The sequence below is a fragment of the Pseudorca crassidens genome, chromosome 1, assembly GCF_039906515.1.
Source record: "Pseudorca crassidens isolate mPseCra1 chromosome 1, mPseCra1.hap1, whole genome shotgun sequence".
Taxonomy (NCBI): domain Eukaryota; kingdom Metazoa; phylum Chordata; class Mammalia; order Artiodactyla; family Delphinidae; genus Pseudorca; species Pseudorca crassidens.
In genome coordinates, this window is record NC_090296.1 from 121,629,893 (window position 1) to 121,699,174 (window position 69,282).

Genomic DNA, 69,282 nt, shown 5'->3' on the forward strand with positions numbered 1-69,282 from the left:
TTGTGGCCTGTCTGGCTGAGATGTGCGATGTTGGCTTCAACCCACCCTCCCTTCATCCCTCAGACAGCCCTGCCTGCCCCACCATCAGCTGGCTCAGGCCTCCTCACCGCGGTGAAGAAGGGGCCGGTCAGAAGTGGCGGTGGCTGCTGACAGGTTGGGGTCCAAGGAGGATCAAGAGCACGTTGCTGGGGGTCCTGTCTGGGACCACCTGGAGAGGAGTTTCAGCCCAGAGTCCAATCCTTTCTTGGGTTTCTTCCCAATTTAACAACAATTCATTGAGTTGCTGCTGTGTGCAGGTACTGTGCTGACTGCACAGGTTACCAGGAGAACTTGCTGGGTGAAAGCTGTTTACCATCCCCCCTGCCCTCGGTTAGTTCCTCTCTCATAAATTAAGAGGTTGGAGACCAGGGGTTCCTAACTCGGGACTGAAGTGTCCTCTGACATTTTATGTGTGTGTGTCCGAGTACATCTTTCTAGGTCAGGGTTTCTCAACCTCAGCGCTATTGATGTTTTGGCCTGGATCATTCTTCCTTGTGAGGGCCTGTCCTGTGCACTGTGAGATATTTAATAACATCCATGGCCTTTACCAACTAGATGTCAGTGGCACCCCTTTCCCAGTTGTGCTGATTAAAAAATGTCTCCAGATATTGCCAAATGTGCCCTGGGTGCCAGGGGTGGGGGGCACAAAATTGCCCCTGGTTGAGAACCACTATAAAAAGCTGCAGGAAAGCCCTGGGCTAAGTGAACTGCAAGTTCATCAGTATCGCCCTCTGTAGAATGAGGGGTAGAGCTGGGTTGCCTTGTGTGTGGCAATGGGTAGAAAGTGTTCAGCCTCCCCTTCTTTCCTCATTCCTGACCTGGGATTCTCAAGGGTCTGCTCCCCAAAGAGAGGAGTGCCACTTTTAAGAAAGAACCTGAAAGGACCAACTCTTACCCAAAGTTCTGCGGGAGGGGGGACTTCTGACACCCTCTCTGAAACCAGCCCAGCCTTTCTGCCCACACCCGTTGCCGTGGCCAGGCTGGAAGGGGTGCGGGAAGGTGGCATGCTGCCATGGACCATTTGGGAAAGGAAGTGGCAGGACCTCCTCCGGGCCCAGTTCTCCGTGAGCCCTGCCAAGGCCGCCCACACCTGCCGACTCTCTGGGGTCCCTCAGCCCTGTCTTGGGAAATATGTCTCCCCTCCACCCCAGTGCCCACAGATGCAGGCCCCAGCCGTAGGCCTTGCCTGTGCCTCCACAAGAGCCCGAGAGGGAAATGGGGCAACGGCCAGAGTCAGCAATGGTGGTAGATGTTGGAAGCAGACAACCCTGCATCTTGAGGTAAAGCCCACATTCTTTCTCTCCTCTTGTTGGACAACACCTCACTGAGCACTGCTGTGTGTCAAGGCAGAACGTCAGAGACGAATTCAGTGGTGAGCTGAGAAATGTTTCACAACCAGCTCTCTGCGATGCGGCGAGGGGCCCCGATGTGCAGCATTTCCCCATTTCTTTCTCTATTTTTTTATAAATTTATTTATTTATTTATATTTTTTATTTTTGGCTGCGTTGGGTCTTCGTTTCTGCGAACGAGCTTTCTCTAGTTGCGGCGAGCGGGGGCTATTCTTTGTTGCGGTGCGCGGGCTTCTCATTGCAGTGGCTTCTCTTGTAGAGGAGCACAGGCTCTAGGTGCACGGGCTTCAGTAGTTGTGGCTCGCGGGCTCTAGAGCGCAGGCTCAGTAGTTGTGGCGCACAGGCTTAGTTGCTCCGCGCCATGTGGGATCTTCCCAGACCAGGGCTCCAACCCATGTCCCCTACATTGGCAGGTGGATTTTTAACCACTGTGCCACCAGGAAAGTCTGCATTTGTCCATTTCTGTGGTGTTAACATTTCTACTGCAGCAGGTATCAGCCACCAAATGTGATGTCGTTGAATGCTGGGCTGGTTCACACCATTGTATACTGTGTCTCCACCACCAGGTACGATGGACATGAATAACCTTATGAGCATGGGTAACAGTAAAATCATTAGGAAGTGATGAGGTTTTAGTGTGTATTTCCCTTTTTAACGAAATGTATTTAATTGTAAATTTATGTAATTTAATTACTAACAATGGCTGCATTTAACAACCAGTTCACAAAATTCCTCAAAATGTAACCACCAGTTCTAAAAGCCAGTACAAGCCAGCTCCAGTTCCTTACTGAGAATTGAATGGGGTCCATGACCTCAAGACCATAATCTCTAAGGAAGACAGGTCCACCCAGGGTAGGATCATTGTTGGCGGATAGAGGGACACACTGCAGCCATGGAGAACCCGAGGAGGCACTGACCCTACCCAGAAGTTCAGGGAAGGCTTCCTGGAGGAGGTGCTGTCACACATCAACCAGAGGGAAGAATAAGGTATCCCAGAGATGGGGGAGGGGAGTGTGCCAGGCTGAAGGGAGTAGCGAGGAAACACCAAGAGAGGAGAAAGCGCTCGGCATGGACCAAGACCCCAGATGAGAGGATCAGTCTGGCTGAGGGAAAGGCTGGGTTCCAGCGCCGTTCTGCCGTTGATGCCTCTGTCAGTCCAGGCAAGTTCCCTCCTTCTCCAGGCTTCTCCCTTCTGTCACACTGGGGCCTTGAACCACGTCGTCTCCAGGCCCCAGGGGTCTGTGGAGCGGCCTTGTGAGTACAGTAAACTCGTGGTGAGGCTCTGGCCCACGGCAGGCCTTCCACTACCAAGTCTTCACCTCTCTTCCCCTCCCCCCTTCACCCGGTTTCCCCAGGTGATCCTCGAAACTCCAGGTTTGGCTGCAGAAAGGAACTATAATTACAGTCATTTATAGAACAGTGTGCTGCTTCTCCTAATTACCAAGCAGTGCAATTTCAATTAAACGTCTAAGGAAACTTCTCGGGAGCCCCCTCCCCAGGGTCAGCCTGTCAACGGGAATGGAATGGGGGGCTGGCAGCTACCGCTGGATCTCCTTGCTAGCTTTCCTCCTGTGACGCCAGGCAGGAAACCCTGGCTCAGAGGCCTGCTCTGAAGTGGGCGTGGGGTGAAAGGAGGCAGGGGAAGCGCCCCAAGAAGAGGGGCTTGAGACGTGGGCAGGGCCAGGAGCTCCTTGTGGTGATGCAGGAGGCCTGGGGTCCATCACACACACGTCAGAGCTTGCAGCCAAGGAAGGGGTCTGTTTAATGTTTAGGAAGCAATGCCCCCCAACTAGCTGCAGATTCTCTGGCCTCGTATCTCTCATCACCTCTGGGAAAAATCCCCTCAGAAACAGCCCACACCCTGCAGAGAGGCCATCCAGCCCTGCCTCACACACCTCCTGTGACAGGGAGCTCAGGACCCCAAGAAGAAGCCTCTGTGATCTTTGGGTGTTCCACTGATGAGAAAGCTCTTCCTCAAATCAAGAGAAACCTCTGTCTGGGCTTCCCTGGTGGCGCAGTGGTTAAGAATCCGCCTGCCAATGCAGGGGACACAGGTTTGAGCCCTGGTCCGGGAAGATCCCACATGCCGTGGAGCAACTAAGCCCGTGCGCCACAACTACTGAGCCTGCGCGCCTAGAGCCCGTGTTCCGCAACAAGAGAAGCCACCGCAATGAGAAGCCTATGCACTACAATGAAGAATAGCTCCCACTCGCCGCAACTAGAGAAAGCCCGCGCCCAGCAATGAAGACCAAATGCAGCCAAAAATAAATTAATTAATTAAAATAAAAAGGAGAGAAACCTCCGTCTGTGCAATTCCTGCCCACAAGTCCTCTCTCTCTCTCTCTCTCTCTCTCTCTCTCACACACACACAAACACACACACACACACACACACACACCCCTGCCCCCGCCGCCCCAGGGCTACTGTTCCCTCTGTCCTGGGGGCACCGATGGACGCTGCTGCCCACTGGTCCTCTCCCGGGCACGTGTCTCGACCCCAAACCTTGTCTGGGCCCTCAGCACCCCCAGTTTCTGGGAGGACCCTGATTTGCGGCTCCTGGGGCTTCTCCCTGTACACACACTCCTAGGTGCCAATGTCCAGTCCCACAGCTCTGGGCAAATAGCTCCCAAGTGGCTCTGCTCCTGAGCCCCAGACCCTGGCCCCTCCCATGACCCATACCCACACCACCCCAAACCGAACGCCGCCAGCTCTCTTAGGGCCCTACCCCCTTTGCCCAGTCTTCAAAGCCTCAAACTCCAGCACCTCCTCCTTCTCCCAAGTGTATCCAAACCCCTGACCCTGCCCCACTCAGGCCTCCATCCTCTGTCACCTAGAACACTGCAAAGCCCCCTAGCTGGTCTCCCCACCTCAGAGGCAGCAGAGCTAGCAGGTGCACGTCTCCAGGTGGAATCCATTCCCATCTCCTCCACTGCTAGCTGGGCTCACAGGCCTCGAGCAAGCCACTTAATGTCTCCGCATCCTTCACTTACTATTAGCACCCCTCTCCTAGTGTCGCCTGTGAGCAGTATGGTTCCCAAGGAATTCAGAGTGGCCAGTAGGGGATGGGAGGAAGAGGGATGAGATGAGGCAGAAAGGGCACAAAGGCCCGGTCCCTGAGACCTTCCATGTTCAACTAAGGCCTGTGGACTTGCTCCTGAGATGAGAGGGGAGCTTTCAGGATAAAGTCTCCGATCAGTTTGGTATCTTAGATGGTGCCAGGGGATGTCCTGCCTTCTCTCCTGCAGAAGCTGAGATCTGCCCTTCCCAGGGGGTGCTGGGCGGGGTTGGGGGGGAAGAGTGGGGGCTTTGACTCCAGACCCCACCAGCCCCCTGGACTACTCTAGTACTGGTAAGTAGTGGAGCTATACCTGGCTCAGCCCTCCCTCTCACCAGACTTCAGGCCTCTCTCACCTCGAGGAACCAGGACTGGACAACCCTGCAGAGGTCCGACCTGAATTCCAACCCTCAGAAGGTGAGCTTGTGGCTAGCAAATGCCACTAGTGCTGGCGTGGCCCCGCAGACAGGGGTGTGAGGAAGCGTGGCCTCTGACACACCACCTACAAAGCTCTTTTGCAAACATGTCATTAGCTTGTTTAATCCTTATAACAGCTCTGGGAGTTGGGTGTTATCCCATTTTACCGCGGGCAAGCTGAATAATGTTATGGTCCTATTACGTACCCATCAGGAACCTGCTCAGAATGCACAGTATCTGGGTGAGGGAGGAAATACGTAAGCCAGCAGGGCCAGCCAGGCCCAAGGCAGATCAAGGGCCAAGCAGGGAGGGGCTGCGGTGGGGAGGTGCGGGTGTGCCCCTAGGGAGGGCACCCTGAGCTAGGGCCTGCCAGACACCAAGGAGAGAGGCATGGAGGGGCCAGGAAAACAGGAATGGGGGCAAGAGGTAGGCTGAGAGAGAGCCCTAAAGCTGAGGTCTGGGGGAAACCTCCTTATGTCAACCTACTCATTGAACAGATGGGGAAATTGAGGCCAAGGTAAGAACAGAAACTTGCCTCAGGCCACTCAGCCTGCCAGAGGCCAGGCTGGGACCTGTCCCTAGGCTGGGGCTCAACCTCCACTCTCAGTGTCCTGAACCCGCCTGGGGCCTGGTGGGGAGGCAGGCCAGGCTGAGGGTGGTCCCAGGGACCATGTAGCCTGGCCTTAGGGAGAAATAAAGATCAGCCCCTCTGGGGCCCCAGCAGCTCACTGGGCTTACTGGGTTTACCAGCAGGGACCAGATGAAACTTCCATCCCCTCGAGCCTCTCTGAGTGGCCAGCAGAGAGAGGTGCTGCCCCAGAACAGAAAGCTTCCAGGCTCCCAGCCACCTCCCCAAGGGTCCATCCCGAGGTCCAAGGGCAGTTGGGGTGGGGGACATGGAATGGGGGGGAGGGGCAGAACAGGGTTTCCAGGGGTGGGAAGAGTGCACAGGGCTGAACTTCAGGACTCCTGGGTGCTGTCCTCATGCCAGTCCCCTCTTCCTTCTGTGTCCAGTTTCCCCACCTGAGCACTGGAGAAAAGAAGCCCTTTCACCCTCCTTACATGCCCACCAGCGTAGAGAACATTTTGGAATGTGCACCCGGCTCCATCCAACCTCTGCTCTCTAGAAAAGAGAATGCATCCTGGGCTGCAGCCCCGCACAGAAAGTTGTCTTGCAATGAGGCTAGACCTAAGAAGGAACTAACTTTCCAAGGTCTCCACACTGAGGGTCCCTGATGGACCCTGGGACTGTCCCTTTACCAAAATCCTACTCTGGGGGGCAAGGAGGATGACCAGACTGCTGTGGGGAGAGAGGAGCTGGAATTCTCTGCTGCCATCTCAGGCCTCCCTTAGGCGAAGGGAGAGAATTTTCCCCAGGAAGCCAAGGGAGGGGAGTCTGAAGCATGATCCCTTCAAGCCCTAGAAGAGATCTCAGTATAGGGCAATGGCCTCCCTGGGGTAGAGGGCTCTATGTCACCCCTCAGTAGCCCTAAGACTACTCGCTGGAGAGGTTACCTATAACCCGTCTCCTAGAATCTGGTGGCAGCTGGAATCCGTGCTCTGACTGAAATCTCACTATCTCCAGAGGCCTCCCTTCAAAGTCCCAGAGGTCCACCTTCTAGGGGCAAAAGTCCCGGGGCAGGAGGCAGTGCAAGGTCCGGGACATTGAGGATATCGGGGGTCCCCAGGCCAGAAAGACCCCACAACCCTGCCTCTCCCGAGTTTTAAAATGCCCAGGAGGCTGGAGTGTCCCATCCAGGTGGCTGTAGTTTGCTGGGGTAAGTCATACCCTCCCGGGTCCTCAGCACCCAGCCTGGCTATGCCGTGTAGGGGATGGTCTCCCAGGAGCCCCTTTCAGGATCACCCTCCTCGGGAGCCCATCAGTGTCCCCATACACCCCAGTCTGGGCACTGTCTTCAGGAAAGCCCCCTGTAAGGGCCAGTTGTCCCAGTTCCCCATTTATTCTCACAAGCTGACTGGTCCCTCTGCCCAGAGAGCAGACAGGGGGGGCAGGGGGCTGAGGAGTCACAGCAGCAGTGCCCTGGGGACAGAGGGGCAAGGAAAATCGAGATGGGGACGCGTGGGGGACAGCGTCCTGGCAGGTCCTAGGCTTGCACTCCCTGGAGGGGCCAGTGACTCACAGGGACAGACAGGAGGTGTTTCCTCCCAGAGCCGAAACCAGACAGGGCCGTGCTGGAGGGAGAAACACCCCATCCTGTAGGCTTTATCCTGTAGGTGTATGTCCGGGTCTGCATTCTGAGTCACCATGAGCCCTCCCACTGCTTCCCGCTGATGTCTGAGTCTGGCTATGCAGTTTACCGTTTGAATACCCTGCCCTGCCTCACTGTCACCATCACCCTGGTTCAACTGCCATTACCTTTGGCTTGGACCACAATAAGAGCTTCAAATCGAAAATCTCCTCCCACTTCTGGGCCTTTCATCACATTGACATTGTGGGTCAAGGCAGGTGTCCTGGGGCCCCACTCTCCTCTCCACTCCAGCCACCCCAGCTCTTCCTTCGCCTCTTCTACTCTTCTGCTCACCGGTCTTTGCTCCTCTATTCCCTCTGCCTGGAATTCCCCTCTCACCCCGTGCTTTGCCCAGTTATTACCAATTATTAATAATGACGGGGCTTCCCTGGTGGCGCAGTGGTTGAGAGTCCGCCTGCCGATGCAGGGGACACGGGTTCGTGCCCCGGTCTGGGAGGATCCCACATGCCGCGGAGCGTCTGGGCCCGTGAGCCATGGCCGCTGAGCCTGCACGTCCAGAGCCTGTGCTCCGCAACGGGAGAGGCCACAACAGTGAGAGGCCCGCGTACCGCAAAAAAAAAAAATAAATAAAACAACGGCTTTGCCCAGTTATTATTATCTTCCAGTTTCAACCCATGTCACTTCCTCCAAGAAGCCTTCCCTGACCTCCCAACTAAGTCAACTTCTCCATTACATGTGCCCCTGGCACCATGCATCCCTCTCCCTAGCTCTTGTCAGAGCAGCATGTATTTTGTGAGGTTTAGTTGTGTGGTTAGTGGTGAGTGCCTGCCTCCTCCACTAGATCGGAACTGGCCTCCATCACCTCCACAGCGTGTGACACGGCACCAGGCACATAGTAGGCACTCAATAAACAGGTACTGAATGAGTGGATTCCCAGCCATCGGGATGTCCCATGGTGAGTCTGCAGCCCCTCCCCTCCCACCTACCCTCAACCCCGCCCCAGGTCCTCTCTCTCTGACCCTTCTCATCTGTCATCCCCAGAGCCTTCTAATGGTTGGGCTCTGTGGTGGGGATGGGGCAGGCAGCCTGCCCCCAGGCCCCAGGATCAAGGCCACACTAAAGACCCCTGTAAATTCCCCAACAGGTGCCAGAGATAGCCTCAGAGACACCAACTGCCCTAATCTAGTCCCTCAGAGGAGCCCTCCTCCCTGAGTTTGCATCTGACTACTGTTTCACACTCAGGGCCTGTGGCCCTCAGAGACTGTCTAGGCTCCATCTAGAACCAGATACTCAGAGAGGTTCAGGGCCCAGCCCAAGGTCACACAACAAGGCTGCCACAGAGCCGCACCAAGAATCCAGGGCGCCAGCTCCAGCTTAGGGTTCTCCCTGTGCTATTATAAACGTGGCTATTTTTAGGAAGCTAATTAGAAAGTCAAATATGACTCCTGCTAATAATAATCCCACCTTTATGCTTTCAGTCTCTGCATCACCTCATTTGCTCCTGCAACAGCCAGGTGGGCTGGGCAGTGAAGCAGGAGATTGATCTCATTAGAAAGATACGGTCCAGAAAGAGGAAGTGACTGGTCCTCCAGCCCGTCCCACAAGCCCAGCTCAGTGATGCTCCCAGAAGGGCACAGTGTCCCAGAGTCTCCCGTCCCCTGCCCCTAGCAGCCTCCCCTCCATGTCAGCTGCAGCCACAAACGTTCATTTTTACAGCCCTCATGTGGACTCAAGGCCTGGTATTCACTGGTGCTCTTTCCCCTGCAAATCTCCAGCACGCGTCAGGGATAGTTCCGGGCAAGGAGGCATGGGCAACCTAGCTGTGCAGCCTGGGCTACCCCTCAGCTTGGGACCCCAGTTAGAGAGAAGGACAGCTTTGCCCCCAAAGGGGCTAAGGTCAGATCCAGCTCGTCGTCCTGCAGCCCCACCTCCTGCCCACTCCCCCCTCTCCTGCAGAAGCTCCCGGGACATCTGGTGGCATCAGACAGGGCCGGATGAACGCAAACATGAGGTCAGATCCTCAATTGCTTCCCGAGCGCTTCCCAGAGGAGGGAGGTACTTCCCACCAGGATGTAGCTGGGTCATTGTGTCTGGGATACGGGGTGGGGGACAGGGTGTGTCTGTCTCTCAGATGGGCAACTGAAGCGTAGGTGAGTGCTGTGAGCATCACGAGCCCATCACCTCTTGTAAGGTCCTAAAGGCTCAGCACACACAGAGGGGGGTGGCAGAGAAAAATCAAGAAGGTACACGGCTGCTTCCCAGGAACCGGGTCATGGGTCTGACTGGTCAGACTAGCTGGGGAGCTCTGCAGTCAGGAGACTTCTCAGAAAGGGGGCGCTGGCAGGGCTCGAGGGCCACAAGGAGGGGGGTGGCACTGAGATGGGCACAGCAGGTGCAAAGGTGTGGGAAAGAGGACGGTCTCAGTGATTCCCCTCTCAGATTAATGCCGCTGGCCTGGGTCCCACCTGAGCCAGGGAGGCTGGCCTGCATGGGGAGAATCTGGGGTCCCACACGTGTGGTAACTGCCCCAGGCACTGCCCCCCATCATGGAGCCTCTTCACTGACTGACAGATCAGACCACTGGTCCCAGTGGGGAGGGGTGGCTTGCCAGGAGGGAGACAGCGGCCATCCGGACGACGAAGGAGGAGAGGCCTCCAGGGTGGCCCACAGCCCAGGGGTGATGGGTGCATCTCCCTCCCTCCATTACCTGGTGGGATGAGGTGGGCACCCCCTCACCCAGTCCCAGACACAGTCCCCAGTGACAAGGAGTCCCCATCCCAAGGGAGCTGTGCTGGCTGCAGGACAGCGGCCACACCTGGCAGGGGACAGCAACGATGCTGACACAGCAAGAACGAAGCCCGTCAGCGAACAAAGACGGGGATGGGGGCGGAGTCTGCAGGAGTCGTTCGTTCGTTCCTAAGGTGGCAGCCGGCACCACAGGCTACGTGGCTGAGGGAGGATGAGTGTTCCAGTCCAGAGTGTTCCCGACCACATACTTGGGAGCAGGGCTGGTACCGGCCCCTCCTGGCCACAGCTTTGGGCACAGGTCAGCCTTGCCGGGAAATCCCTGTCACTGCCCTCCGCCCAGGGCCCAGGGCCCTCCTCTCCCAATGAGACATGGTCTCTGAATTGCTTCTCAACCCTGACAGCGGGGTCTGTTCACCACACCCTTTAGGGCAAGAGGGGGAATGTACAGTACAGTAATGGGAGCCTAGAAGAGGTCCTGCTGAGCCCAAAGGCAGGTGGCACCGATGGGGGAGGATGATCGCCTATGGCAGATGCTGTGCCCTCGTGAGAGAGGCACCCAGGAGCCGGCCAGGCGGCAGGACAGGTGTGGGAGCCCCGACATCGGGACTGTCACACGGCGTCAGGGAAGGAGCTGCCAGGCCCAATGAGGGTTAGGAGCTTCAGGGAAGCAGTGGCTTTTCAGCTGAGTGAGCGAGAAACATTGGCTAAAGTAGTCGGTGTCCCACTTTCCTGGCACAAGCTAGGGAGGGCTGCCCACTGCCCACAGGGCCCAGCTCCGAGCGATCCACAGAACCGGGGTAGGCAGGGTAGGGTCAGGGTCCTGGGGAGGTGGGAGCAGGCGGCAGCAGACACTCTTCCCCGCCTCCCCCCTGACTCCCAACCCCCGCAAGAGGAAAGTGAGGTGTGCTGGGTAGCAAGGGAGGGGCTGGTGCTGGAGAGGAGCCCCCTGGTGTCTGGGGGGAGGGAGGGCCAGCTCCCTAGATTGTAAGCTCAGCAAGGCACAGTGGCCCAGGTCACCCTGCTCCAGTGGGGCTCTGGGATGCCTCAAGTACTGGGACGCAAGCAGGGTGAGGACATTCACTCCGGAGCCAGGTCCTGGGCGTGTCCTGAGAGCAGCATGAAACTTAGACCTAGATGCAAGAGGGAAGAGATATGGGAACATATGTATATGTATAACTGATTCACTTTGTTATAAAGCAGAAACTAACACACCACCGTAAAGCAATTATACCCCAATAAAGATGTTAGAAAACAAAAACAAAAACAAAAACTTAGACCTAGGCAAGGAGGGCTCTTGCCTTGGACCCCACATTCCAGAAGAACGCACTCTGGTCCTCCTCTGCCCTCACCACCCCCAATAGGGGAGCAAAAGGTCCGTGAGCCAAGGGGACATGCCCACCCAAGGCCCATGTCCCTCCTCCAAAGGCAGGACCCCAGAATTCCCTGCCCCACGGTCTGCATGGGCCTTTCCCCAGAGCAGCTGTTGCCAGGTGTGTGGACGGACCACGAACCAACGGCCCGGGGAGGTCCCACGCGAGGCCCAGGTTGGGGCCAGGGGCAGGGCTGGGGATTGGCTCTCCCCACTCTGCCACGTTCCAGCACTGGACTCCAGGAGTCCAGGAATTCTAAACGCAGCCTGGCCTCCCAGGTGATTGTGAAGGTTCATTTGTCAACGTAGGAGGCTGCAACATATTCTGTTTAGCAGTTTGGTAGCTTGGTTATAACAAATCTCTAGATATGTGTTAAGTAGCCTCCCTTTGTCCTCTGCCCCGAGCCTCACAGATGTCAGGGGTGGGCCTGTCAGAGGTCCTTCCTGCAGTGCTTCCTAATTCTTGCTCTGAAGCTCATGGCCTCCTTCCTAAGGGAGGCCCTGAAAGGAGACATGACCTCTAGAGCCCCAGGGGGAGCCATCACCTCCCGGGAGCAGCGCCAAGTCCTAAAACTCCGCTCCTGGATTCCTGACACCTAGCGGCTGACAGTGGGGAGCGCCGTCCCAGGAAGCTGGGGCCCTGGGGGAAAGGAAGCAGGATTTACTGAGCACCTCCTATGAGCCAGGCTCTAGAACGATCTCCCCTCATCCTCAGCAACCCTCTGGGGACGGTGTCATTGTGAGCGCCCAAGCTTTGCAGGTGAGGAAATGGAGGTTCAGAGAGCTCACAGGCCTCGCCCAGGGTGATACAGGTGGCCTCAGAGCCTCATCTCTGAGTCCAGAGCCTGCACTCTTTGTACTCAAGCGAGCACAGAGAAATGTGGGGCATTTCTGGCTGGGGTGTTTGTGGGGCGCTGGGGCCAAGCAGAGAGCAGACTGCTGGCCGGGGGGTCACAATTGGGAAGCCAGGTCCAGCCTCCATGCGTGGACCCCAAGCTCTGGCCACCAGCGGCCAATCCTGAGTCCCCGTAGAAACTGAAGGGTGTCCACGAAGCCAGCCGTGTGCCAGGTACCCACTCGGAAACTTTCTCAGGCCCAGAGGGCCTGAGCGCCTTTCGCCAGGGATGGAGGAACTGTCTCACATCTGTGAGAGCCACAGGAAACCGAGGCATCCGGGAAACCAGCACCCAAGATAGGAGTGAAAGATTAAGAATTTACCCTCTCACAGCAAGCTTGTGGCCGGCCATATGCCGATAACTCCATGGCCAGGCCTTTCCGTGTCCTGTCAGTGACCTCACCACTCAATACATGGGGTCTGGCACCTGTTCACACCGTGGGCAGGGAGTGTGTGTGTGTGTGTGTGTGTGTGTGTGTGTGTGTGTGTGTGTGTAGGGAGAGGGCTATCAACGGAGTTAGTTCCTTTTCCCTAAAGTTAAAAGGTTGTTCCGGGGACTTCCCTGGTGGCACAGTGGTTAAGAATCCGCCTGCCAATGCAGGGGACACGGGTTCGATCCCTGGTCCGGGAAGATCCCACATGCCGCAGAGCAACTGAGCCCATGTGCCACAATTATTGAGCCTGCGTTCTGGAGCCCGCGAGCCACAACTACTGAAGCCTGCACGCCTAGAGCCTGTGCTCCACAAGGGAAGCCACCGCAACGAGAAGCCCGCGCACCGCCACCAAAAGTAGCCTCCCCTCACCTCAACTAGAGAAAGCCGGCACGCAGCAACGAAGACCCCACGCAGCCAAAACTATAATTAATTAAGTAAATTTAAAAAAAAAAAGGTTGTTCCAGTTTTCAGAAGAAAGGAAGTAGGTGGATTCCTAAGAAACCTTAGACAGGAGGGGGAAAATCCACACCCAGACAAGTGTGTAGCTCTGAAGATGCAGTAGGTGAGGTCCAGGTGTGCCCAGAAAGGGAAGAGGTGACAAAGCATCACTCCTTCCCTGAATCCTCAGTGGCCCCACCTCCAGATGGCCATTCCCTGCTGGGACCTCTGGCGCAGGCCCTGGAGAGTGTGGTGAGCGCCTTGAGGCACCCGCAGGCTGGGCACGCGAGACAGACACAGGGCCAGTGGGCATCTCTGGTCAGGTCATGCTCGGCAAAGACTCCTCGGCACCTGGGGCCTGCTGAGCAGGACCCAGATGCTCCCGCGTCTCTGGGATCAGGCCTCAGCCTCTCTCCCCGGCTGTCCCTTTGGTCCTGCTTCCCAGATGTCACAAGGCTTCCCTGCCTCCATGTCTTTGTTAAAGCTGCCCTCCCACCCTGCCCACCCTCCTTCCATCTCTGTGTCTGTAGGGTTGCCCCACGTGGAAGCCCTTCTCTTTGGGGGCCCTCTGAGGGTTGCCCACTTTAGGCGTGGGGGCAGAGCCAGGCTGGGAGAGGGGCCTGTACCCACATGTCCTGGACATTTTTTCAAAAGGCACCCCTGCTTTCACGGAGTTCCTTTTATGGTCTTCTTATCACAGTGGAAACAACCATCATGTTTTCTGTAAAAGATGTCGACACTTCCCTCCGCTCCTGCCTTTGTCCCTCGCTTGGCCCTGACCACGTTCCCCCTCCTGTAACCTCCTTGGCATCCCTCTCCTCCCTCCTCGAGACTCAGGAACCAGGAGCGCAGCTCCCCAGACGTGTCCCAGAGCGGCTCCAGGAAACTTGTCGGCATGGGCCTTGTCTCGCCTGCATCCCAAACTCCCCCCACTTCCTGCTGCTACCTCTTGGCATCAAACCCACTGCTTGAGTCTCTCCCATCCTACCAGAACCCTCTCTCAACAGCTCCCCTCACCCTGACCTCCAGGCTCTGCCTCTTGAAAGCAAGACTCCACTTACCACTTCCATCACCACCCACCTCCCACCTCTTAACCCCTGAGATCTGACTCCCACCCAACACTCCAACCAAGGTCACGAGCAGCGTCTCTATGGTTATTCCATGCCACATGTCTGCCCACATCTCACTCTGCTGCTCAGCATTGTTCCATGCTTCTGGCCACTTACTCTCTCTCTTGAAACATGGGCCCTCCTGACTCCTGAGACGCACAGCCAGACCTCTTCGCACCTCTCTGACCGCTGCTCCTACTGGCCCCTTCTTGGTTCTCCCCACTCCTCCCAGTGCCACCTTCAAGTGAGTCCCCACCCAGAGCTCTGTCGTGGGCCTTTTCCTCTCTCTGCCCGCACCACCCCAAGGAGACAGACCTCTTCTACCCCCAGCTTCCCCTCCTGCAACCTCGAGACACTGGCCCTCCAGCTCCTCTCCGGAGCTCCAGACCAGATAACGCCCATGCCCGCTGGACACTGCTTCCCGATGCCCCTCAGACACTCACAGCTTGTCATCTCCCCCAAACTTTCCCTTGCTCCTCTCTCCATCATGCGTGGCCCAGATGCTGAAACCAAGCACCACCTTTCACTTTCTCCCTCCTGATCTACTTCCGTCTCAAGGCAGTAAATGCCTTCTGTGCTGTTGACACCCAAACACCCAGAGGTGCCGCCCGCCATCTCCCTGTCCAGATCTCTCCCCAGTTGCCCACTCTGTGCTCCACTTGAGTCTAACAAACGTTTCAGATGTTCCTGCCCCTCGGCCTGCAATGCCCCTCCCCCACACATCTGCAAGGCTCACTCCCTCACCCTCTTTACGTCATTCGAATGTCACCTTCTCGATAAGGCTCACCCCACCCTGACCACCCCATTTAAAACTTCAGAAGCCTCCTTGACCAGGACTGCCATTCACTCTTACCTTTATTTTATTTTTTTCACAGTTCTAACAGACTATGTAATAACATACCTGTTGTGTGTATGATCTATTGTCTGTCTCCACCAGCTAAAACGAAAGCTCTTTAAGAGCAGAGATCTTTGTCTGCGTTGGTGACCGAGGCAAGCCCAAGTCTTAGAACAGTGCCTGGCACCCACGGGGCACTGACGATTTTGCTAACATGAGTGAATGAATGAATGGATCTGGGCTCCTCCCCCTCTACAGCAGCTACACCCCGCTCACCACGGGGTCTTGTTTCCACCTCCTTAAAAGCTTTCAAATCTACACCTGAATCCCCATCCCCAAAGCTACTGCTTTCCCCCCAGGCCCTCATTGCTTCTAGTCCGGGTTGTTACACAGCCTCCTGACTCTCCCTGCCCTCCAGCTAGCCCTCTCCAGGATACGCCCCTCCAGGCCACCACTCTGAGAGGCAGGATAGCAAAGCGATTCAGGTGTGGGCTCAGGAACCAGGCTGGCTGGGTTCTTTCTCTGGCTCTGCTGTGCGATTTGGGGCTAGTCCCCTAACCTCTCTGTGTTCCATTCCCTCTTTTGTAAAATAAGGATGACGATAGCACCTCCTTCATGGGGTTTGCAGTTGTCGAGAGGTTTAAATGAGACAATGTGGGACTTCCCTGGTGGCCCAATGGTAAAGAATCCGCCTTACAATGCAGGGGACGCGGGTTCGATCCATGGTCAGGGAACTAAGATCCCACGTGCTGCGGGGCAACTAAGCCTGCGCGCCACAACTACTGAGCTCGCGCGCCTCAACGAGAGAGCTCGCGTCCCGCAAACTACAGAGCCCACGCTCTCTAGAACCCACGTGCCACAACTAAAGAGAAGCCCGCGTGCCACAACGACAAGATCCCGCATGCCTCAACAGAGATTCCACGTGCCGCAACTAAGACCCAACACAGCCAAAAATAAATAAAATTAATTTTTTTAAAAAGACTATTAAAAAAATAATGAGGCAATGTACATAAAGCACATTATAAATGGGAGTTATTGCTTTGCAGTTGCCAGACCTTGTTATCAGAAAAAGCAGGTCAGCACCTGTTGAAAACTGTCCCTTGGCTCCTGGAGGTTTTCAGTTTCTTCTCTGAGCCCAGGGACCCTCCCAAGCTAGTCTCCACCCCACTTGCCCATAACTGTCCCTTCATTCCGGGCACGCTGAACTCTCCGTGTCTCCTGAGCACGCCACGCTGCTTCTTGCCCCGGACCTGGGCATGAGCTCTTCTCTCTGTGCTTCAATGACTTGTACTTGCTTTCTGACTTGACAAAAATCCCAGAGCTTTTTTGCACATTCATACATAGAACGCTTCCACATTCTTTTTTACATCTGCGTGGTATTCCACACCCTGGTTTAAGCAAGTCTCACACTGACGGATACGGAGGGTGTTTCCAACCTCTTGCCGTCACACAGTACTGCTATGAGTGATCTTGTGCACCGTCATATGTGTGCAGGTGTCTCTGTAGGACAAACTCCCAGAAGTGGTATTGCTGGGTCAGAGGTGACTAGCAAGGTGTGATGTGCCACTTTCTCACTGCCTTACCAACCTGGTGTTCACAAGCAGAGCCTGGACCTGGACCCAGGACTGGGTGACTCCAAATGTATGCTCTCCCCTCTGTACCAACCTGCCTACCCTCAGAAGTAGGACCCGAGTTCAGGAAGGGACTGAGGGCAACCCAGAGGAGCCAGCCCCGGGCCACACCACAGCTCAGGTGGTTCATGTAGGCAGGCAACTTCCTGCTGGCCCTCACAGAGGCAGAGCTGAGTCAGTTGCCATCTGCCAGGCCGGCTTCGTGCAGGAGGCCTCCCTGCACAGACGTGCAAGTGGTCCAGGAGGGTCCCAGCTCTCCACCCCCACGCTGGCTTCAGGGAGAGTTCCTGCTCCTTGCCTGAGTCCTTGGGGTCCTTTCAGAGCGGTTCTGCCCACCCTCTGCCCTTCTGTCTCCACACATCCACTCCGCTCCAGTCAGTCATATGGAAACGCTTGCAGTTCCCCCAGATGTGTCATTCTGCTCCCTTCCTCTGTGCCTCTGACCACGAAGCTTCCCTCTGCTCCTTCTGTGCCTAGCTAACTCCTACTTGCCCACAAAGGCAGAACTCAGGAGCTGCTCTGGCCAGCCTAAGGTAGTACCTGCTGTGCTAACACAGTACCTCATTGGTTTTAAATGCTCCCCGCCTGGGTTCACTGCTGTCAGCGCTCTGGCCGGCATTAGAGTGCCCATCCCAAAGGCACAATGCCATCCTGATGTCTGTCCTCACAGGGGCACAGGCCCGGCTGCGGCAGCCCAGGGCTTATGCTCGGGCAGCTAAGCCGGCCCAGGGGAGTTTCAGCCATGCCGAACCTCTGGTGTTGCCAAAATCCCCCACCTTGCAGTGTTGCAGCAGCAGGGCAGCCCCAAGGAAAGCCAGTCCCTCAGAGGCCCTTTGCTAAACATCCAGCAATTGTCCCCGAAGCCCTACGGGAGCTCCGAGACGGGGAAGTGAGACCTTCGGGAGCCCAGGGTGACCAGAGGCGCTTCAATGACAGCATCTTCTGGACTTTCCCCCACGATTCATGTTTCTTCCCAGCAGCCACTGGGACAGGCCTGGGGACTTCCGGGGAACAAGATCAAAAGATAACGTCAGCCTGAGTGAGCTGAGCTCCCCCCCAAGAGGAGGAAATGAGGTGTGGGGTGAGGGGAACAAGGGGGCAGATGGTGGGCTTGAGAGACATGTGGTCCCTCCTAGTTCCCAGAGTTTCAGGCCCCCAGGGCCGGCAGGTCGAGGTGTGTGAGGGGAAGTCAAGGCGGGCCTGAGGTCCCTCTGCCACTGACCAGAGCCCCTAAAGGATGCACCCCAACCCTGGAAAAACCCCAGAGAACCAAAGACATGGAAGCAGCCCCAGACACCTCTCCCACAGGGCCGCAAAGGTCCAAGGCCCCAAATGGGGACCATCTTTGATAAATCTGGGGTGTGGTCTCTGAGCTCACATCGCCGTGGGGAGATGGAAAGTGTTCTTCCAGGCTGAGGCAGGGCCCGGGACTGCCAGCCCACCCCCCTGAGCACCCCAGTCAGGCTGGTCCCACCTGTCTGCACCCCCATCAGCACCACCACCACTGCCTTTTCCAGTGCCCTGAGCACACTGGTTGGGGAACCAGGGCCTCTCCTGCTGTCTGGGAGGATGGAGACTGTGTCCCACCCTGTCCCCACTTGCCCACAACACCTGTTGTGGCCAGGGACTTACCTTTGGGCCCGTGAGTCCCTGAGTATGGAATGAGGGGGGTGAGCGCTTTTCAGCTTAGCCCTATAAAGCAGGAGTTCATTGAGCAAACATTCCCCAAGCCCTGTTTTGGGGCCAGTCACTAGTCCCTGGAGAGGCCATCAGCTTGTCACGTTGTCTGTCAGCCAGGCCCTGCCCTAGCTCACCCCCACCCACTGAGGACGGGCCCAGCCAGGCCTCCAGTCTCCTCTCTCAGTCTGTGGGATCTGGTGGGGACAGGAAGGCAGGCTGAAGGAGGTGGCCCACTGACAGGTGCTGGGCCCATCACCCACCCCCACCCCCAAGGAACAAGGTGAGCTTGACTAACAGTCACCCCGATACCACCCAACCCACCGCCAATCCCAGGGTCTCAGGGGGCATGTGAAGCAGAACTGAAACTGGGGAGGGGAGAAACCAGTCTGAGCGGTCCCCAGGGACCTCTGTTGCTCACCCCTCACTCACATCAGAGCCCCCTCCCCCTGGCCTGGGAAAATCTTCGAAACTTGGCTTCCTGCTACCTGGGCCCCCACCCTTTCAGCCTTCTGACAACTCCCCTTCCCTCCCCTCAGCTTCATGCTACCCAGGCTTCACCCCAGCAGGGCTAAAAGGACCCCAGGCTGGGAGTCTGGAGATCAGGGCTCTGGTCTCCCCTCTGCCACTGGCCTCTAGGGTGACCCTTGGCAAGTCTTTTCCCCCCCTGAGCCTCAGTTTTCTCTTCTGGCTTGGGCTGCTGACCTGTGACGTGAAGATGAGGACTCGGCACAAAGGAACAGGCTCTAGTGGGTGAAGTTCAGGCAAGGAGGGGACTTCCCAGATAAGCAACACTGAGGCACTTGGCACCTGACCACCACCCTTCCCAGGGGCATGAGTACCGGGAAGGGGGCCGGGGAAGGAACTGGAGACCACGGCATAAATGTCACCTGCTCTGAAGACTGCCCTGCTTGTCCCTCGCAGGTCGGGGCCCCTGTTACTCTTCCTTCACTCACCACCAGCTGCCACTGTTTTATGTCTGTGTCCCCTTGGCTCTGTCAGAGCAGCCTGAGGCTCAGTACCGCCTGCATCCTTTAGCCCAAGCACAGGCCCCGCACCAAGTAGGTGCTCAACAAAACATGTGTTGAAAGAATAAAGGCACAGAAAATAACAAGTGTTGGTGAGGAGGTGGAGAAATTGGAACCACACATTGCTGGTGGGAATGTAAAATGGTATGACTTCTGTGGAAAACAGTTTGGCAGGTCCCCAGAAGTTAAACATAGAATCACCATATGATTCCACAATTCCACTCCCAGGTAGATAGATACCCAAAAGAATTGAAAACATATGTTCATACAAAAACTTGTACACCAGCGTTCATACAGCATTATTCATAATAGCCAAAAAGTGGAAACAACCCAAGTGTCCAGGAATTAATGAATGGATAAACAAAATATGGCGTATCGATGGACTCGTATTCGGCAATAATTCGGCACAATGGACTCGTATTCGGCAATAAAGAGATGTGAAGAACTGATACCTACTACAGCATGGAGGAATCTTGAAAACATTATGCTAAGTGAAAGAAAACCAGACACACAGTCCATACATATGGTTCCATTTATATGAAATGTTCAGAATGGGCAAATCCATTAAGACAGAAAGGTAATTAGTGGGGGCAGGGGGAAGGGGAAGTGACTGCTAACAGGTATGGAATTTCTTTCGGGGTGATGGCATGTTTTGTAATTAGATAGTTGTGGTGGCCACACAATGTTATGAATATGCTGAAAACCACTGGACTGTACACTTTAAAAGGGTGATTTTTATCTCGATTAAATACATAAACAAATAAAAGCAAACAACCTCCCTAGGGACTAGTTGGAAGGCCAAACCTGTCGGTCTGGCTGGTTTGCTCACCTATTCATGTCCCTCTGAAAACACCAGCCCACAGGAGCCATTCTTTGTCCTGGGGAAGGCTACACACTCACACCCCACCCCTGCCCTCAAGACTCAGCCTGCAAGGAATAGGTGGGAGGGGAAGAGACCCAGTGGGCCTTGTAGGACGATGAAGCCCTCACCTTGGGTCCCACCTTCAGGGCAGGTGCCCTCATGACAAGGGGACTAGGGGGTTGGCTGCACTCTGGGCTCTGGCACCGGTCCTGTCTCCTCCTTCAGTTTCCCCATCAGGAATCTGCCTCACAGGGTAGGATGAGGTATGACAGAGCCTGAGACTGGGGCACCATCCCAAAGGCCTCTCTCTTGGCTTGCATTCCAGCAGTGTAGGGACCAGCAGTTGGGAAGTTCTTCCTTTGGTCTGACTGCTGTAACCAGCTTGGAGACACTAGTGGGCAGAGGTTTCCGCTGAGTCAGCCTGATTCAGCCTTACTCAACTTTGGGTGGCCATGGAGGTCCTTGTGCTCAAATGCTCACTTCATGTTGATGAAGCAGGATGTGGGCTCCCTCCAGCCCCCAAAGCAGCTGTTCCCTGAAGTGGTTCCAGCCAAGAGAAGGCTGATCCCCTCCCCACCCTCCTGCGGCAGCCCTCTAGCCAGAACAGAGGGGTTGGGACCCCACGAAACCTGCCTCTAGTCCCTCAGAGGATAGATAGATTGGCAGGTGGCCCTCCCCTCACTGAGCCTTTTAGAATGAGTGGTCCCGTTATCTTCCTCTGATGTCCAAGCATCAGGTCTGAGCGGATGGTGTGAGAGGAGCCCTGGTCTGCTGGGGCTGAGTCTGCCCCAGGCCTGATCTCTTTCATTTTGCCAGAGTGACCTGTCCATCTACCTGTATGCTCACCTCTGCCTTATATATCCCGTATGTCAACCACAAGCCCAGCAAAGAAGAGGAGCTTAATAAATAACTACACAATGAGTGAATGAGATCAGATAAAACAGCCCAAAAGCCCAGTTTGTTTGTTTGTTTGTGTTTGTTTGTTTGTTTTTTTGCGGGCCTCTCACTGTTGTGGCCTCTCCCGTTGCGGAGCACAGGCTCCGGACACGCAGGCTCAGCGGCCATGGCTCCTGGGCCCAGCCACTCCGCGGCATGTGGGATCTTCCCGGCCCAGGGCACGAACCTGTGTCCCCTGCATCGGCAGGCGGACTCCCAACCACTGCGCCACCAGAGAAGCCCAAGCCCAGTTTTTTGAGGACAAGGATTAATTGCTTCTTTTTTTTTTTTGCTGTGAAGTTTTGGTAAACTGCTTACCCTCTCTGTGCTTGAGTTCCTTTAATAAAATGGAGACAATGATAGTATCAACCTCATAGGGCTGGCGAGAAAAGTAACTAAGATGACTCATATAAAACTTCCAGAACAGTCCCAGGCATATGTGTGATGATCTATGGTGTACAGTCACTGCTATCACTATTTGTAATATAGCCCTCATAGTCTTGCCCTTTGAAGACAAGCCGGGTGGCTGGCTGACCGACGCCTTTTTCTGGCAAAGAGATTGGAGATCAGTGACACCTTTCAGGAGACCTCTGGGCTCCTGCCGGGTCAGCCCCAGTCCCTGGAGCACCGTTAGCTCTTGCCCCAGTGGTGATATGTGCCCCCTCCCAGGTGCCCAGCCCTGGCTCCTTCTGCCCCTCACAAGTCTCCTGCACGCAGAGCCTGCACTCAGGTGCTCAGTAAGTGGGCTGCTCCGAACAGAGGGCCGGTCATGGGCTGAGGGTGGCAGACAAGGAGGCTCCAGGGACCACCTGAGCCCGGATGCCAGGGTAGGGCATCCCCTCAGTGTCTCCAGGGGCTTCCTGCCTGCACAACCCCCCTATTCCAGTGAGATCACTTCAACCCTGGGAGACCAGGAAGTTTGCTTATTCCAGGAAAACCCTGACCCACCCAGGAAACCCAAGTACCTGGCATGGCCTCATCTGGCCCATTGTCCTAAAGGGGTGGGAACAGAGGCCTCTGTCACCATGACCCCCTTCCCGACCGCCAGGGACACCCTGCTCTCTGTGGGCAGGGTACACGCAGAGTCAGCCTTCCTCCCTGCAGCCACCTCACCCTGGGGCTTCCTGTGGTCCAGTTGTCCTCTGGGTTCCCAGAGGGGTCATACAACATCTCAGCAGGACCACAGGGAGCGTCTAAGACACCCTCTGGGCCAGGGCACCATCCCCACATGGCACCCTCCTGTTCCACCTCCCCTGCTCACCTCCTGGGAGTCCTCTCTCCCTCTCTCTCTTTCTCTCTCTACAGGTCTTGTTGGCCCAGGGATTCCCCACTAAATTCCCCAGATATCAGTGGGGGTCCCAGCCTAGGTCTTCAAGCTCCCAGTTGCCAGTTCCAGGGAGGCAGGGACAGCTGGGAAATTAGACATGGGTCTGCCCTGAGCGTGCGGACACACAAAAAGAGAGCTTGTCGACCCCCCCGCTATCTGAGTATGTAGGCAGGACCCTAGGAGAGGGTTCTGTGGGTGGGTGCACATATGTGCATGTCTGCATGTGTGTACATGTGAGCAGGTAATGTGTGTGGTCCCATGTGCCTGTTATGTGTATACATGAAAGGCACAGAGGTAAAGAATCCCACAATTGCATCTTCCCTGGTGAGGGCTGTCGGGGACATGACTCTTCTCTCATTACACTGACACTCTGCCTGTGTTTCTACTCATGACCTGGGGTAGAGGTGTGGGTGTCTCCAGGGGAGGTGAGTAAGCAGCAGGTGGAGTTCAGGAAAAGCTCTATCAGGGCTAGGACGTCAACAATCCCACACCTCCTCACTCACGGGTCCAGTCTTGGCCTTCTCCAAGGGCTGTAGTTTCCTCAGGCTGAGAAATGGGTCTAAGGTCCCAAAGATGCTATCCAGGGCACAGAAGGGCTCCAGGTAGCTCTGGGTTCCTGAGGTGGCTGGGGGAGGGGAGCACCTGTGACAGGCCCCAGAACCAGGAACAAATGTCCTGAAACTGTCTGACACTTCAAGGTAGCCTATGGGCACAGAGAAGGGCTTCCACCTTCTGGGAAATGAGGGAGCTGTAGGGGGTGCGAAAACCTCAAACATCTAAATAGCTCCTTCAACACCTTCACCTTGGCCAAGAAGCATCTAGATCACACCCACCCCTGCTTCCTTGGGGGAGGGTGCTGTGTGGGAACAGGAAGAGGTAAAGAATCCCACAATTCCCTGGAGGCACAGTGGTTGAGAGTCCGCCTGCGGATGCAGGGGACACGGGTTTGTGCCCTGGTCTGGGAAGATCCCACATGCCACGGAGCGGCTGGGCCCGTGAGCCATGGCCGCTGAGCCTGCGCGTCCGGAGTCTGTGCTCCGCAACGGGAGAGGCCACAACAGTGAGAGGCCCGCGTACCGCAAAAAAAAAAAAAAAAAGAATCCGGGGTTCTAGGCCAGGCTCTGATAGGCCAGGTAGCTCTGGCTCCCTCCCCCTGGCCTCACCGGCCCATCTCTCTGCTGGGGGAGAAGCTGATGCCCACACAGGCTGTCTGCCTCTCAGGGCTGTGGCCAGGCTACTGGAAGATGTCAGGGCAAGAAGGGGCTTTGGTAATAGGACTCCCGGCACCTGCTGTGGAAAGAACTGCTCCATGACCTCAGCGTTTCCCCCAAATTCGCCCCCGACCAGAAGAGGAAAGTGACTGTGACATCTGCTGGCCCCACTTCCTGCAGCTGGGACCCTGCTCAGCTCAAGCCGGGAAACCGTCATGGGCGAACAGTGTCACCTGCATGCTCACTCTTGCCACGAGGAAGGCCCCCCACAGAGGCGGGCCTCAAACCTCACTCTAGACTCAGACCGGGGCGTGCCCGCAACAATGATTACCCAGCCTCGGAGTGAGGGGATAGGTCCCAGCTGGGCATCAGTGTTCAGAGATTCTGGTCCCAGCTCTGTCAGATGCTCCAGATTGCCTTGAGTACCTCCTCCCTCTTTGCCTCCTTGGGGAGCCCACCTGCAGCCCTGATGAGTAGGCAGGGACCCCAGAAGCTCAGATCTGGAAGGCACCAGGGCTTCCCACAAATCATAGATATGGAAGGCCCATATGGGGGACCAGAGCCCTGGCACTGAGCGCTCCCCCTGGGCTCTACACACGGTAGGGACAGAATGGCAACAGCCCTACCATGGGCTGCCAGATGTAAGAGGGACAGCCCCCTCCCCATGGGGCAGGACGGAGACACCTGAAGGACCCATGCCTGGGAGGGAGGGAGGCAGCAGACCTGCCCTACTACCTTCCAGCCCCACCGCTCCATCTTGTTCAACCAGCCCTTCCAAACAGCTCACCCTTTCCCATGGTCCCTCATACCACTTGGTTTTACATGTGCTGGCTCCACTGCCTGGAACACCCTCACCTGCCTCTGTGTCTGGCCAGCATCCCCTCAAGAACAGGAGAGTGAACAGAGCATGGAGTCTGGAGGTCCAGGGGTCCAGGGTCCTGTCTGCTAGGGAGGGCAGAGCAGTAGGCAAACCCTCATCAGGCCTGACCGTGAGCACACTGAGCTCAGGGTCCCCAGGGGCCAAGACAGACCAAGGCCAAGGAGACAGGGGTTGGTAGCTGGGACAGACCTTGCAGACAGTCTGGGTTGCGGAGGAGCTGGTGGGCACAGGGCCCAGCTTCGCGCGGTTGGCTGTGAGGGAGGCTGGAACCGCAGACTATTTTTAGGCTCCTGTTGGATTGGAGAGACAAGGATGCTCCAGGCTACAGCCCTTGCTCACTGGGGAAAGACTAAAGTGGGACCGGTTCCCCTTGGAGTTCAAGGTCTCCAGAGCTTGCTCTTTTGTCCTTAGAGACCAGGAGCTGGGGTCAGGAAGTGGACCAGAAGCATGTCCAGTACACCCAGACATGCAAACACCCATGAGGGATTTCCATATCATTTGCACACTGCCCTGCTTCCTCATCAGAAGGAACAGAAAAGTCCCTTTCAGAGGACCCTTGGTGGAGAAGCACACTCACCCGAGTCCACTTCCAGCTGCCCCTCCTGGGTATCAGGAAAGTCAGGAGAGGGTGATGAAGCTCTAAAATCAGAAAGCACAAACAGGGGATTTTAGCAGGGTAGCAAGTACGTTCCATCTGATCACTCAGTGGTAGCTCCCTGAAGAGCAATGTTGACAAGGATTCATTTATTCAATCCACAGATACTCATTTGAGTATCTACCGTGCGCCAGACACTATTCTAGGTGATGGAGATCTAGCTGTGAGCAAAAATGACAAAATGCGCTCACAAAGCAGGAATTCTACAGCGGTGTGGCCCACAGGTAATTTTAACTTTTCTAACAGCCACATTAAATAGGAGTTAAAAGGAACAGGGGAGATGAACTTTTACGATATATTTTATATAACCCAATCTATCCAAAACGTTTTCATTTCTATGTGTAATCAATCTGATAATTTATTAATAAGATAAATTATTTTGTATATTACATCTTCAAAATCTAGTATGTCTTTTATACTTCCGGCACATCTCAATTCACTTGAGTTACACATTTCAAGTTCTCAGTAGCCCTTGGAGAACGCAGTTCTGGAGGAAATTGCTCATCTGAGCGCAGGAGAAAGGAATGCCACGATTGATTAGTGATGTCTGCTATGGACCTGGGCTGGTCCCCTGAGCTGTATAAAATTGCAGGCCATGTGTTGGCCTCTGTGTTATAGGCCCAACCCAAAGCACGTGTTCATCTCTACCTAGCCCTTTTGAGCCCATCCACTTTGCCCAACCTGAGAAACTACCAATCTGACTTCTGGGACTTTAATCAGGTGTCGGTCCAGTAGTTCTGGCATTGGCACCATCCTACCAAATGGTACCAGCACATCAACAGGACGAGGGCCTCCTGGGTGTGGTCCTGTGCTCTTTCCTCTTGTGTGGTCTGGCTTGTGGCCAGTGACACTGGGAATGCGGGTTTTGCTTTTGTTTTTTCTCCAAGGCCTCTTCCTCCCAAAGCTAAATAATATCAACATAAAAGTGTTTCCTGAGCCTGAATTAGCCATTTCAGGCCCACTCCACCAGCCCACACCCACAGACCTCCCGACCAGAACGCTAGCTGGGAAAGCCCATCCCAGACTGCCCACTTGCTTTTCCAGACAATGAGAAGCTAAAATTGGGCTGTGGAGACAGCTGGAAACGCCTGGGGATTGGGGGAGGGGAGGGGGGGAGGGGGCAGTGGTGAGCTTGGAGTGAGGGAGGCAAGGATAAAGTATGAGAAAAACTGGATCTCAGGTCCACATCATCCTTACCATCATTACCATCATCATCCACCCCACCCCTGCTCAAAATCCTTCAATGACTCCCTAGAACCTACGGGATAAAGATCTAGGGCCTTGGCCCCAGGAACTGGCACTGATGGGGTAATTTAATCTTGCTTCAAGAACCTCTCCCCCTTTTATCTTATTCACTCATCCAACAAGAATGTATCATAGGCACTGTTCTAGGTGCTAGAGATGCAGCTGTGACCAAAACTGACACGTGTTTCTCTGCCTTCCTGGAGCTCACATTACTGCAACTAATCCTACAACACCCCAAGTCTTCGCACACCCCTAGGCCTTTGCAAATGCTGTTCCTTCTTCCATTCTTCGGTGACTTCTCTACCTGGGGGGGGCATCTACTCATCGTCCAAGGCCCACTCCATGCTTTCCCTGACACCTCCCCCAAAATGGGTTGGTTCCCCTCCCACCTAGGACCCTTGCAAGTATGGTCACCATCCAGCCCCACATCTGCCTCCCCTACCAGGATGCAAGGGCTTGAGGGCAGGGCCTGTGCCTTCTCTCACCAGGACCCCAGGACCCAATTCCGGGTGCACTCCCCCTGAAGCTCCATCTTCCCCCCAGCTCAGGACTGAGCAGGAGAGGCATGGAGGCCGGGTGGGGTCTAGAACTCCTCTGAAGAGTTCAAGGTCATTCTGAAACCTCTGCCTGGGACCATCCTACTCCTGGCATTCCAGGGCAGAGGCTCGGAGGAGCAAAGGCACAGACTGTTTCCAGCAAAGGAAGGTGGAGGACAAAGGGGAGACAGGGATAGAGAAGACCAGGCACTCAGGACTGTGAATGCTGCGAGCTGTTAAAGGGTTTCAAGCAGCAAAGAGATGAGATGGCAGTGGCCTTCCCCCAAGCAAGACAGGATGGCAGGACACTGACCGATGGTGGTAAACCTCAATGGCCCTTAGAATTATGAAGTAGAGGGCTTCCCTGGTGGTGCAGTGGTTGAGAGTCCGCCTGCCGATGCAGGGGACGCGGGTTCGTGCCCCGGTCCGGGAGGATCCCACATGCCGCAGAGCGGCTGGGCCCGTGAGCCATGGCCGCTGAGCCTGCGCGTCCGGAGCCTGTGCTCCGCAACGGGAGAGGCCACAACAGTGAGAGGCCCGCGTACCGCAAAAAAAAAAAAAAAAAAAAGAATTATGAAGTAGAGGGAGGCCTAAAGGAGTGCCCCATCCCCTGCTGGCTTCTCCAGGAGAGCTGAGCTTTGGTTTTTCACAGTCTCATTCTCTCTTTTGTGCCCCCCTGGGGAGGGATGCACAAGACAGGAGACAGAAGGACGCGCCTGGCTCCTGGCCCCCAAGAGGCTGGTGTTGGTGCCGTGATACTCTGTGGCTCTCCATGCCCCCCAGGGCCCAACTTAATGGTCCTCCCACCCACCACCCCCAAGGCCCACTGTGCTGCTTACCTGTCAGGGGAGAACAAGGCAGCAGCCTTGTGCCCGGCCTGCCCCCTCCCCGCCGGCTCATTTACATGGGATTTACACGGGCTCATTTCATGCCTCAATGCACACGGCTTCCCGCCCCGCCTGCCCGCCAGGCCTCTCCCGGTGCCTCCATGGAGACAAAGGAGTATGTTCTGTCCCTCATGACCCCTGCTGTAGGCCCAGAGGGGCACCGAGAGAATCCCCATAGGAAAGAGGGAACTCCCTGGGGTCCAGAGAGAGGGCAGGGACCTCACTGGAGGCTGCCCAGCAATCAGGGCCAGAACTTGAGCCCCACTTTCTCCGCTAGCGGCTCCCAGAACCCACTCCTTCTGCCCTTTCCCCTACCATTGAGGGGCTTGTGGAGGGGGCCGCTGCTGCCACTGCTGCCCAGCTGTGATCTGGAAAAACTGACTGACCAAGTCATTGACTCTGAGCTCCTTCCAAAGACCAAATTAGTCTTAGAACCCAGTACAGTGTGCAAGAAGGGGCCTCTCAGAAGCCCGGCCAAGCCCCTTCCTCTTCCACATGAGGAGAATGAGGCTCAGGAAGGGCCAGGTCTGCCCAGGATCGCGAAGGGTGATGGTGGCCCCAGGTCTCTGCCCCCGGCCCAGAGTTCACTGGGGTCCCCCAAACTCTCAGACTCCTGGCCTGAGCACCTGCTGCCACCTTGGCCACCCTGGGAAGGCAGTGTGTGGGAGAGGAAAGAACCAAGGAGAACCTTCAGCGTGGGGCTGGCCCAGGAGAGCACAGGGCAGCCTGAATGGGAGGGAGCGATTCCAGCCCTGTGGGGTCTGCAAGCCAGCCAGAAGCTCGGCTCAGATTCAGGGAGGGGAACTGTCCCAAGTCGGCCACGTCCCTCTCCCCGGTAGTTACTGCTCGGGAAAATCTCCCAGCAAATCTCAAAAGGCCTGGATCCCTGCACAAGGGGCGGGAGAGAGGGGAACAAAGGGGTGGGGAGGGGAGAGAAGAAAGTCTGGGTTTCCCTGTGCATCTCCCCACAGGACGCCCCACCCTCCATCCCTGGTCCTGTCCTAGTTCTGTCCACTATCCCCCCTGAAAAGCCTCAAGCTCCCCTCCCCACCTCCCACACCTACGTCAGGGCTCCTTTTCACACACCTTTTGGGATTCTAAATCTATTTGATTTGCTTTATCTTGGAGGGAGCTCAAGAGTTTCTAAGGCACAAATCCCACCTCAGCCCTGTCACTGCCCTGCGGGTTGAAAAGCCAAGCTCTGGGACTAGCACACAAAGCCTGCCCACTGGTCCCTCCTTGCTCTCCAGCTGTCCCCTCTGCACACACACTGACCCCTGCCCTTCCTGCTGGCCCTACCTGGAATAAGGACCTCATCTCCACTCAGGCACCACCACCTCCCCTGCCCTCTAGCCTCCTGCCCACACACTTCCATCGCCACAGGTTTACCCCACAGGGTCTTATTTGGTCAGCTTTCCCTCCCAGAATGGACCCCTTGAAGGCAGGGAGGCCCAAGGCTGTTTCTAGCATGGCCAGGCCTACCAGGGGAAATGGTCAGGGGGTGGAGGCTGGAAAGGGAAAAGACCCGCTCCTGAGGTGTGAGGAAAGGTGGGGTGTAGGAGCTGTATGGGTTCCAGGGTCATTGCTTGGCAGGCAGAGCCCTGCTCAGGAGCTGTGGGTTTAGATCCCACTCCTGCCTCTCACTAACTGGGAGCCCTGCTGTGTGTTTCCTTAGTTCTAAGGCTCTAAGCAGAGGGCCAGTGAGAGTGCGTGATGCTCCCAGGGGCAGCAGGTGCCCTCACCCTCACCCCCTGACCCCCTGACCAGAATGGCTTTAAAGGCAAGCAGCAGACACAGGTAAATAAATAGCTTGTTTATTAGTAATATGTTACATTATTAAAGTGCATTGAGAAGAGATGCAGGGGCCGAAGCTGGAAGGCCACTAGCCCCAGGCCCTGCCCCAGGCTGGCCAGACACAGCCAGAGAAGGGCCCAGCTCTCTGCTGAAATTCATGGACAGGACTGGGGGCAGAGCCGCCCACCTGGAGAGCTTGGCCCAGGTCGTCCCTACAGGAATTCACAGTTTAGCCTAAGTTATAACATGTCCTGAGCTGAAGGTGGGAGGCTAGGAGCATGGAAGCACAGCCCCTGGGGAAGGGGGCTGAGGGGAGGGGAGGGGAGGGAGCCCCCACCCCCCGCCCCCCAACCCCCAATGCCAAGGGCAGAGTCCCGGAACCTCCCCCTGAGGACCTGGCTCCTCCTTCAAAATGAACACGGTGAAACTAGCGCTCAGTTTTCTCCTTCATTCTCCCCTGTCTCCCTCACCCCACCCCCTCCCATAACCACCCCACATCAGGGGCTTGGACGACGTCCCCTTCAGACTGGGCTCCCAGGGCAGAGCCAGCTCATGCCACTCTCGCCAAACCCACACCCATCCCTGGACTCTTATCGCATTCCCGGGAGCCACAGACTGGGACCCCCCTGCCCGTGACCCATCCCTTCCCCAGCCCCTCCCTCCCCACCCCACCCCAGCACGCAGTTTTGGTATTTCATACAGATGCAGTCAGAAGTAGCTATACATGAAATAAGCCTAACATAAAAATAGAGCTTTTTCCGTCCTTCTGTCCGGAAAGCAAACATCCTTCAATAAACATGCAAGGCAGCTGCCTAGTGAGACCCAGGGCTGGTGAGGGGGCCACAGAGGGCAGCCCTGGGCCTGCGGGAACACTAGCCACCCCCAGCCATGGCAGGAGGGAGGATGAGGGGGGCGATTTGGGTATAGAGAGTCCAGAAGGACTCAGGCCTCAGCCCAAACGTCCAGAGATGGGGTCCCAACTCCCCTCTTTAAACCCCACTCTCTGGGCCACAGGCTCTTAGGCCAAGAGCATCATTGCATTTAGTCAGTCTGAGGAGCAGTTTTTGAAAAATGGTCTCCAAAAGATAAAGTCTTGGGTCAGCAAGGCGCCAGCTTCACAGTCGGAGCCTTCATTCTCTGGCCCACACCCGCCCCTGCCCCACCGGGGCCCAGCAGCCGCCTGCGGCTGGCCATCTCCAGGCCTGGCGTTCCCCGTTGGGTTATGTAGTTCCCCTGGTAGAAGTGGTGGGCAAGGAGCTCCGGGCCCAGCCGGTTCTGGGTGTGAGACTTTTCTAGTGCCTTGGGGCTGCAGAAGCCTGCAGCATGCCCAGCCCCAGGAGGCCCTAATGGACCAGCAGGCCAAGAGTAAGCGTGGGCAGGACACCCAGCCAGAGGGAGGCAGCCAGGGCGCGGGCGCGGCCCAGCAGGTGTGAGGTCATGGCGCCATCCTCGCGCAGCAGCTGCCAGTGCTGAGCCTCATGGAGGTAGGAGCCCTCCTGGGCCTCGCAGTAGTAGTGGCCGTACTGGAGGTCCGTGAGGTTCTCGATGAACAGGATGCAGTTGGGGCTCTGGTGGCCGGGCTCACAGCTCTGCTCCACACTGTTCTCGTGGCGCCACGAGTAGGTGGCGTGGCGGGACTCCATGGGGCAGCTCAGGTAGTAGCGAGAGTTCTGGGCCAGGGAAACCTTCTGCAGTGGGGCTTGTTCTGGGGAGGGATGGAGAGATAGCCATGAGGAGGGGCTGAGGGCTCCCAGGGCAGGCTGTGTCCTCCCCCACTGATAGGCCTCCAAGGCCAAGGCTTCTGAATGAACGCGGGGAAACCAGCGCCCAGTCTCCTCTTGACTCTCCCCTGCTGCCCTCACCCCACTCCTCTCACAACCACCCCACACCGATGGGGCTCCCTCCACAGGACTGTCCTGCCCACCTGTCTGGAGCCCCCAGGACCAGACCAGGCCTCCCTCAGACAGGGCAATCGGGGCACGGCGGTACCACCCTAATGGGATGGGGGCAGGGCCAGGTCATGTACCTGGCTTTGGGTTGGGGCACCCCTTGTGTGGCTCGGCTGGATTGATGGACTGCAGCATTGGCCTGGAGTTGGAAGGAAGAGAGAGGCTAAGCAGACAGGAGGCCACAGGCCTGGCCCCTTCCCTGTCCTCCTCCCCACCCAGCATCAGCAGTGGTGCCCACCCAGAGGAGGGTCTGGCCAGAAGGGCCGCCTCCTGTAGCCCATCAACCCCCACTGCTGTGTTCGCTGTCTCCTAGCGACAAGGGATCCCAGCCAACATACTCTGACTTTGGGGAGCTGTAGATGGAGACGCAGCGGTCCTGGTTCCAGCCGCAGTAGGGGTCTCGGGCCATGAGGCAGCCATGGCAGCCCCCACTGTAGACCTCACACAGGTCCAGGGGCACCTGGCTCACCTCCCACTGGGAGTTCACATACAGTTTCCGCTGGAAAGAGAAAAGGACTGAGTCAGGTCAGGGCCCCCATCCCAACTGAGTTCTAAGCCCCTAAGCTTTGGTCCAGATGCCTGGCAGACCCTGGGGCCCAGAGACCCAGCAAAGGACATGCAAATCACAGGCAGAGGAGCTCTGTCCTCACCTGGCCATCCCTGGGCAGCCCCATAGGGCAGGGGTTGGTTGGGGAGGCTCACCCGGTCAGCGTCCAGTGACATGGCCTGGATAGTGGCCGGACGGCGAAAGGGCTGGATCTCCAAGATGCTGAAGACAAGGCTGTGTTCCCGTTCCCCCGACTCCACCACCTTGTGGATGGTGCCCTTGTCTGTAGGTGAGAGGCAGAGGGTCAGCAGGCGGGAGTCCCACCCCAGAGCCAGGCAGCCTCCCTCTGGGCTGAGCTGACCAGGAACAATGCCGGTGGGGAGGGCTGGGAAGTCATGGCTCAGGCAAGGGTCATAGGACTGGGGTGGGATGGGGAGAGGACAGCATGACTGGGGAGGGTCTTAAGAGCCCAAAGGCATCGCAGGAAGCTTCCAAGCCTGGGCCAGGGAGGCTATCGCAGGAGGCCCTGGGCTCCCCAAGGCCGCAGGGGAAGCTGGAGCATGGAGAACAGAACCAGCAGTCTCACAAGGCCAAGCACTGCTAAGCCTCCAGCTACATGCATTAGCATTACTTCGTTTAATCCTCCACACCCCTGGGAGGTGGGTGTTATCATCCCCACTTCGAAGATAAGGAAATGAGGCACAGAAAGGCTAAGCAACTTGCTCAAGGTCACACAGCTGGTGACTGGAACCCAGAGGGGTCAGAACTCTACCCCTCAACTTCTTCTATAAACCCCTGTGCTTCCTGGACTCTTTGGGATTTGTTGTCTTTAAAATAAACTTTTTATTCTGAAATAATTTCAGATTTACAGAAAAGTTACAAAGATAGTACAAAGAGTTCCCGTACACCCTTCGTCTAGTTTCCCCTAATGTTTCCTCTTACATAACTGTGATCTATGTCACAGCTGAGCAGTTGTCACTGGTACATAATTATTAAATCGACTACAGACTTTACTGGGATTTCACGGGTTTTTCCACTAATGTCCTTCATCTGTTCCAGGATCCAATCCAGGATTCCACATTGCATGTAGTCTTAGGGGATTTTAAAATTTTTATAAAATCTTAGATCTGAAAAGGACCTTAGGTTCAGCATAGGGGAACCCAAGGTCACACAAGAGGCTGCCTGCCTCAGAGGCCAGTGCTCTCTCCATTCACACTTATCGGGGACTAATGGGCATCCTGACCCCTGGGTCCTCCCAATCCGACCTCACGGGCTGTCCCAGTTTCTAGAATAGCCTACCTCCCTTTTGCTCCCTCCCAATTTCCCAGGGTACCACTTGCCCCAAAAAAGCAGTCAGATGATCAGATGATTGCCTGCCTAGGACCTTTCCTCTATGTGTCTGTGACCCGCCTCTGCAGGCTCTGGGATGTGGCCCCTTGCTCCTCCGGCCCGACAAGCTCCCAGCCCAGTCACTACCTTCATACACACACTGCCCTTCACCTCCTCCACACAGCGTGGTGACAGCCTCCCATCGCTTCTCCCAGCCGTGAGAGCCTCCCATTCGCTGCAGAGGGCTCAGAAAGGTCTATTTCATATCTAGCCCCAATCCTTCCTGCTGCAGACTCCAGAATAGTATCTCTCTGCAAAGGCCCTGCCATCTGCAAGTCCTTGGTCACATCTCACTAAATTCTTTGCATCCCACATCAAAAGTTTCCTCTCATCTGCATAATCCCGAAGACAGGGAGAGGGTCCAGTTTCCTCGCTCTGCGTGGCAGAGGCCCACAGGACACCCTGGACCAGGTCCTTCCTCCTGACTTCCACATCTTTTCCTACCATCTTCAGGAGTCAGACAGCTGGACCAAAGCTATACCCAGCTTTGCTCAGACTTACAACATTTCTGCCTCTGAATCCTGGCACCTTCTAGCCTATGATGCCTTTCCCTCTTCCTTCTGCCCCACCTCCTCCGGGAAGCTCTCACTGCCTGACTCTTCCACAGCCACACACATTAACTCCTGACAGCTCTTAGTCACTCAATTCTCCCAACCAGATGTTAACTACATTACTCTTTATACCCATTTTTACAAAGCAGACCAGGGGCGGAGTGGGGGGGGGCAGGAGGGGTTGGTCCCGGGTAGCCCCTCACCTGTGGTTAGGTAAAGCACATGGAAGGTCTCCCCGTTGCTGGCGTGCATGCGATGGACAACCACTTTCTGGTAGTGGTACTTAGAGTGGAACAGCGGTGCCTTCAGAGGCCCCATGGGCTCCACCCTCTGCACCACCTCAGGGTGACTGTCGGCCACCTGGAAGGTCTCTGTGGGTATCGGCTGCCGGTCTGGGAGGCACTGGGAAAGGAGAACAGGTCCAGATCAATGGGGTGGCTGGGCCATGGGATTGGGGCCTGGGCCATGGTGGGTGTCACCGCTCACCTTGCCAGGCCGTGGGTTGGGAAGGTCTGAGTGATAGCCCTTGAGTGAGGAAGTGCGGAAGACCTTGTCAATGTCACCGAGGGAGTACACGCAGACGGCAGAGTAGTTCCTGGGGGACACACAGGCCACCTCAGTGGGAGGCCCAGGACCCACCCACCTCCACTCACCCAGGCGAGCCCAGCACCAGATGGGGTACAACTGCAGCCTTCCGACCAAGCTCCCTGGCCTTTGAGCTCCATGAGGGCAGGGATTATCCTGGGGGCCATGGCCAGCGCCTGAGCATTACCAAAAACCATTGAAGGAAGGAGGGAGGGAGGACGGGAAGAGGGAGGGAGGGAAGTTCAACCTAATTTCTTTCTGTTGCAGTGCAAAACCACATCCTCTATTCTGCCACAGAATCACTGAGTTCAGAGGCCAACCCCAGGGCAGGAGAAATCCCAACACGTGCATCCTTGGAATGCTGATGCCCAAGGAGGCCAGACCTCCATCCCCTTCCCAGACTGCTGGGTCCATGCACACAAGAGCCCCAGAGCAGGGTCTTGGCTTCCCTACCCTGCCACCCACCTCTCCCCACACACACCTGACACTTTTTGCCTGCCTGTTTTCAATCAATGAGAGTGATTAAGAGGTGTGAACTGTCAGGCGCAGGCAGTGCCTGAGCGGGTGTAATAGCACCCGGCACCCAGCACCCCAGAGGCCGCAGCAGCCTTTTCCCGGGCACCGCTCTGAGTACACAGCTGGCGGGCACACAGGCACAGTGCAGCCGTGAGCATGCATACGGCGCATGTACACACACCCATGTGTACAGACTCACAAACACACCAGGACACACATGTCCCCGAGCACTGTGTGTCCACCCACCCCAGGCCCAGCAACAGCCTTGTCCCTTGAGCCGGGGTCCCTGCTCTTACCACACCAGCCCTCCCTTGGGCAGGGCCCAAACCCTCTGATCCCCACTGGACACTTAACTAATGCCAGCCCCAGCACCAGGACAAGGGCCACTCACCAGGGGTTGGAGAAAACGCCATAGACCCTAGTGTCCCTCCACTGGCCATTAGGGTCAGGGAGCAGGAAGACGTCCTGCAGCCTGTTGAAGTTCTTGTTGCTGGTGGCGTCACTGCACACCAGCATGGCTTTCAGGAAGGTGTTCCACTTGGAGACCGACAGTGAACTCTCTCCACCCTGGTCCCCCTGGAAGGGTGGAGGGGAGAGGAGGTCCCTCAGCACCTGCCTGGGCTGCCCCACACACCCGGGGCACCTGCTGCCGGGAATGCCAGCACCCAGGCTTCTGAGGAGGAAGGGAGGCCCTGAAAGGGGTCGGGACCTGCGAGGGGACGAGGCTGAGGTACCCCACCACTCAGGCCAGGTTCTTGGGCCAGGCTCCAGGAGGCAGGCCTGGCTGACCCAGGGCACAGGGCTCACACTAGGGACCTGCAGGGTGCGGGTACCAGGTCCCCACAGAGCACACCGGCTCAGATACACATCTGCCCACTCTCACACGTGCACGCTCACACACACGACACAGACCTGCACAACCCAGCACCTCCACACAGGGGAAACACACACACGTCATTGCACTCTCATTCGCACGCACACGCTCATGCACCCTCTCCACGAATACACACATTTGCACACTATCACACGTGCACTTGAGCCCAACCATCTTTACCCACTCACAGGTGCAGGGACACTCCTGTGCACGCACACTTCCTCCCACAGTCCCATACAGACTCACTTGCACATTTGCACACAGGCAGTCACACACTCACTCGCTCCTGTTCGGGCACAGACACTCAGCACTTGCTCACCCTGCACAGCTGGGCCACTCGGGACACGTTGAGAGGGGCCTCGGGATTCTTGTCAGGGTTGTCCTCTCGGAAGAAGTAGTAGATCTTGTCATCGTAGGCCTGGTCTTGGTGCACAATGGTGGCCTTGATGAACTGCGGGTCTACCGGGGACAGAAGTGAAAGGGTGTGAGGCGGGGAGCCCCTCAAAGGACCCACCCACACCCTGCCCACCCTCTGAGTCTGCACAAACAAACCCGGGTCAAATCACACCTGGAATAAACTTCAGAAAAACAGATCTAACACCCCAAAGGGCCTGAGCCTCTGCACTCCCACCCCACACCTGTGTTGCCCTCTCTTACAAAGATGTCATTGGCCCAGGAGCAATGACTTCAGGCCTAGGGACTGGGGGGAGAGCCCTAGGGGCCCCTATGTCACTTCTGACTAAGTGGCAGAGCCCTAATGAGGAGGGAGTGGGTGTTGCCCCCATGTGAGCTCAGCAGAGGGATACGCTATGGCACCCGGGGACTCCACACTGGGTCTGGGCTTTCCTCTGATTTGTTCCCAGAGGGTGCTGGGCCCATCCTGCCTCCACATCTTTCTCTCTGCTGTTCCCCTGCTCCCTGCCAGGCCAACCTCCTCAGCTCTATCTTCCCAGGGCTGTACCAAGCTCCCGCTTTCCCGACTGGCCTGTGGCCCTAGCGGCCCTAGGGGAGCCTCCCCATAAACGTGCGGATCCCATCTGCCGCCCTGAGCATTCACACCGCCTCATTCAGCTCAGCCCAGCCCAGCCCAGCCCAGCCCAGCTGGAGCCTGACTCACTTTGCATGACGGTATCACTGGTGTACAGCTCAATCTCACCCTTGATACGCCGGAACCGAGGGATCTTCCCATTGTATTCCTGCTTCCGGATAGTGGAGTACACCTCAGAGCCTGGGCACAGCGGGAGGAGCACGGGTAAGGGCACACAGGCCCTGGAAATCCCTCCCCCGGACCTGGGGCACCAGGCACAGCGCCGACCACCCTCCCCCTGCCCAGGGCAGCAGCCCTCTGGGAACCCTCCTGCGCCAGCCACAGCCCTACCGTCAAACAGAACCAGGGAGTTCTCATCCGGGCTGAAGGGAGCATAGCCTCTCCTCTCACCAAGCAACTCTGCAGTGTCATTCACCTGGGGGAGACCAAGGGGGTCAGACTGCCATGTGATCCCACAGTCACTGCCTCCCATGGGTGCCAGCTGCCCAGCCAGGGTCCCCATCCTCCCCGGAACTCTGTACAAGGTGAGGCCAGCCTCAGAGTCCCCCCACCTCCTTCCCACCATGGGGAGCAGAAGCCCATCAGACAAGGGTGAGCTGACCAGGCACAGGGGGAGGGGCCTTCTCACCAGGGTCCAGCAGCTGGGGCGCCGGGCATTGGTGCCGCAGACCAGCAGCCCCTCGCCCTGCTTCTCCAGGAGCGTGATGTAGTTCTTGCAGTCCTGCTCGGGAGAAGGGGAAGGAGAGAGGTTTGTTGGTGGGAGGCCCTGGCAGGCCTAGCACTGGGACCCTCGGTCTTGGGGAAGAAAGCATCAGAAGTCTGAGCACAGGAGGCAGCCTCTAAGGAGGGCCCAGAGCGGGTGCAGCTGACGCCAGAGGAAGGGCCTCAGGGAAGGAGTGTCTCCCCCTCAGACTGGGAACCCTGGGGCAGGGCTACTTCTCTCCTCCCGGACTGGGGCTCCCAAGACAGGGCCAGGCCTCCTTCCTCAGACTCTCAGGAACCTTTCCAAGGGGTCCAGCCTCCCCTCTGCACTCCCTCTCCCCCACTCACCTGCTTGTCCCGGCAGGACCCCTTCGTGGAGCCAATGTTCACCTGAGGGGAACAGGGGGAGCGTCAGTCCACTCTGCCAGGGGCAAGATGCCCCCGTAAGTGCTTTCCGTGCATCCTCAGGATAGGCTCATTTGACAGATGAGCAACTAGGGCTCTGAGAGGAGGAGTGATTTACCCAACATCACACAGGCTGCTCAGCCTGATACCCGGAGCCAAAGCCCAGAGCTCATGAGCCAGCCCAGAGATCTCAGAAGACAGGGGCCATGGGGTTCTGGAGCCCAGCTTCCCGCTAGGCCTCCGCAGTCGGCGCTACCCGCCCAGCCAGGCGTGTTAGCTCTGCGCTTCTCTCCACACTGCCCCAACACCCACGCCAGTTGGGACCACCCTCAGGGAGCCTCCCCCAGGGACCATTTATGGGATATAATAGGGGGTTGACCAGTTCTGGAAGAAATGCCAGTTCCCCCGGATTCCCTGAGGCTCCTCTCCAAGGCCAGAGGGGAGATAAGAAGATGGGGAAGGGGGAAGAGAAAAGGGGGCAGGGAGAGGGGTCCAGGCTCACTGTGCGCATGGAGGCGTTCCTGCCCTTGGAGAAGTCGAAGACATAGACCTTGCTGCGTCCACCCACCCACACGGAGGAGCTGCCCGGCTCATGGAAAAGCACCGTGTGCGGCTCGGCCAGGCCAAAGTCCACATGGTCCTGCCCTGCATGGCCTAAGGAAGAAACAATTGGCAGAAACGTTGAGGCTGGACCCTGGGCTGGAAGATCCTGGGCCCCCCCCCACCATTGCATACCGGCATCCCCCGAGCAACTAGTGCTTGGAATGGCTAGGGCGGCGCCTGAACTCAAGAGCTGTGAGCGGGAGAAGACAGGGGTCCTCTGGTGGGGTCCAGCAACCAGATGTCCTCACCCCAAAGCCATGACCCCTACCCTACAATATGTGTGACCTCAGAGTGGGGGCAGAATTTAGGGACCCCTGGGGAGAACAGACCGCCCCCCACCGCCACACACACACTCTGCTGTTCCTAAGGGGCTGGGCTTGGGCAGGAGGGACCAGGGCTCCCAACTCTGCTCTGAGGCTCTCTGCTATCTAGGACAGAGCAAGCAGCCACTTCCACCCCCTGCCTCTAAGAACCCCACGTACAGTTCAGGTTCCCAGGAATCACTTTGCTCAGAACCCTATCCCCTCCTTCAGGAAGCCCTCTCTGACCCTTCCCAGCCCACTCCATCCCCTTAGTGAGCAGGTCAGTACAGATCAGAGCTGGAAAGGAATCTTAAGTCCACTCTCTCCCATTTTAAAGATGGAAAAACAAAGGTCCAGAGAGGGGCAGCCCAAGCTCACATGGTCAGTAGCAGGCCAGGAACCAGAGCTCCTGCCCCCAAGCTGGACTCTGCACCCTGGCCTGCCCTGGCCTGGTTTCACAGAGATCCCAGCTCACCCCGGGGGGAAAAGATCAGCCCTCCCTCCCCAGCAACTCTGGGACAGGGGGCCCTTCACAGAGCACAGCCTGGGCCTTTAAGTAAAAGGGCTGACCGGGACAATTTTTCCCAAGATAGAAACTGCCTGTAGCCACTGCCTCCGGGGAGAAGATGTCTCATCTCCGGTGACACTGCTGAGGTTGTCCTGGTTGCAGGGCTAAATTACAGGAATGGGACAGCCTGTGGCTGCGCCCCCAGCAATCAGCCATCTTCCCACCTCGGACCAGCCTGGGTCCTCAGCCTGACCACTGTTTACTCAGCTGCAGCAAACTCAGGGGCAGCCAACTTAGCAGGGACATCCCAGCAGGACACCCTCCAAGCCCAGAGAGAACAGAACTGCCATGTCCTTGAGTTTACCCCCAATTCCCCTTGGTGCCGCTTGAACCATTCCTACCGATGCTGCATTCAGCAGGGACGAAGAGCACGACCTACCACGCGACCCCCACCTTCATTCCCTTTCCTTTCCTTAAGATACATCCCCGCGTGGCCAAGTCATCCCTGGAAGTGGGCTATTCTTACCCTCCACCTCAGCTGTGGCCCAGCTCACTGTACAAATGCAGAAACGGAGGGCCTTCAGGGATACTCTAGCCCAAGGTCGCACTAGGAGGCAGGAGAGACTGGCTCATCCAGACTGAGTAGTGGTTCTCAGGTGCGTTCAGGGAGATGCCCGCACCACAGGCCACAGAGAAGTGCTGAGCTCACTGCCCTCGGGTGCACCTGGGTCTCCTCCGGTGCTCCGCAAATAGCCTGACAGCTTAGGACGTCAGGCCTCCCAGGACCCCAGGGCTGCACAAGGTGGGAGCTGACAGCCCACTTCCTGCTGGGTGGTAGGGGTGTGGTGCTGGCCAAGGCTCGGGCAGGGCTGATAGGTCTCAGGCCCCAGGCCCCCCCTCCCCACCAGCTGGAGGGGACAGACACAAGGCCTTCCTGACTCAGCTCCATGGCTCCAGCTCCCCTTTCACCCGCAGCCCGAGCAGCGGCCACTGTTCCCACAGCCTAGCCTGGAATCTAGACAGTCTGTAGCCCCAGCTCCCCACCTACTCCCCCAGACAGCCAGGCGACTGGGAAAAAGCTATATGTCTGTGTCTGAAGATGTTGGGCTGGGGCCTGAGATCTGAAGCCCTCCAGAGGCCACAGGGGAGGAGCCCCACGGCTCAGGTCATGCTGGCCACCTCCAGACAGTCACCTCGGCTCACATCAAGGCCACACCCCAGGCCTCAGAAGAGGGGCCTGCACAGCCAATGCACAGCTCTAGTGGTGGAGAAAGGGGTGCGTGAAGGGGCCCTGAGGGAGCCCTTGTCTGGGGTCACAGGGCTGTCAGAGTGAGGAGGAGATGCAGTCCTGCCCTGGGAAGTCTAGTCTGATGGGAGAGACTCAGCCTGGCCCCAGAGAGCAAGGCCTGAGGGGGAGGCCCGGCCCTATCCCGGAATCCAGCTGGAGAGGTGAAACTGCAATAGCAAAGCAAGCCTCCATACCACGCAAGCAAAACTGCTGGTACAGACCCCAGAGCTGCTCACAAAGCATTGCTGAGAACACAGAGGGAGGGGGAGGGCTGCCTGCTGCTGGGTGCGGCGTCGGGGGCTTCCCAGCCAGGACAGTCCTGCACAGATCTGCAAGTATGAGCCCTGTTCCCCTCAAATCCTGGCTGCGGCTGCCAGGGTCAGGATATGGAGGGAGGAAGCGACTGCTCACCTCATTTTGCAGAAGAACAAACAGGAGCCCAGGAGCATTGCCTCCCTCAACCCCGAAGAACCCGCCCCTCCCGGCTCTGTGCCCGGTGATGTGCATGGGGGAGATGGCACCAGCTCGGCCCCAGGACGAGGCCTTGACCCGTTCTCTACCCCAGCCCCAGCCCGGCTCCCGTACTGCCCGAGGCCCTCAAAGGGCCTGATTGTGCCCGGGAAGTGTCTGAGCGGCAGCAGCTCAATGAATACATGAAAGGAAGCTTTGTTCAGGTCACAGGAGCCGGGGGCTGGGGGCTCAGGGGCAGGAGGGCTGCCTGGAAGTGAAGGCAGAACCAAGCCTTCACAGCCAGGATCTGTGGCCCCTTGGCACCAAGAGGGGAGGTGGCGGCATTCAAGGCTCCACCCACGCAGAGGCTGAGCAAGGCTGGGGGCTGCTCCTAAAGAGGCCCAGCCGAGGGAGCAAGTGCCGCATCCCTAAGTGCGTCCTTTTGCTTCCTTAGGAATCCAAAAGGATGGGGAAGGCGGACCAAAGCTAGATGGGTCAGAAACAGGCAGGAAGAGAATTCCGGCCAGTGGAAACAGCCTGAGCAACGGTGGGGAAGCTGGGGAAGCTGACCGTACGGTGGGTACAGAGACCTAATGAGAGGAGAATCAGGAAGGCGGGCTGAAGCCCTGAGTGTGATGGGGGAAGGGAGCTGCAGCGGCCCAAGGATACACCAACCCACTGCCTGTCAGTCTGCGGAGCTGCCCTCTCCTATCTATGAGCAGGGCCAGGATCCAGAAAGCCTCCTCTCTTCCAGCATCACCCCCCAGGTCCCCCTGCCTGACCAGCCCCCTCTGCTTTCCATCCTGGATGTCTAAAAGGAGCACCGTCTGGCACCGTGTCTCCCCCCTCACTCCCCGGCCTGACGCATTAGTGGCTGACTAAGTGGGAGCTAAAAGCTCCCAGAATAACCAGGGGTTCAGGCAGGGGAGGGGGCTAGGGACACGTGGGGTGGGCATGGCCCCAGGGGCGGGCCGAGCACAAGCCTCCACCCCACCCCCATGTGATTCTGAGCCAATCCTGGCTCCTTCTGGACCAAGAAAGGGCACAGTCAGGCTGCCCCATACCCAGCTAGATTCCATGGCCCCCGAAGCCCCCACCTTCCTCACAGTGGCAGGACCAACAAGGCCCAGCCCCAGCCCCGTCAGAAATGAGGGTCGAGAAGATGGCTGGGTGCGAGGGGCTGTCCTCCCCTATCACAGGCCCCCAGCCAGGCCATCCATGGGGCTCTGATCCTGTTGGAATGAATCAGACCTTCCTCTCATACCCCCCACGCTCCAAGCACAATCCCAGCAACCGACTGGCTGGGACAAGTGTGCACTTCCGTGGAGTGGGTTTTCCTAAAGCAGGTCTGCCTGGTGGAGCATCATTCCTCCTCATTCACTCTGGGTGCTGTCCCCATCTGGTCCTCGCCAACCCCGTATCCTCATTACTTGTGAAAGAGGGCTGCTCAGGGGGAGGGTGGAGTGGCGGCTAGGATGGGGGGCAGTGTCGTTACCTGTGAAGGGAGCAACAAGGGATGGACCCCACAGTTTGGTCTGGGCAGGGACAGCCTTCCAAGCTGACCCAGCGACCTGACGGGCCTTGAATCCTAACCTCAAGGAGCCCTTTGAGAGCAGGCAGTGAGGCGGGCTCTGAGAAGGGCAGGAATGCTGCGCCCGGCAGGGAGTGCCTGAGTCAGGCAGCCAGGGAGGCCCGAGCGAGCGTGGGGCAGGAGCCAGGCCTGCCTTGGACTGGAGGCCCAACCACATCAGGCAGGAGTCTCCTCCCACAGTCGTGCCCCACCTGAATCACCAGTCCCCCCTCACACCCTCGCCAGAGGAAGAGGGAAGGCCCGTGTGGGGCCCAGGAATTAGCCTGCAGCCTCGCCACCCTCTGGAACCCCACAGGTCAAGGTGGAAGGGAAGAGAATAGTCACTAAGCTGAGGGAGGCACGGAGGCCAGAGAGCCCGTACCACTGGCCCAAGGCACAGAACAAGGGAGACAGGGGAGTTCCCTGATAGCCTGGTGGTTAGGATTCCAGGCTTTCACTGCCGTGGCCCGGGTTCAATCCCTGGTCAGGGAACTGAGATCCTGCAAGCCACACAGTGCAGCCAGAAAAAAAAGAACAAGGGAGACAGAAGCAGAGCGAGGCAGCCGCTCAGGGTTTCTGGTGCCCATCACCCGGCTCCAGACCAGGACCACAGCCGGAACTTCCTTGAGCGCCTCTTGATCTTCAAAAAGCTGTACATCACCTTCTCTCCACTTCCCTGTGTCATCTCCTGCTCTCCACCCTATGCTCTCTTGCAGGCCAGGGAATAAGTCACTGACCTGATAACTGAAGGGAATCAACCAGCCACCAGTCTTCCAGGTAAGACTCTGATCTCCAGGGGCCTTCAGCAATCAAAGCCTTAAACTCAAAGGAATGACTAACTGTGGAACTCTGCGTGTGTCAGATTGGTGGACGGAAACCTTTCACAGGAGGGGGAGGGGGGGCAAAGGAACAAATGTTTCATCGATGTTGCCTCTCGCAGTATGGCCAGGCATGAGGGCACGAGCAGCCGCTCCTCATATCCAGAAGCCCAGTTTCCTGGGAGGCACGGGCCTGTGCTAAGGAAGGGCTGTGCTTGCCGTTGGGGTGCTGGCGACACTCAGCAGGGCAAGGCTCCAGACACAGCTGCCTGATGGGCAGAGCCGGTGTGCTGGGGCAGGCGGTGGGTCCTTGAGGTGGTACTTAGTTCATGGGGGTGTGGGAGGTGTGTCTCTCTTTATCAGCCATGGGAACAGTGAGCTGTGTGCTGGGCCGAGGGGGAGCGTCTTCCCGCCCACCAAGGTCAGCCGTGGGTGGGAGGGGAGCGCATCTCAGGTGTGGGCTCAGCCATGGTTCTAAAAAGCTTTGTGCTCCCTCTCTCAGCCAAGTGGCTGGTTGGCTGTGACTGTGACCAAGAGCTGGGCCTTCCTGAGTTTAGCTTCCTCCTCTGTGGACTGGAGGGGCTAAGGTCTAGGTTTTATGAACCACCATGACTCTTGGAACAAAACAATCAGGGTTAAGTTTGGGGGCGTTTGGGGAAAGTGTGGGGTAGTGAGTACTGGATAAGTCAGAGATGGCTTCCTAGAGATGGAGGCAGCAGAAGAAACCACGTCCTCATCTGCTTCCAGCAACTAGCTCACCAAATCCCCCAACCACCCTGTAAAGAAGGCAGGACAGCATCTGCGTGCCCATTTTATAGACAGGAAAACTGAGGGCCTTCCACGCCAGCAAGGGCTGTGTGCTCTCTGCACTGCGCCACTGTACTCAAAGGACCAGAAGGCTTGGCTGGTGGGGCAAAGGCTTGTGGGTAAGAAGTAGTGTGGAGAGAAAGCTGAGTGTGTCCTGGGGTCGGGGCCGAGCCGAAGCAGATTCCGGGGGCTCGGGGAGGGAAGGCTGGCACAGAGGCCCAGCCAGAGGGGGGAGGAGGCTCCAAGCCCAGGGAAGTCAGGAGGCCACGTCAAGATTCTGCCCATTCTTCAGCTCAGCAGGTTCCAAAAGCCCTAGAGTGAGGTTGAAGTCAGCTGGTGGATCCTTCAAAGGAAAGGATGGGCAGAGGTGCAGGGCCTGCCCTTGGGCCCAGAGCCAGGGCAGGGGTCAGGGAGAGGGCAGAGGAGGGCTAAACTACCCCAAGTAGAAGAACGCAGGCAGGACAGGAAGACTGCTGAGAAACAGAAGGTTCCTTACCTCAGCCTTAGCCTGGGCCGGTGGGGAAGGAGGCAGGGGTCAGAGAACAAGGGCAGTCAGCCAACATAGGCAGTTAGGGAGAGCTAGCAGGGTCCGGGCTGCCAGGGCTGCATTTCATCAGAAATCAGAGATGCCAAAGGAGGAGGATGATACTGGCAATGATGATATCCCCACCCCCACCCCGACCTAACCGTTCCATAGCATATACTATGTGCCGGGCACTTCTCTGAGTGCCAGGTGTATTAACTCATTCAATCATCACTGAACTCTTATAAGGTGGCTTCTCTTTTTTTTTTTTTTTTGCGGTACGCGGGCCCCTCACTGCTGTGGCCCCTCCCGCGGCAGAGCACAGGCTCGGGACGCGCAGGCTCAGCGGCCATGGCTCACGGGCCCAGCCGCTCCGCTGCATGTGGGATCTTCCCAGACCGGGGCACGAACCCGTGTCCCCTGCATCGGCAGGCGGACTCTCAACCACTGCGCCACCAGGGAAGTCCGTGGCTTCTCTTATTATGCCCATTTTACAGATGAGGGCAGCTAGACACAGAGAAGTTGAGTTAACTTGCCCAAGATCACACAGCTAAGTGGTGGTGTGGAGGTTGACACTCAGGCAGACTGACTCTGGAATCTGTATTTATAACACTGTGTTCCATAGATGAGCCCTTGGAAGCTTCTAGGCCAGCTTCTCCCATACAGATGAGGAGACTGAGGCCCAGAGAGGGTGGAGCCTGGTCAGAGGCTGCTTGGCCAATGAATGCCCGAGCTTCATCCACGATGCCCTAAAGACAGTGTGTGTAAGTAAGCGTGGGTGTGCAGGCCTGAGGTGGGGAGGGGACTAGGGATCTGGGGGTGTACTGCGGCCCTGAGTACTGACCAGCGTACAAGTATCCCATGGTCTCTGCCCAGAATAGAAGTGCTGTGCAGTCTGGGACAGGCTATAGAGAAGGGAGGATGTGCTGAGACCCTTCCTTACTATCCGGCCAGCCAGGTTCCCACCCAACCTGCACAGGCAAAAAACACTCGCTTCTACCCACCCTGGCTCCTCAGCTCAAGAACCCACCATGGGGTCTTCCCTGGTGGCGCAGTGGTTGAGAGTCCACCTGCTGATGCAGGGGACGCAGGTTCATGCCCCGGTCCAGGAAGATCCCACATGCCGCGGAGCGGCTGGGCCCGTGAGCCATGGCCACTGAGCCTGCATGTCCAGAGCCTGTGTTTCGCAACGGGAGAGGCCACAACAGTGAGAGGCCTGCGTACTGCAAAAAAAAAAAAGAACCACCATGGGTCCCAACTGCCTGTCCCAGCAGGGCCCGACTCCTCTACCTGGCAGTCAAGGCCCACCCGTCTCTGCTCATCTCTGCCACGGCTGAGTCCCGCTTCCACCCTTTGGCTTGTGCTTTCCCTTCCCCTGACTGCCTTTTCCCCTTCTCTCTAGGCACGTGGTCTTACCTGTCCTTTAAGATCTAGCCTCAATCCCCCTGGCTTCACAAAGTGTTCCAGACTGCTCCAGCCCTCACAGCTCCGTCCTCCCTCTGACCTTGTGCTATACACCATCTGGCACACACTATCTTCTCTCAGATCACACTGTTTTGGTGGAATTTCATCTGGATTGTGGGATCCTGAAGGTGAAGGCCAGCCCTCCTCCTACTCCATGGTCCCTGGGCCAAGCCACGGCCAGGACTGGGCAAGAGGGGGCAGCTCAGAGCGCAAGGAGAAGCAGGACTGGGGTAGGTCAAACCCCAGTGTCAGACGCGGAGACACCTTAGAACAGGTTCCTGGGCCGCTGTTAGGATGCCGAGCTTACCACAGTGACCTTCCTCCCTCACTAGGCTGGCCCAGAGCCCTGGGCCCAGAAGACAGAGAACACGAGCAGCAGTCTGTGCCCCGTTCCGCCCCACACCACGTCCCTGCCTCTCTCTCTAGCCTGGCTCTTCCCCCTCCCCAGGAAGTCTTCCCCTGTGGCACCACCCCACACTGACCCTTCCTGCTCTCACTTCCTGTCACAGTCCTTGGCTGCGCAAAGTTCCTGACCTCCCCACGTGCCCTCTCTCGTCACAGGCCGCAGGCCCACCTCTCCAGGCACCAGCATGCCCCCCAAGGGCAAACCCAGGGTTTCTCCTCTTCCCTCCCCCAGAGGAGCGGAACACAGACCTAGGCACGGGACAGGAACTGGCTGCCCTCCATCGTGAGGGCTGCCCCCAGGGGTGTGCTGGCTCAGAGCCCCAGCCCCTGACTGGAAGAAGGGGGTGCAGGAGGCTCGACAGCATCCGCCTAATCCCAGGCTGCTGTGACGGTTAAACCCAGATTAGCCCAGGCCATGACACAGATCAACCTGCCCCCGAGACCTGAGGCCCAGCTGCCCTGAGGAAAAGACCAGAAGAGTGCATGGAGCTGGCCCAAACCTAAGGTCCTGAAGGGAGGACGGTCGTGGCTGCTGGGGCTCCTGGGAGCAGACAGCACTGGGGCAGGGAGAGTCTGGGCTCAGCTGAACTGGCTGAGGAGGAAATGGGCACAGGGAGCCATAAGCCTGGGGACAGAGCATGAAGACAGACAGACAAGTGGAGGGAGGCCAAAAGCTAAGGCCAGGGCAGGCTCGGGCAGAAGACCTAGCCTGGTCCCAGCTCTGCCTGTCTCACTGGGTGATGCTGGGCCAGTCCCCGTGATCTCAGAGCTCAGTTTCCCCATCTGTAGAATGTTGACCCAGCTGATCTCTGACGTTTGTTTTCTGACATCAGGCTGTGTTAGCGTCATCCAACAAGGTTCCTTAGAGGAAGTGAGATAGAACTGGCAGAAAGGAGGAGGAGGGTGAGTTGGGTACATGGAGGGATGACCGGCAGGGCAATGGCCTTGAGGCAGGAAAGCATGGGGAGCTGGGGAATGGTGAGGGAAGAACTGTAGGAGATCAGGTGGGCTGTGTGCTCCAGCTGGAATGCTCAGCACAGTGACCCAGAGGGATGCAAGGGCCTGGAGAAGGCCAGGGCACAGTCCTGAAGACACAGCAGGGCCCAGGCCAAGGTGGGGGGTAGGAGTGGAACAAGAGGCTTGGAGGCTGAATAGACCATAGGGGGAAAGAAAGAGATGGATCAAACGGTCCGTCACTGCCTGGGCTGGCTAGGGAAGGGAGAAGTCCATGTTCTCTGATGGGGGTACCAAACAAGAGGCCACAGTCCCTGCTCTAGGAGGACCCCTTCCTCCCCCCTACCCTCCCCCCCGCCCCCACAAAAGAGGAAGCTTCCAGGGCAGCCAGGCCTTGCCAAAAAAGGAAACCAAGAAAAGGGGAAGTTTTCTGGCCCCAGAGCTGTCAACCAGAGCACGGGAAGTGTGGTCAGTCTCTTGTGACATAGCTAGACAGCACTGCAGTGGCTGAAATGGGACTAGGGGTAGAGGGTAGGACATCAGGTGAGGGCTGAGCTGTCAACTCCAGGGCCACCCACTCCTACCACTGCTCCCTGTAGGCTGTTGTGCCCCACCCCCTAGGCTGAGCCTCAGCTTCCCACCCACACATTAGGGGCCCTGGCCTGGCCCTCCTCCAAGAAGAGTGTCCAGCTCTCCCTGCTTCTCCCAAGTGCCCAGCCTGGGTAGTGATATACCCCTGCTGAGGTGAAGGTTCCTGGAAGGGGAAGCTAGGCAGAGGAAGGTCATCTGCCCCTCCCACACCTGCAGGGCCCGGCTGATGCTGGGGGAGCTCCTCACCCCATGAAGAGTCTCTGCTGAGGACTAGGCCTCCTCACCTGGAGAACTCCTGTGGTCAGGAGTCAGGCGGAAAGCCCTGATGTCCCTGGACCCAGCCCCAGATTTCCATCAGGGAGCTGTGACACTGGGGAAGTCTTCCCTGCCTGCCATGGTCCTTCCTTCCTACTGCTGGGCTGGCTGTGGAAGGTCAGGTGGCATAGCTCAGATATCCCTTCCTGCACGAAACCCTCCTGGAGCCCCCAGGCCCAGGCTGACTCAACGTCTCCCTCTTGGGGACCCCCACACAGCTCCTTTCCTCTCCTTGGTCCTAGTTGCAAGTTCTGGGGTCTGAAATCCTGTCACACCAGGGTACTTCCTCCTGTCCCACCCCTCCCCAAGCTGGCTCCTATTCCTCTTGCCATCCTGACTTATCACCTCTTCCAGGAAGCCTTCTCTGACTGTGCAGACTGGGTTAGGTACCTCCTCGACCCCCACAGCTGCCTCTGTTACAGGCCCTGACACATTTCATTGTAACTGTAGGTTGACCTGCCTGTCTGTCTCCCCATCTACACGGAGAAGCCTATGGACACATCTAGTTTCTCATCCCTGGTCCCCAAGCCCAGGACCAGCACAAGGTCGGCCCCAGCAAGTGATAAATGTCAAAAATGCTGCATTACTATGCCCACCCTTGAGGTCACAACCCAAATGAGCCGCTTCCTCCAGCTGATCACCAGCCTTCGCTTATGAGAGAAAAAGAAAGGAAAGAACACGAAACTAAAGGATTTCCCTGACTTCCCAGATTTCAATTTCTCCTCACTGCTAGGCTTTGAACAGACCACTGCAGCCTCCACCTACCCCAGAGAGGCAAGGGATTAGTGCTCTGATAAGTATAAGCTCCTCCCTATACCTGCTTTGGAAATTTGAGGAAACTGAGGCTCAGGAAAAGGCAAGCACTTGCCCAGAGTCGCAAGGAAAATCAGCAGAGCTGGGTCCAGAACCAGGCTTCCAACTTCCCATCTCTTTCCTCCACACCGTGGTCATCTTGGGCCTGTGCCAGCATCTACCTCACCCCAGCCTGCTCGTAGAATCTTCACTCTTCAGGACAGAGGGGCCACAGAGCTTGGCAGGAAACTCCAGGTGACATCACCAAGCATCTCTCCCATCTCTCCCAGCTTAGAAAACCCCCCCTCCTCCTGGGAACTGCTCCCCCACCCCGCCACCCTGTTCGGCAGGGGGAGTTCACCTTGAAGGTGATGAGTACATCTAAGTTCCCAAGGGGGCAAGGATTTCCACTGGAAATGGTGATGCTTGGAGAGCCCCAGCTGTGACCTCATCCCCTAGAGGAGGTAACAACACCCCCCTGCCCTGCGGCGCGGCCCCATAATGGCTCCCCCAGCAGCCACCAAGTCAACAATAACATCCTGTTGTTTAACCGGACAAGGGTGAGGCCAGAACCAGCTGGATAAGTGGAGACTGGGCTCTGTTTCTTGCTGTGGACAAGCTGGCTCACCTCTGACCTTGGAGGTCAGGGCCTTCCTGGGCTTCTCCATCTCCTCCAACCAGGGATGGAATGGGAGAGGGGTATACAGCTTACACAAGCGTGCCAACCTCCAGCCCTTACCTTCAAACCACCCCCTCCAGTCCCTGCTGCAGGGAGGTCAGGCCCACAAAGTCACATCCTTGACTGACCATGTGTCAGCGACAGCCCTTGGGGGACAACCTCCAGAGCCCTGGCAAGCTCTGAGGGTCAGAAACAGGTACAGAGCTCAAGGGTACCTGGCAGGTCAGTACTAGCACATCCCTCTCTCTGTCCAGAGCTGTTCTGGGCCAGGCCTTCATCAGGCTAGAGAGGCATCAACCGCCCTGAGAAGGGCAGGCTGGGACCCTCCCAGAGCTCCCTTATCTAATCTTTCCCTAGAACTTATAGGTCCAAGCAGCAGGCAATAAATTATGGAGAAGATCCCTCCATACCCATTCCAGTCCCCACACCTGTCCTGTCTTATAACTAAAAGCCCTGTCTAGGCCTCATGGCGAAGCAGCTCCAGAACCACCATTACCCTTGATCTAGTCATTCCTGGAGGCCACCGTCCGCATCCCCTCAGCCCACTGGTATATAGGGAACTAGGCCTACAGCAAGGGTCCTCCTCTCACCCTACTCCTTCGTTTGCCCCGCCCAAGCCCATTCCCGTCCGACTACCATGTGTCACTCCACAGGAACTAGGAGGCAGCTGTCAGCTAGGCATACCATTACCAGCTGGTGGTCCTGGGGGACAGGTGGATGGCAGGGTCTGTCTGGCCAGTGGGGTGCCTGGCACTGGTGAAGAAGACCACAGACGGCCCTTGGACAAGATAGGTGAGGGGCTGGCACACCCCAGTGGGGGTCAATAGTGTATTACCAAGCAGAAGGCATGGCCAGTGTGGCTACAATAGTGAACTGTGTGCAGGGGAGAGAGCACTTTGGAAAGTGGGTAAGAGGACAGAAAGCAGTTTTAAATAGCCTCAGGGTGGGGACTAAGTGCCCGAGATGGGGAGGCAGCATTAGGTGCTAAGAGGTGGGTGTGCATTAAGTATGTGTGTGGAAGGGTATCTTGGGAAGATGGGGGATGTGGACAAGCAGAGCCAAATGCAAAGGTTTGGCGCAGAGGGAGATTCCAGAACACTCAGATGTGGCCATTCATCTGCTTCAGCGTGTACAAATGCCGTGCTGTCCAAGACAGCTAAGGGGACTGAGGCAAGGCAAAGATGCTGGGAAGGCAGAGGAAGCTCAGACTGGAGCTAATACGACTGAGGGGTGTGTAGGTGTCCACCATGAGTAGATAGATGGCCAGAGGTCCAGATGTCCTGCTCCACTTCCACCAGGAATGCCTCTCTGGCTGGGTAGCAGAGCTGGCCCCCAGAGTACCCTCTTTATGGCCAAAAAATTGCCTAAATCTTTCTCCACTTCCTAACCCAGAACAAGCACTGGTCCTGTGCCAGATCAGAGCCCCCTGACTGCACTGTGAGCTCACACAATGCAGAGTGACCTTGGGCAAGTCACATCCCCTCCACTGCAGCCGCAGTTCAGGCCACTCGCTCTTTGAGCGGTTTTTTTTTTTTTTCTTCTTCTCTCTCTGCTAAGAATACCTGCCCCAGATAATGCTCAGGCTCTGGCAATCCCTGCAAACCGCCTCAGGCATCAAAGGGCTCCTGGAGGGGCCAGATCCCCCCACCCCCCACTGCAAGGCCACCACCACCACAGGGGGGCCCAGCGCCGCCAAATTTGGGGACAGAGCCCAGTCAGCCTGGAGGTGGGGAAGCATATGTGTGCATTGCAGGGGAGGCGAGCTCAGCCCCTCGCGGCAGAAAAACCTCAAAACCCACCCAGCCGGCTTTCTGACCCATCGTACAGTGTGGTCTAAACTGAGGCGCCCCTGGGGGAGACTCCGGTCCCCCAAGTTCACATAACCACCAGGGCCTAAAAGCTGCAGCCCTTCCCCAGATCCTCTGCCTGGGGGTCCCAATGGCCGCGCCCCACCCAACGGGCACTGCCCCCCACGCTGGCGCCGATTCCTGGTGACAACTGCCACGTGCGGACAAGGAGGGAGCGGCCGGTCCCGGCACTGCAGAGGCAGCGCCCCGGTGTCTGAAGCCTCTGCACCGCACCACGTCCCGGCTCACCACTGGGTGCCCACCCCCTCTACCCGGCCTGCGCTCGGGGCCGGGGCGGGGGCGGGGGGCAGGCAGCGGGGTCTTTGTTCCCGCAGCCGGAGCGCGGCGGCGGCGGCGGCAAAGGGTCCGCGCCCCCCTTGCCGGCCCAGCCTGCGCCCCGCGCGACAGCGGAGACCGCAGCTCAGGAAGAGAGGAGCTGGGTGGGGGTCCCGGCGGGAGAAAGGATCCCGCACAGAGGCCCCACCGCTGGAGGACCAAGAGCGCCTCGGGGCCGAGAGAGGGGCCCTCTCCCTCCCCCCTGCGCCCGGGCGCTGCGGCTCCCGGCTGCGGGCGGACTTGGAGTGACTTAGCCGGGTCTCCAGCCCCCGCGGCTCTCTCGCCGCAGCGTTACTGCCCGCTCCAGTGTAGCAGCGCGCACATTCACACACTCACCCAGACCCACACGCTATCCACGGGGACAGCCCAGGACCCGCAGAGCCGCGCGCACGCACTCCCTCCGGTGCCGCACACTCCGCACCCGCGCCGCGCGGCATCGGATCCCGCGCCCCGCCGCTCACGCGGCGCCACCTACCTTTCCAGACAGCGGAGATGCGGGGTCCGTTCCTTGGGTGGCCTTGGGAGGCGGCAACCGTCCAGAGCAGCAGCAGCAGCCGCAGCGGGAGCCCGGACCGAGCCAGCGGACTGGGAACGCGGGCGCGCGGGGCGCCGAGGGAGGCGCATCCGGGCGGAGGCGGTGTCATCCCGAGGCCCGGGAGCGACAGCGGAGAGCAGCAGAGACTGAGCCAGCGCGCGACAGCAGGCAGAATCGAGCGCGAGGAGGCGGAGTTAAACGCCTGACCCCACCCCGCCCCTCCCCCCCCCCCGCAGCCTTTCTCGCCTCCCGGCTGGCCAAGGGGGCGCAGTGACCGCCGCCCGAGGAACCTTCACCACCTCTTCCTGGGCAACTCCACGGGGAGAACCCGGGTGGGCGGGAAGCAAGGCAGACTTGTGGTCTTCTGTGATCGGCTCCAGGTCCTGTCCCCTCTCAGGGCCTTAGATTCACTCCCCCCACCCCATAAAGGGATTGGCCTAGAAGTCAGGGAGGACCTCTCCTGAGGGCACAACCTCGCTAATGGTCAGTTAAGTGTTTGGACCCTGAAGGCTGTAGTGCTCAGAGGATGGACTGGCCTGAGTGGATAACAGCTCCTCTGAGCCTATAAGCAGGAGCAAGATGCTTTTCCCTAATGAGGGGGGGTGGGTTTCAGGCATAGGGTCAGTAACCTGTGGGGAGCACTCAGAGCCCCATCCTTGCTCTGCTGTGAGAACACGGAATTTTCATCTTGGCCTGGCTCCCTCCCCTCCTTTCTCCTCCCTTCCCCAGCCAGCAGCAGCCTTCTGGGCTGCCTCCCCCCCAGCCAGCTGGTGTATGCTCAGAAAATCCAAACTCATTTCCATGTGAGTGGAGGGGGATATAATTAAGAAGTCCCCTTCCCCAAGTAGAAAGAGAGGGGAGCATCCTGCATGCCCAGGACTCACTGTTGGGGAGGCAGAATCAGACCAGCTTTAAGTGATCTCTGCCCACAAGATGCATAGGGCTCAGCTGCGCAGGCAACCTGATGACCTGGTGGTGACCCCCGGCAGGGTCCGGCCCAGTCCCTCTGCAGTCATCTGAACAGCCCCAGGAAGCTCTGCTGTCAGCTTATCTTTTCAGAGCCACATGTTTGCCCTTTGTAAAGAAGTCTCCTCTCCCTCAAACCAGAGAGGGTCCAGACCCTCCATCTCTGTTTCGGCCCAAGGTAACCATGGATGGGAAATCCACTTATCCAGTGCTTACTGGATGTCTATCCCCAGATGGACTGCACGGAGAGAAGACAGGTTGAGGAGGAAGGAGCAGAGGTGCATTGGGGCCTCCAAGACACACACACCTAGCTGGACTCGATTCACATACTGCAGACACCACCAAAGACAGGGAACAGGCTGCCCTGGCCCCAGCCCCAGCTCCAGCCCTCTGTCCAGCTCCACAGCCAAGAAAAGGTTATCACCGGGAAGTTCTGCCTTACCATTCCATATTTGGTTTCCAGCTATCCCTCCTTTCTTCCCTAAGTGCTCCTAAGATACCCCAACAAGCCAAAAGGTGAAATCAGGATGCCTCCAGAGATAGTGCAGGACTAGGTTCCTGGCCTGCTGGGTAGGGCCAACAGCTTCATGATGCCCAGAGGTACACTGCCACAAAGAGAGGGAGGCTGTGGACAGTCGAACAGCCCCTCCCCAGTCCTATACCCAAGCCTGTGGCCCTGAAGCCAACAGCACGTCCTGGCCCAGGCTGGCCTCCAAGAGTGACACTCTGTTTCCAGCCTCATCTGCTGAACTTTATGACCCCCAGTGTCTGCCCTCTCTGCAAGGTAAGCAAATTAAGAAATTGCCTGCCCTGCCTTTAAGAACTGAGAATTCAGAATTGACGATAACACTGCCCACGTGCACAGCAACTCACAACACACAACCCACTTCCACCTACGTTCTCCCTGCCAGTCCTACATTCTCTCCCTTAGTGAGCGAGAGAGCACATCCCTATATTAGAGAAGGAAACTGAGGCACAGGGAGGGAGAGAGATCTCCCCAAGCTCAGCTGATGGAGCCATTATGGGAACCCGGGTTTTCTGACTCCAATAGCAATAGCTAATGCTGAGGTTACTATGTGCCGTGAACGTTTCATAGCTTCGTTTTAATTCATTTCATCTTCGCAAGCTTAAGAGGTAGGTGCTATTATTTGGCTCCTTTTGCAAACATGGAAACCGAGGAACAGAGAGGGGATGAGATGTGCCCAAGGTCACACAGCTCATTAGTGAAGGGCCGGGACTGAAGTCCAGGCAGTCTCTCTGGGGCCCACCCCCTTATCTTCTATATCATAATGCTCTCAATGCATCGCACCCTTCCGCTACTGCCTCCTGTGTGTGGCTGGATCCAAACGATCCTCAGAAAGACCCAGACAGGGGCCCAGGTTACCAGGTGCTGAACAGGAGGGCAGGTCAGGGGCTGGGCTCAGCCTCCCAAGAAACAGGGCAGCAGATGGAAACTGGGGCAGGTGCCAGGGAATTTTTTTCCAGGCTGGGGTGAGGGTGACGGGGTAGTGCTGAAGACCGTCCCACCTCATGTTCAGGGAGGGCCTCTGGCTGGGCTCCTCCATGCTCATCTCAGCACCTGCTTCACCCCAATTGACACCCCGAGCCAGCCAATCTAAGGGCAAAGGGCCAGCACCAGATGGCAGCCCACTCCTGGTTGGCTACAGGCAGCCAGGGGAGGTGAGAAGCGAGCCCGTGAAAGTGATTTGGGACAGTAACTCTATAGCGAAAGAGTGCAGCTAGAGTAAGGGCATGAAGGAGAACGGGTACCCAGGGTGGGGAGAGCACAGGGCCAGTGTTTGGCGTGGACTTGCCTGCCTCAGGTAGCACGGGGAAATCAAACCAGAATGGTGTAGGTGGTGACAGGAGCCTGCCTTCTTCACTGGGGCCCAAGGCTGGCTTTTGGGCCTGAACCAAGGACAGGGGCACAATCCACACTCAGAGTCAATGATGGGAAATGGATCAGCAGAGGAAGCAACAGATGTGGACGCTGACAGGTCTGAGGGGGAGGCACAGTCCTGCCTTCCCCTTCCCTGCCACTCCACATGGGGGGAATAGGGGGAGGAGGCTGTGAGAAAGAGATGATGCGGGGGCTTCTATCTAGGAGAAACCTACCTTGTAGAGGTCTTCCCTGTGGGCAGTGGAGGCACAGCCAAATCCAAGAAGCCCCCTGGGGAGTCAGAGAAATGGACACACATAGACCTGAGGTCCCAAAGCCGCAAGAGGCCCTGGAAGCCTTCCCCAGCCTTCCAAGTAAGACCTTTTAGGGCCATACTCAGAGCATTCCTCACACTCCAGGCTTCCTCTGACCCCTCCTCAGCCCTGATCCCATGGCTACACCTGGTCTTCAAAGGAGTGACCCACCCCTAACAACAGGCCTGTGGGAGGTATAAGGAGCCCAAGCCCACGACAGCCCCTTCATGAAGCCTCAGAGCTTGGTGCCCACCTAGGACCTGCAGCTACTAATAATAGCCAACTCTTCCTGTCCCCCCATCACCACCACCACCCATTGCAGGGGCAGAGAGACCAGGGTGATCTGTCTTCAGGGCAGCTGTAGACAGCTCCAGCCCCTGGGGCCATGGGAAAGTACACTCAATATGACAGACAGCTGATTTTTCAAGAGAATCTAAAAATGAGTTTTTGTTGAAACTCCCAATTTTAAAATATTTGCAAATAATTCAAAATTAAGATATTGATGGTCATGTAGGCCACATCTGAGAATTCCAACTTACTGTGTGCTCATGGTGTGTAGGCCCCTGTCTCACAGGCACAGGCATGGTCATAATAGCCTCAGCTACCACTGGACTTGGCCTAACTCATGAAAGACCATGTAAGGGCTCAGGGCTGGACCAAGCGAGGCACGCAGAGGAAACCACCTCGGCTCATACAGACGCTAATACCACATCTCACCCTTCTCTCAGTGGTCTGCCCACCCCTAAACCTCTGACAGGATGTCCCCTCTAGTGCCTGCCGCTCCCCTCCTACCCCAGGCTTCCTCTTCCTTCTAGGCCAGCTCAGAGCCACCCTAAATGAAGAACTTCTCAGAATTGCCACCACCTTTCTTAGCTCTGAGGGTCACTACTTCCCAGGAGCATCCCATTCCTGGATCTCTGTTCTCTGTCCTAGTCATTCTAGATGCATTTTTATTTGACTGGCCCTACCCTAAACTGCTAAGATCGGAGTCTGGCCAGTCAAGTTGAGAGACAAAAAGTAAAAATCCACAGGGGGATATTCAGTGATGAACAGGAGACTGGCAGAAGAGAGACCTTTTCTCCTTCTGTCAGGGCACTCAGCTCACTCCAAAACATGGTAAGTCCTCCCATGGCTTCCAAGGGCAGCCCGGTATCCCCAGCCCCAAAACTCTGCCCATATGTCACGGGGCTTGTGGCGGGAGTGCCACCTGGTGGCCACTTAAGAACAGAGTCTTAGCTGAGACCAAGTGTGTAGGTAACACAGTTGACCCTTGAACAACATGGGTTTGAACTGCGTGGGTCCATTTACACGTGGATTTTTTTTTTTTAATAGAAACTACAGTGCTACACAGTCCTATGCCCGGTCAGTTGAGTCCTCATATGCAGAACAGCAGTTTCCGAGGGCAGACTGTAAGTTATACGTGGATTTTCGACTGCACAGAGGGTCAGCACCACTAACCCGGCTTGTTCAAGGGTCAACTATATACACTCCCAAGCCTTTCTGGAGACAAACTCCTCCCTCCACTCCACCCTACTCCCTCTCCTGCCCGCCCCACTCAAAATCCATCTCTGAGCCTCCATTCTCAGCGCCCAAGGCCTGAGGCAGAGCAGGATCTTGTGGGAGTCATGCGGAACCCATCAAGACTAACGAAGTCTCCTGACCAGACATGGCTGGGAGGCCAAAGATGAAGCCCCAGCTTGATCACTGACCCAAGTTAAGCAAGACCCTACCCCAGGCCAGGCCTCCATTTCTTTGTTTACAAAATGAGAAAAAGGAGCTAAATCAGCAGTTCTTCTATCTCCTATCTGGACCAGAGTAGACAAAACTTTCTCATTCTATCTTCTGCATTTCCTTCTTGTTTGTAGGCTGAAATAAACATGCTTTTAAATCTCTGGAGGATGGACGGTGTCGCAGGACCCACCCAATTCTGATGTGATCCTTGGGCCTGCTGGGGCCACCTGAGTGAGGAAAAGAAATGCATGCAGACATGTGGTTTCCCACAAACAGTTCACTTTCTTTCATGGATACCGTGATCCAAGAATCCCAATTCTTGGGGTCAGAAGTAACTCTCAGACGTCATTCAGTCCAACCTGGGAGCCCCTCAAACAGCCCTTTTGGATGTCATGTAGCCTCTGCTAACATACCTCCAGTGGCGATGAGCTTAGCCACAAGGCAGCCTTGCCCCTCTTGTTTAGCTCTGACACGAAGTCTTCTTCCCCAGTGGAAGACTTCTACCCATCGGTCCTAAATCTATCCTCCAAGGCTACACAGACCACGTCTAATCCCTCTTCCTGGAATAGAGCCCTTCAGGGATTTCAACATAGAGATCATGTCCTTCTAAATCTACTTCTTTTTCAGGGTAAATAACCCCAGTTCCAACTAGGTCCCCCCGTGGGGCTTTGCTTGGTCTCTCTAATCCTGGTTCGTTCCTACAACATCATCAGCCAGTCATTTAACAAACTTCTACTGAGGCTCTCCTAGGTGCTAGGCAGTCTGGTTTATGACCATCTCCTTCAAAGGTCGGTGTCAGATCAGAACACAGCACTTAGAAGAGAGGTGGAGGAGTAAAGGGCTGGAAAGGTGGAAAGTAAAGGGCTCCTATTACAGCCCCTCCAAAGGCACTGCCTCCTTGGGCTGAGACATGGGGCTGTTAAATCCTGTTGATCTTAGCCTAGGGTCATCCTTGAGCCATTCCCATCTATCAGCAGTGGCTTTCTGAGATACTGGCTGAGAAAGATTGAGTGTGAATCTGGGTTCAAGTGGGGAAGAAATGAGACCCCATCCTGCAGAAGAGCAAATGGTTTTCTAGTCCCCACCACAGGACCTCAGTGTCCCTGTTACTCTCCCTCTTGCTAGGGATGCCTAATTGTCAGGATCCGGACTCTTTCGGTCACCTAGAACATTCACCAGTCCAGCTCTGAGTGCCTTGGCATCTCAGATATACACATTGTCAACATCCACTTATATAAATTGAGGGGAAATATCAAACAGGACACAACTGAGGCTCCAAGAGGTTAGGTTCTCTGTGGAAAAGAGACCTACAGCTCAGTCAGTCTGACTTAGAAGACCGATTTCCCTCCAGGACTCAAGCTGCCACTTCCAGGAAGGATGAGTGGTGAACAGACCCTCAGTCCCTCTGAGTAGCTTCCGACCTGCCAGCCAGGCACAAGGTCCCAGGTGGGTGCACTGATGGAACTGTGCTGATACAATCCCACCCAAGTCCTAGAAAGACCAGTTTCCCAGAACAGTCACGTCCGGTTAACAGGAAGCACTCATCTGTAAATGGGGATAATAATGTCTACTTTTCAGGGTTGTTATGAGGATCAACTGAGATGGCGTATTGATGCCTAGCTCACTGACTGGCACAGAGAGGGTGCTTGATAAGTGAGCACCATTGCACCGCATTGCTGTGAGCCGCTTTTGCCAAGGTAGAATAGGGCAGTGCCTGGGTCTCTGCAAAATGCATTTCAAGCATAGAGGCCGAATTCTGTCACCAGCAACTGCAGAGGATACAGGAGCCAAACGCGGCTGAGCCCAGGGAAACCAGGGGCACAGCCAAGCTGACCCCACCCCAGCCCAGGGCCAGAGGGGGTTTGCAGAGGCTGGGTAAGCAGATAGAGGGAAGCCTAAATACCACCCCCCCACCCCCACCAAACATTCACTGCCGAAGTCTGTGGCAGAGGCAACAAGAGGCCACCTCAGGGTAGGACTCAGAGCTTGGTCGGGGGCCCAGGCCATATGGGGCTGAGGCAAGGAGCAGAACCGGGGCCCATGTGCCCAGCAAGCTGTGCCAGCCCAGCCCATGCCAGCCCAGCCAAATATGAGTTATATCAGGAGAAGGGATCTGTTCAGAAAACTCACCCATCTCTGCATATTTGCATGTTCTATTTTGGGGTCTCTTCCTTTTTTTTCCCCTTAGCTTCCTAGAAAAGTTCTCGTGATCAATTCCAACTTCACCTCTGCTGAACTGCAAAAGCTCACTCTCAATCCCATCTCCCCTCCAACTACCCTCTCCCTGGAAAGGTACTCCAGAGTTCTCTGCCCTCCCTGCCTCCACCACTCCCACCTACTCAAGGCCTCAACCCCTGCAACTGAGCTCTGTGACACGTCCCCAAGGTCACCATGGCTAAAGGAGTCAAGTCAAAGGTCAGCCCCTGGTCACGACATTTCTCTGTGGCATTCCACACCACTGACCATGCCCCACTGTCCAGTTCTCTGCACTCCGTCAGCTCTGATGACCTCTGCTCTCACCTTCCCAGAGGCAGCACATCTCCCCCTTCCACGCCCATGCCCATCAGGCACTATCTCCTAGAAAGTCTAACTCCTTAGTGGGCATCCCTTTTCCTCTACCTTTCCCCGGAAAGTTGGATTCCCTTTGCACTTGACACAGGCCCAGCCTTCAACTTGAAACTTCCTGATCATTATCTCCATCCTAGAAACTTCCACCTGTCTACAAGACATCCCCACCTGGCCGTCCCATGGCACCGCAAGCTCAGTATCTCCAAAACTGGTCTTGCACTCCAGATCCCACCCCCACTCCCTCATTCTTGCTGCACCACCATCTACCCACTCACAACCTGCCTGCCCCCCCCCATCGAGTCCTTCACATCTCACCTCCTTCTCCTCCTCCCAGCTCCCCCACTGCAGCTCTAGTCGAGACCCCCACTGTGTCCCATCCGGAGGCAATGGGCCTCCTAGCTGGTCTCCCACTCCCAATCTCACTTCCCACAAATCCAGCCTCCACGCAGCTGTCAGATTCTCTCACACACGAGTCTGGTCCTCCATTGCCCTGCCTAGAGCCATCCTAGGGGTGCTCTTTGCCTTCAGGATGAAGCCCAAGCTCCTCAGCCTGATGAGACCCACACACCGCCTCCCACTTCTCCACACTCAGAAGGCAGCAGCGGGAAGGGTGCCGCCTCTGGAGTAAGACCTGAGTTTCCAAGGCCGATTTGCCCACTGCCCCACCATGAGACTGTGCACAGATGATCTCACCTCTCCTCCTTGGTGTCTCCATCGGATAAATGGAGCTAATCATAACACACTCACCTTTCCCAAGATGTGCTATCAACACTAACTCCTGAAGTCTCCCCGCCCCCCCACTCCTCTCCTTCCCAGCTGCCACACTGCCCGTCACACACTGTCAGTTCTAAGAGGATAACAGCTTCCTCGCTGGTCTCCCCTCCTCAAGCTCGCCCCAATCCCCATCTATTCACACACAGCAGCCAGCTGCCTTTCTAAGATGCAAGCCTGACTCTCTCCCCTGATTCAAATTCTCCTGTGACTTTCCACTGTCCTTAGGATAAGTCCAAACTCCTTGCATAGCTGAAAGTGATCTAGCCTCTGCCTACCTTGAAGTCCACCCTCACACACAGGGCTCCAGGAGCTGTGTCCTCTCCTCTCCCAGCCCACCCTGCACGTACACCTCCCTGCTCGATTCCTCCTCACCTGCTGCAGGTCTCAAGTCAGACGCCACCTTCTCCAAGCAGCTCTCCCTCACACACAGCCCCACCCTAACCCAAGTGAGTGCCCCTTCCTATGAGCTCCAAGCCCACAGGATCTGCCCGGCCCACTCTCATCAGGCTTTAGTGTAAACATCTGTTGGTCTGTCTTCCCAATGGCATGGCTCTGTGAGAGCAAGGACCTTGTCATGTTTACCTGGCACAAGGCAGAGACTGAATGTTTGTTGAAAGGGTAAAGCAGACAATGGCAAGGAAGGAGTCCTTGGCCCATGGAAAGCCCCAGGCTCGGCGGAGGAACTTACCAGACTCAACATATATTATTTAAAACATGGCTACAGGAAGCAAAGCCAACATGCCAAGACCCTGGAGGAAAAAGCTGACAAAGAAGGGAAAGGGAAACCGTGGGACAGTTCAATTCTGGGAAACAGTATAACTGGTACTTGGGAGTCAGTTCCAGGGACAGGGCAAGGTCACCCAAGAGTTTCGCAGCATAATGGGCCGGGGGAGTTAAGAAGCCCCAGCACAGTCCCTGGGGGCAGGGTGCAAGTTGCCACAGAATGGAAATCAGCCCTAGGCAGGCTGTATCACGAGCACGGGAAGGGCTGTGTCAGCCCCATGTGACCACGGCAGGCCTGTGAGGATGGAACTGGCCTTTATTTCCATCACAAACCAGAGACATCAGGTTCAAAGAGCTTCCTGGTCTTTGCTCCTGACCACGAAGAGGCAGCTGGGTTCCAGGCAGACCACTGAGGCACAGAGACCTGGCACCAAGAAGCCTGGTGAGCTCTGAGTCTCTTCAGCCAATTCAAACACCCCTCAACATTAACTCTAGGATGGAGAGGGACATGTGGAGACTTCACATTTTCTGGCAGGCCGCTATTCCAGATATGGCCTGCGGTTCAGGCCATGTCTGGAATAGGGGGGCCTCCCAAGTACCTCTCTTTAAGAGTATCGCTGATAGACTGGTGGTCATCCAGAGAGAGAAACAGGACGTGCTGGGGACCAAAACCAGGAGGACAGGTCAGAGGACAAATGAATTGCTACCACTCTCCTGAACTCACGGAGCCCAGCTCACAGAGCGGAGGGAGCAGGCCTGTTCTGTGTGGTCCTTCAAGACAGAAAGGGGGCCAAGGGGTAAACGCTCTGGGGAACAAAGGACAGAGCAGGCAGTCCTCATCAGTGGTAAAACTTCTGTCCCAGGGGGTGACAAGCAGAAGACGAACGACCGTGATTGCGGATGCTGTGGATGAAACCTCTGGCAAGAGGACACAGCAGGAGCAGACCTCCGAGCAACTTCCCACCGAGACACCAGCTGAAGGATTTTCTTCCTGACAAAGTAGTCAAAGCACATGAAACCCACTCGCTCAACTTGGACATGTCTGCGACGTGCCAGGGAACACTGTGCCAGGGGAATGAGAGCTCGGGCAGATGGAGCAGCAGCTCGGGGGTTCGTGCCCTCTCTTCAGTATGAAAGCCGGGCCCTGTTTGTGTTGGTGGTGTTGTTTAGTATTGTTATTTAACTGCTCTTGTATTTACATCTTCAGGAGAGGGAAGAGGGCCCTGCCTCCTGGCATGGCTCTGAGGCCTGGATTCTGGCATCATTACACAACAGGCATCAAAGAGTGCCTGGTGAGACTAGGCCAGGGGAGGGACAAGAAATCTTTTGAAAGCCTTTGGGAGAGGGAGCGATGTGGAGGGTGAGCTTCCCCGACCTGCTGCCCCGGAAGTCCACCTGGCCCCTCCTGAGACCGGTCACCTCAGAAGCACAGCCTCTTCTGGCCACAGCTGTAACACAGCAGCCACATGGAGACTGGGCAGCAGTCCTTGGGCACATCCTGAGGATGCCACACCCAAAGCACCAAAGGCTCTGGGGGCTACCGCTGGAAACTTCTGCCAAAATACCAGTGTGGGCATCACGCAGCATCTCAGGATGTGGATCTAAAATTCTCCACCCAGGGCCCAGAAGCAGGGACCAGCTGTGCTCCCTGATGCCACGGCACCAAAACCTGCACACCATGCTTGCCCCACTGCCTCTACCAGCTCAGATCAGCCAGAAAGGCCAAGCACTGGGCAAAGCAGAAGGTCGACCATTAGGTGTATTGGGGAGAGGAGGGATGGGGCACCTTCAAGAGTGCTTCCCATGGGCAGCGGCCTTGGCAGTTTGCTGGGGGCTCAGGAGGAGCAGGGAGTTCATGGGGCTCCTCCGGCAAAGATGAGCTCCAGGGCCGCTTGGATGTCCCCCCCAGTGGCTTGCAGGGCCCGCAGGCTCAGCTCATCATCCTGGATGCCCATGTCACGCAGCTGCTGCAGCTGGGGCTGCCACTGGCTCTGCAGAAAGACAGGAAAGGCAGAAGCTTACTTAGGCTACTGCAGTGACTTGCTTATGTCTGTCCTTTCAGGGGGAGACAGAAAGGTGGGTTCCCCCAGTAAAGTTGCTGATGTGAAGTTCCATACAACACAGCGCTTCTAGGAGAACTACAAGAGAGGCCTGAGGGTTTAGAGAACAAGTTACAGTAAAAGTCTTTCCAATAAAAAAGGGGAAAATGTAACATAAGGATCAAAAGAGAAATCACAAAGTACTCAATGCCTAAATTTCAAAAGATTAAGTTTCTTTCTCCTGCTGTATGTATAGACACACACACAAACACACACAAACGGGTGGGGGGGTACATTTTTAAATTAACTTCGCTTTTTACTATGATACACAGTGAAAAGTCTCGCTCTCATCTACTCCCCTCCCCACCCCGATAACATATTTTATTTTCTTTGAAGAAATATGAATATATATTCCTATATTTACCCTTTCCTTACACCCCTCCTTTTTTTTCCCCAACATATTAATGTATCCTAGAGAGCTCCCTATGCCAATACATAAAGAACTTTTTAATAACTGTATAACATTCCAACTTGTGGATGTCCTGAAATGTACAACTGGGCTGTTCCCAGTCTTTGCCATTACAAACAACACTGCAGCGACTGACTGTGTACAAATCTCATCCTCTACATGCACACACATCTTCAGGATAAATTTCGAGAAATGGGACTGCAAGGAATTACACAGCTTTAAGGGCCATCTGTACTTCCTTCTTCATGAATAGTCTGTTCATGTCTTTGCCCATTTTTCTATGGCATTCTTGGTCCTAAACCACAAGAACTTCTATAGTTCAGGGAGGTTTTGCCCTTTGTCTGATACGTGCAGATTTCTTGCCCGGTTTGTTATTAGCTTTCAGACTTCGCTTGTTTTTTTTGTTGGTTGGTTGGTTGGGTTTGATTTGCTATGCAGCAACGTTCACATTTATTAACTCAAAATATCTTTTACTCTTTATACAATGGTTCCTCGATTTTGACTTTCAGCTATGAAAGTCCTTCTCTACCATAAGGGTTTAAAGAAATTTCATATTTTCAAAGCTTCTCTAACCCATGCAGAAGGAAGTGCACACCTGAGGGAAAAGGCTGTGTTCACACTATGGGAAGGAGAAGGCAGTGGGGATGAAATGCAAATTCAGAGAAGTAGGCAGGCAAGGGTGAGGATGTGCTGGGCTTTTAAAAAACCGCACAAACCAACTCAAACTCATGTTACAGGCCAGGGAGACACATGAAAGCTTCTGAGCTGGAGAGCAGAGTGAACAGGCATCAGGATGCGGAAGATGAAGGAACGGAAAAGACCAGCTGTCCACGGGTCTTGCTCCCGTTCCCCTCACTGTCGACCAGGGCCACGTGGGCTGCCGAAAACCACACAGCCTGACCCTGTCTCTATCACTAATGGCTTGATGACCGTGGACAAGTTCCAGAAATGACCTTCATGCCCCAGGCTTAGGAGCAAAGGAAAGAGAGTGAAGCAAACAGCCTGTGCACAGAGGCATGCAGTACAATGTGGACCCCTTGGGTCATGCACCTTTGGATCAGCAAAGGTCAATCCATTCTACCACTGGGACCTTCTCCCTTAGGGGCCTGGCCTTGATCTTCCCGCCCTCTCTCCATACCTGGGTGCCAGGAGTTGGCGTGTGAGAGCTGCTCTCCGGAGTGCTGGCCAGGGCCAGGGCGGTGGCCAGCTCGCTCTGGGTGATAGGCCGGGGCCTGGCAGCTCCACTGTACCCCAGGGAAGCTGGGCGGGAGCTGGGTGTGCTGCTAGCTAAGCTTCCACATTCCGCGAGGCAGGGGAGATGGTGTCACTTGCTGCTTAAAATCTTCCACGGCTCCCTGGTGACCACAGACAAGACTAATCTCCTTACGCAGGCACCCAATGAGGCCTTCACACACAGGCTCCTGCTCTCCTTTACTCTGGCTCCATCTCAGGATCTTCTCCACAAGGACACCGCCTTCTGGGCTTGCCTATTTGAGTTTTGTCACCTGTACCTCCACATTCACTCAAACAGGTGGCTGTGTCTACCTGGACACCATGTCCCCTCAACCAAACACCCCTTCCCTGACTGGCTAACCTCTAACTAATTTTTTGACAGTCAGTCCAAACACCCCTTCCTCAGAAAAGGTTTCCCTGACCTAGGTCCTCACCTCAAGCCTGGGCTGGGCTTCTCGCCCTGTTGCTCCCTCACTGCAGCAACTGCCTGGCACCCCTCCATGGCAGGGATGAGCACTGGCTCGTCTCTACCCCAGGAGCTGGACCCAGGCCCGGTATATATGTGCTCAAGGCTCAGTCACCGCTCACAGAATGGATGAGTTGTCTCTTCAATTAAAACTGCCACAAGTATTCAAGCCAGGTGGTCAGCGGAGCCAGGCCGTGGTCACTGGGTGCAGGAGTGGAAGCCACAGGGACAACTGCCCGTGCTGGGAGCATCCTCTCTTGTCACACTGCCACGCCCCAGCTGTTCTTGGAGCAAAGCAGGCCAAGTGGGAAGGGCCTCCAGAGAGCAGAAGAAAGCTCAGTGTCCAAAGTAACTAAGAAGCCATGTGAACATCAGGAGTGGGGAAGACTGACCTGAAGGCTGGGCTGCCCGGAGGCCTGCAGTGCATGCTGGAGAGCTTGGCTGAAGAGATCATTGGTGATGGGCGTCCCTGACTGGACGCCGGATGACACCGGGGAGGTCCCTGAGGAATGGCCCTAGAGACAAACCAGGGTCAGCACCACGCTCAGAGACACCTCAGTCTCCCAGCACATACCCACTGCTGTCACATCACCCAGGGTGCCCCTGGGTGCCCCACGACTGCCTCCCAGCAGGGGCCTGCATGAGACAACCACACAGAGGTACCCAAAAGCTATGTGGGCGGGAAAGGTTCTGTTCTCTTTTGCTCCAGGGAGATGGAATGGAGCCCCCGACCTAGCCTAGGACCCAGCACTGGGAGACATGGCCTTGCAAGCTGGAGTGACCGTCACCAGGAACGCTTAAGCCTGTGACGTCTGGCCACTTTCAGGGACAAGTAAGGGTGTCTTATGTGACGGAAGGTTCTTCCAAAGTGCTGGCAGGAGTTAATCAGGCCCGTGATGAAATCAGGCCCAGACTTCTAAGCCCTAAAGGCTGGTGACGGGAGGTCGCCTGAGCTGCAGCGGGAAACCCACCAGGCTCCAGGTAGAGTTCGGCTCAAAGCAGATCCAGCACCAGGATCAGCAAAGGTCAATCCATTCTACCACTGGGACCTTCTCCCTTAGGGGCCTGGCCTTGATCTTCCCGCCCTCTCTCCATACCTGGGTGCCAGGAGTTGGCGTGTGAGAGCTGCTCTCCGGAGTGCTGGCCAGGGCCAGGGCGGTGGCCAGCTCGCTCTGGGTGATAGGCCGGGGCCCGGCAGCTCCACTGTACCCCAGGGAAGCTGGGCGGGAGCTGGGTGTGCTGCTCGAGGGCGTGGACCTGGCGCTCTGAACAAGAGAGGCACCAAGCATCAGGGAAGCAGCCTGTGACGCTCTCAGATGAAGCCCACCCCCGTTCCAGGAACAGTTCTTGGGGAACCTCCCCAACCTGCCAGGTTCAGACAGCAATAGTATGACATAGCTGGGTCACCAAAGGGCCTCCGATCACCTCCCAGCTGGGGCGTGCCAGGTCCCAGGGAGAGGTGCATCCCCAGCGCCATCCCCCCCAAATGGCAGGCAGCCAGGCCACTTACTGGGTGAAAGTCATCCTCATCATCAGAGAGCCCTTCAAACAGGAAGCCACCTGGAGGAGGGAGAACAGATTTCAGGAGGAAGAACAGAGGCAGAGGCGCAGCTCCAGAATCGCAGCTCCAGTTACTCTCCAAATTCGTATTTTCATCTCTCCCCTTGGAAAATTACAGGACAGATGCACTCCTTGACTCAAATTGAGAGTTCCCAAGGAACGCCCTCTGCCAGCACTATACATAGCTGCTGAGTAAAGCAAACCCCTGGACCACTGCCCGCTCCCGAGGGGGCCTGCGTTCCACTGTCCTGGGGCTCACCTGGCATATCCCGGTACGAGCTGGAGGGCATGCCCCGGGAGGAGGAGTCGGCCCCCGGCAGCGGGGTGCTGCCTGCCACCGAGTGCAGAACCAAGACAATGGCATTGACCAGAGCCGGGTGAGCAGGCACTAACCTGAGATGGGGCAGGAAGAAACCCAAGTGTGACTAAGAAGGAAAGAGCACCCTTGGCCATGACAGGAATTCTGGGTGCCCCGAACAACAATCAAGTCACCCACGCCTGCCCTTCAATTTCCCAGTCTTCAGCACCTCCCTCCAGTCGGCTTGTGCTCCTGCTGCTCTGTCCCCAGGAACAGCAAGGCCTTCACCCCCGGGCACCCCTGCAGATGCTTCACCTTCCCCTCTGGCAATGCATGATGGGACATGCACAGCCCAGGAGGCTCAGGGGTCAGTTTTTGGTCTGGACTCCACCACTACTTCACTGGGCAATCTTTGACAGGTCCCTTCTCTTTCCAGGCTTTGGCTGTTTTCTTCACTTGCAAATAAGGGGACACAACCTCTACTGTCCCTTCCAGCTCTAAAATTTTGGGATGTATGCACCTGTGTCCTTCCCAGCTTAAAATCCTTCAAAGGCTCCCTAATATCTACTGAATGAGATCTAAAGTGAGCATGGCCTGCAAAGCAACCTCCCTCAGAACGCTGCTTCATCCCAACATCTCTGCATGCCCCTGCCCTTGGGCTTGTTATTCCCCCCATAGCCCTTGCTCCTTCTCACCTCCTGACACATTTAGAAGACAGATTTGGGGGATGGGCTGCAAGAGCAGAATCCAGGGCGACGATTAGGTTTCTGGCCCGACCATGAGGAGAGATAGGGTCCCCTTAATAAGATGGGTATACTTACGTATCAAGCATGTTGGGATCAGCAAAGACAGAGAAGAGGTCCTTGTCCTGGAGAACCCCTGAAGGAGAACAGGGCTCACCTCAGAGACTGGAAATTTAGCCAGATCCAGTGGGGAGAAGAGACTTTCAGGCCTCAGAGCAACCGGCTTAACAGGGACGCGAGACTACAAAGCAGCCCTCACGAGAAGAGGGGGAAGCAAAGCCCCAGCAGCACAACCACGTGCTCTCCATCTTGCTCCCTACTTGCCCCCCGCACTTAGGTTACATGCTGTGTACCACTACACCAGCCTCTTTTCCCCTTATCTCTGGGTTCTTCCCTTATCCATCAAGGTGTGCAGGAAGTCTTCCCTGATGGCTGTGGTTTGGGCTAACAGCTGCCCTCACATGGCTTCCTCATAGTCTCATTTCTGATGTTAGGCCATATTTTCGCTGTGGGACTGACAACTCTTGGAGGGCTGGGTGTATGGAATACATCTGGATTATTCCCCCTCCAGCCACAAGACCAGTGATTCTTCACAAGAT

General features: G+C 56.5%; 2 protein-coding genes across 6 annotated transcripts in view; both read right to left on the reverse strand.

The window, feature by feature from the left end:
* Window positions 1-29,571: 29,571 nt before the first annotated feature.
* On the reverse strand, window positions 29,572-53,100 carry SEMA7A (semaphorin 7A (JohnMiltonHagen blood group)). 3 transcript variants are annotated; one of them, XM_067753357.1, is made up of 14 exons: window positions 52,861-53,100; window positions 38,636-38,787; window positions 38,077-38,118; window positions 37,655-37,747; window positions 37,357-37,441; window positions 37,096-37,206; window positions 36,298-36,437; window positions 35,496-35,680; window positions 34,490-34,598; window positions 34,207-34,405; window positions 32,219-32,346; window positions 31,855-32,015; window positions 31,594-31,655; window positions 29,572-31,272 (listed from the first exon to the last, which is right to left on the reverse strand). In XM_067753357.1, exons 1-14 carry the CDS (start codon window positions 53,027-53,029, stop codon window positions 30,911-30,913), a joined length of 1,998 nt encoding a protein of 665 aa, XP_067609458.1. In that variant the 5' UTR covers window positions 53,030-53,100; the 3' UTR covers window positions 29,572-30,910. The 3 variants fall into 3 exon arrangements, with proteins under 3 accessions (XP_067609458.1, XP_067609467.1, XP_067609473.1); XM_067753366.1 differs by lacking the exon at window positions 52,861-53,100 and adding an exon at window positions 52,722-52,831; XM_067753372.1 differs by lacking the exon at window positions 52,861-53,100 and adding an exon at window positions 40,073-41,143.
* A 10,516-nt stretch (window positions 53,101-63,616) lies between these two features.
* The window catches only part of UBL7 (ubiquitin like 7), a 14,295-nt gene continuing 8,629 nt past the window's right edge, over window positions 63,617-69,282 (reverse strand). For all 3 annotated transcript variants that reach the window (XM_067753386.1, XM_067753396.1, XM_067753405.1), the window contains exons 6-11: window positions 68,762-68,819; window positions 67,902-68,035; window positions 67,593-67,642; window positions 67,180-67,347; window positions 66,475-66,597; window positions 63,617-63,866 (exon numbers count right to left, since the gene is read on the reverse strand). In XM_067753386.1, coding sequence (XP_067609487.1) covers window positions 63,729-63,866; window positions 66,475-66,597; window positions 67,180-67,347; window positions 67,593-67,642; window positions 67,902-68,035; window positions 68,762-68,819 — 671 coding nt within the window. In that variant the 3' untranslated portion in view covers window positions 63,617-63,728. The remainder of the gene's footprint in view (window positions 63,867-66,474; window positions 66,598-67,179; window positions 67,348-67,592; window positions 67,643-67,901; window positions 68,036-68,761; window positions 68,820-69,282) is intronic.

What these genes read in the sequence shown, in the direction of transcription:
- SEMA7A (XM_067753357.1), bottom strand. Translation starts at nt 53,029, where the DNA reads ATGACACCGCCTCCGCCCGGATGCGCCTCCCTCGGCGCCCCGCGCGCC. An exon ending in GCCCCAGCTGCTGGACCCTG is followed by an intron (nt 37,442 to 37,654) that starts GTGAGAAGGCCC and finishes GGTCTCCCCCAG; the next exon opens with GTGAATGACACTGCAGAGTT. An exon ending in TGTGCTTTACCTAACCACAG is followed by an intron (nt 32,347 to 34,206) that starts GTGAGGGGCTAC and finishes TCTCACCTACAG; the next exon opens with ACAAGGGCACCATCCACAAG.